The sequence below is a fragment of the Ambystoma mexicanum genome, chromosome 10 (assembly GCF_040938575.1).
Source record: "Ambystoma mexicanum isolate Mex_15411 chromosome 10, UKY_AmexF1_1, whole genome shotgun sequence".
NCBI classification, from domain to species: Eukaryota; Metazoa; Chordata; class Amphibia; order Caudata; family Ambystomatidae; genus Ambystoma; species Ambystoma mexicanum.
This window is the reverse complement of record NC_090932.1, coordinates 581,003,788-581,075,876: the sequence shown is the minus strand read 5'-3', so window position 1 is coordinate 581,075,876 and position 72,089 is coordinate 581,003,788.

Below are 72,089 nucleotides of genomic sequence, written 5' to 3'. Positions count from 1 at the left end.
TGAGACCCTCCCTATAACAAGAGATGTCATATCCAACTCCTTCCCATTCCAAACCTGAGACCCTTCCTTTAGCATGAGATGTGATATCCAAATCCTTCACATTCCAATCCAGAGACCAATCCTATAGCATGAGATGTGATATCTCAATGCTTCTAATACCAAACCTGAGACCCTTCCGATAGCATGAGATGTGATATCTCAATGCTTCAAAAACCAAACATGAGAACCATCCTATAACATGAGATGTGAAATCCAAATCCTTCCCTTCCCAAACCTGAGACTCTTCCTATAGCATGAGATGTGATATCTCAATGCTTCTACCAAACCTGAAACCCTTCCTATAGCATGAGATGTGATATCCAACTCCTTCCCATTCCAATCCTGAGACACTTCCTATAGCATGAGATGTGATATCACAATGCTTCTAATACCAAACCTGAAACCCATCCTATAACATGAGATGTGATATCCAAATCCTTCCCCTTCCAAACCTGAGACCCTTCCTTTAGCATGAGATGTGATATCCAGCTCCTCCCATTCCAATCCTGAGACCCTTCCGATAGCATGAGATGTGATATCTCAATGCTTCTAATATCAAAACTGAGACCCTCCCTATAGCATGAGATGTGATATCTAAGTCCTTCCCATTCCAATCCTGAGACCCTTCCGATAGCAGAGATGTGATATCTCAATGCTTATACCAAACCTGAGACCCTTCCTATGGCATGAGATGTGATATCCAACTCCTTGCCATTCAAATCCTGAGACCATCCCTATAACAAGAGATGTCATATCCAACTCCTTCCCATTCCAAACCTGAGACCCTTCCTTTAGCATGAGATGTGATATCCAAATCCTTCACATTCCAATCCGGAGACCAATCCTATAGCATGAGATGTGATATCTCAATGCTTCTAATACCAAACCTGAGACCCTTCCGATAGCATGAGATGTGATATCTCAATGCTTCAAAAACCAAACATGAGAACCATCCTATAACATGAGATGTGAAATCCAAATCCTTCCCTTCCCAAACCTGAGACTCTTCCTATAGCATGAGATGTGATATCTCAATGCTTCTAATATCAAACTTGAGACCCTCCCTATAGCATGAGATGTGATATCCAAGTCCTTCCCATTCCAATCCTGAGACACTTCCTATAGCATGAGATGTGATATCTCAATGCTTCTAATACCAAACCTGAGACTCTTCCTATAACATGAGATGGGATATCCAACTCCTTCCCATTCCAATCCTGAGACTCTTCTGATAGCAGAGATGTGATATCTCAATGCTTATACCAAACCTGAGACCCTTCCTACGGCATGAGATGTCATATACAACTCCTTCCCATTCCAATCCTGAGACCCTTCCTATAGCATGAGATGTGATATCTCAATGCTTATACCAAACCTGAGACCCTTCCTATAGCATGAGATGTGATATCCAACTCCTTCCCATTCCAATCCTGAGACCCTTCCTATAGCATGAGATTTGATGTCTCAATGCTTCTAATAGCAAACCTGAGATCCTTCCTATAACATGAGATGTGATATCCAACTCCTTCCATTCCAATCCTGAGACCCTTCCTATAGCATGAGATTTGATATCTCAATGCTTATACCAAACCTGAGACCCTTCCTATAGCATGAGATGTGATATCCAAGTCTTTCCCATTCCAATCCTTAGACCCTTCCTACAGCATGCAAAATGATATCTCAATGATTCTAATAACAATCCTGAGACCCGTCCTATAACATGAGATGGGATATCCAATTCCTTCCCATTCCAATCCTGAGACACTTCCGATAGCAGAGATGTGATATCTCAATGCTTATACCAAACCTGAGACCCTTCCTATAACATGAGATCGGATATCCAACTCCTTCCCGTTCCAAACCTGAGACCCTTCCTTTAGCATGAGATGTAATATCCAGCTCCTTCCCATTCCAATCCTGAGACACTTCCGATAGCATGAGATGTGATATCTCAATGCTTCTAATATCAAAACTGAAACCCTCCCTATAGCATGATATGTGATATCTAAGTCCTTCCCATTCCAAACCTGAGACCCTTCCTATAGCATGAGATGTGATATCTCAATGCTTCTACCAAACCTGAGACCCTTCCTTTAGCATGAGATGTGATATCCAACTCCTTCCCATTCCAACCTGAGACCCTTCCTATAGCATGAGAAGGGATATCCAACTCCTTCCCAATCCAATCCTGAGACCCTTCCGATAGCAGAGATGTGATATCTCCATGCTTATACCAAACCTGAGACCCTTCCTATGGCATGAGATGTGATATCCAACTCCTTGCCATTCAAATCCTGAGACCCTCCCTATAACAAGAGATGTCATATCCAACTCCTTCCCATTCCAAACCTGAGACCCTTCCTTTAGCATGAGATGTGATATCCAAATCCTTCACATTCCAATCTGGAGACCCTTCCTATAACATGAGATGTGATATCCAACTCCTTCCCAATCCAATCCTGAGACCCTTGCAGAGATGTGATATCTCAATGCTTATACCAAACCTGAGACCCTTCCTATGGCATGAGATGTGATATCCAACTCCTTGCCATTCAAATCCTGAGACCCTCCCTATAACAAGAGATGTCATATCCAACTCCTTCCCATTCCAAACCTGAGACCCTTCCTTTAGCATGAGATGTGATATCCAAATCCTTCACATTCCAATCCGGAGACCAATCCTATAGCATAAGATGTGATATCTCAATGCTTCTAATACCAAACCTGAGACCCTTCCGATAGCATGAGATGTGATATCTCAATGCTTCAAAAACCAAACATGAGAACCATCCTATAACATGAGATGTGAAATCCAAATCCTTCCCTTCCCAAACCTGAGACTCTTCCTATAGCATGAGATGTGATATCTCAATGCTTCTACCAAACCTGAAACCCTTCCTATAGCATGAGATGTGATATCCAACTCCTTCCCATTCCAATCCTGAGACACTTCCTATAGCATGAGATGTGATATCACAATGCTTCTAATACCAAACCTGAGACCCATCCTATAACATGAGATGTGATATCCAAATCCTTCCCCTTCCAAACCTGAGACCCTTCCTTTAGCATGAGATGTGATATCCAGCTCCTCCCATTCCAATCCTGAGACCCTTCCGATAGCATGAGATGTGATATCTCAATGCTTCTAATATCAAAACTGAGACCCTCCCTATAGCATGAGATGTGATATCTAAGTCCTTCCCATTCCAATCCTGAGACCCTTCCGATAGCAGAGATGTGATATCTCAATGCTTATACCAAACCTGAGACCCTTCCTATGGCATGAGATATGATATCCAACTCCTTGCCATTCAAATCCTGAGACCCTCCCTATAACAAGAGATGTCATATCCAACTCCTTCCCATTCCAAACCTGAGACCCTTCCTTTAGCTTGAGATGTGATATCCAAATCCTTCACATTCCAATCCGGAGACCAATCCTATAGCATGAGATGTGATATCTCAATGCTTCTAATACCAAACCTGAGACCCTTCCGATAGCATGAGATGTGATATCTCAATGCTTCAAAAACCAAACATGAGAACCATCCTATAACATGAGATGTGAAATCCAAATCCTTCCCTTCCCAAACCTGAGACTCTTCCTATAGCATGAGATGTGATATCTCAATGCTTCTAATATCAAACTTGAGACCCTCCCTATAGCATGAGATGTGATATCCAAGTCCTTCCCATTCCAATCCTGAGACACTTCCTATAGCATGAGATGTGATATCTCAATGCTTCTAATACCAAACCTGAGACTCTTCCTATAACATGAGATGGGATATCCAACTCCTTCCCATTCCAATCCTGAGACTCTTCTGATAGCAGAGATGTGATATCTCAATGCTTATACCAAACCTGAGACCCGTCCTACGGCATGAGATGTCATATACAACTCCTTCCCATTCCAATCCTGAGACCCTTCCTATAGCATGAGATGTGATATCTCAATGCTTATACCAAACCTGAGACCCTTCCTATAGCATGAGATGTGATATCCAACTCCTTCCCATTCCAATCCTGAGACCCTTCCTATAGCATGAGATGTGATGTCTCAATGCTTCTAATACCAAACCTGAGATCCTTCCTATAACATGAGATGTGATATCCAACTCCTTCCATTCCAATCCTGAGACCCTTCCTATAGCATGAGATTTGATATCTCAATGCTTATACCAAACCTGAGACCCTTCCTATAGCATGAGATGTGATATCCAAGTCTTTCCCATTCCAATCCTTAGACCCTTCATACAGCATGCAATATGATATCTCAATGATTCTAATAACAATCCTGAGACCCGTCCTATAACATGAGATGGGATATCCAATTCCTTCCCATTCCAATCCTGAGACACTTCCGATAGCAGAGATGTGATATCTCAATGCTTATACCAAACCTGAGACCCTTCCTATAACATGAGATCGGATATCCAACTCCTTCCCGTTCCAAACCTGAGACCCTTCCTTTAGCATGAGATGTAATATCCAGCTCCTTCCCATTCCAATCCTGAGACACTTCCGATAGCATGAGATGTTATATCTCAATGCTTCTACCAAACCTGAGACCCTTCCTTTAGCATGAGATGTGATATCCAACTCCTTCCCATTCCAACCTGAGACCCTTCCTATAGCATGAGAAGGGATATCCAACTCCTTCCCAATCCAATCCTGAGACCCTTCCGATAGCAGAGATGTGATATCCCAATGCTTCTACAAAACCTGAGACCCATACCATGGCATGATGTGATATCAAACTCCCGTCCTATACCATGAGACTTGATATCTCAATGCTTCTAATACCAAACCTGAGACCGGTCAAATAACATGAGATGTGATATCCAAATCCTTCCCCTTCCAAACCTGAGACCCTTCCTTTAGCATGAGATGTGATATCCAAATCCTTCCCATTCCAATCCTTAAACCCTTCCTATAGCATGAGATGTGATATCTCAATGTTTCTAATAAAAAACCTGAGACCCTTCCTATAGCAAGAGATGTGATATCCAAATCCTTCCCATTCCAACCTGAGACCCTTCCTATAGCATGAGAAGGGATATCCAAATCCTTCCCATTCCAATCCTTAAACCCTTCCTATAGCATGAGATGTGATATCTCAATGTTTCTAATAAAAAACCTGAGACCCTTCCTATAGCAAGAGATGTGATATCCAAATCCTTCCCATTCCAACCTGAGACCCTTCCTATAGCATGAGAAGGGATATTCAACTCCTTCCCATTCCAATCCTGAGATCCTTCCTATAACATGAGATGTGATATCCAATTCCTTCCCATTCCAAACCTGAGACCCTTCCTATTGGATGAGATGTGATATCCAACTCCTTCCCATTGCAAACCTGAGACCCTTCCTATACCATAAGATGTGATATCTCAATGCTTCTAATACCAAACCTGGGACCCGTCCTATAAGATGAGATATGATATCCAAATCCTTCCCATTCCAATCCTGAAACCCTTCCGATAGCATGAGATGTGATATCTCAATGTTTCTAATAAAAAACCTGAGACCCTTCATATAGCAAGAGATGTGATATCCAAATCCTTCCCATTTCAATCTTGAGACCCTTCCTATAACATGAGATATGATATCCAACTCCTTCCCATTCCAACATGAGACCCTTCCTATAGCATGAGAAGGGATGTCCAACTCCTTCCCAATCCAATCCTGAGACCCTTCCGATAGCAGAGATGTGATATCTCAATGCTTATACCAAAACTGAGACCCTTCCTTTAGCATGAGATTTGATATCCAAATCCTTCACATTCCAATCCTGAGACCCTTCCTATAGCATGAGATGTGATATCTCAATGCTTCTAATACCAAACCTGAGATGCTTCCTATAACATGAGATGTGATATCCAACTCCTTCCCATTCCAAACCTGAGACCCTTCCGATAGCATGAGATGTGATATCTCAATGCTTCTAAAACCAAACATGAGAACCATCCTATAACATGAGATGTGAAATCCCAATCCTTCCCTTCCCAAACCTGAGACCCTTCCTATAGCTTGAGATGTGATATCAAACTCCTTCCCATTCCAATCCTGAAATAGCTTGAGATATGATATCCAAATCCTTCCCATTCGAATCCTGAAACCCTTCCTTTAGCATGAGATGTGATATCTCAATGTTTCTAATAAAAAACCTGAGACCCTTCCTATAGCAAGAGATGTGATATCCAAATCCTTCCCATTCCAACCTGAGACCCTTCCTATAGCATGAGAAGGGATATCCAAATCCTTCCCATTCCAATCCTTAAACCCTTCCTATAGCATGAGATGTGATATCTCAATGTTTCTAATAAAAAACCTGAGACCCTTCCTATAGCAAGAGATGTGATATCCAAATCCTTCCCATTCCAACCTGAGACCCTTCCTATAGCATGAGAAGGGATATTCAACTCCTTCCCATTCCAATCCTGAGATCCTTCCTATAACATGAGATGTGATATCCAATTCCTTCCCATTCCAAACCTGAGACCCTTCCTATTGGATGAGATGTGATATCCAACTCCTTCCCATTGCAAACCTGAGACCCTTCCTATACCATAAGATGTGATATCTCAATGCTTCTAATACCAAACCTGGGACCCGTCCTATAAGATGAGATATGATATCCAAATCCTTCCCATTCCAATCCTGAAACCCTTCCGATAGCATGAGATGTGATATCTCAATGTTTCTAATAAAAAACCTGAGACCCTTCATATAGCAAGAGATGTGATATCCAAATCCTTCCCATTTCAATCTTGAGACCCTTCCTATAACATGAGATATGATATCCAACTCCTTCCCATTCCAACATGAGACCCTTCCTATAGCATGAGAAGGGATGTCCAACTCCTTCCCAATCCAATCCTGAGACCCTTCCGATAGCAGAGATGTGATATCTCAATGCTTATACCAAAACTGAGACCCTTCCTTTAGCATGAGATTTGATATCCAAATCCTTCACATTCCAATCCTGAGACCCTTCCTATAGCATGAGATGTGATATCTCAATGCTTCTAATACCAAACCTGAGATGCTTCCTATAACATGAGATGTGATATCCAACTCCTTCCCATTCCAAACCTGAGACCCTTCCGATAGCATGAGATGTGATATCTCAATGCTTCTAAAACCAAACATGAGAACCATCCTATAACATGAGATGTGAAATCCCAATCCTTCCCTTCCCAAACCTGAGACCCTTCCTATAGCTTGAGATGTGATATCAAACTCCTTCCCATTCCAATCCTGAAATAGCTTGAGATGTGATATCCAACTCCTTCCCATTCCAATCCTGAGACCCTTATTATACCATGAGATGTGATATCTCAAGGCTTCTAATACCAAACCTGAGACCCTTCCTATGGCATGAGATGTGATATCCAACTCCTTGCCATTCAAATCCTGAGACCCTCCCTATAACAAGAGATGTCATATCCAACTCCTTCCCATTCCAAACCTGAGAAGCTTCCTTTAGCATGAGATGTGATATCCAAATCCTTCACATTCCAATCCAGAGACCAATCCTATAGCATGAGATGTGATATCTCAATGCTTCTAATACCAAACCTGAGACCCTTCCGATAGCATGAGATGTGATATCTCAATGCTTCAAAAACCAAACATGAGAACCATCCTATAACATGAGATGTAAAATCCAAATCCTTCCCTTCCCAAACCTGAGACTCTTCCTATAGCATGAGATGTGATATCTCAATGCTTCTACCAAACCTGAAACCCTTCCTTTAGCATGAGATGTGATATCCAGCTCCTCCCATTCCAATCCTGAGACCCTTCCGATAGCATGAGATGTGATATCTCAATGCTTCTAATATCAAAACTGAGACCCTCCCTATAGCATGAGATGTGATATTTAAGTCCTTCCCATTCCAATCCTGAGACCCTTCCGATAGCAGAGATGTGATATCTCAATGCTTATACCAAACCTGAGACCCTTCCTATGGCATGAGATGTGATATCCAACTCCTTGCCATTCAAATCCTGAGACCCTCCCTATAACAAGAGATGTCATATCCAACTTCTTCCCATTCCAAACCTGAGACCATTCCTTTAGCATGAGATGTGATATCCAAATCCTTCACATTCCAATCCGGAGACCAATCCTATAGCATGAGATGTGATATCTCAATGCTTCTAATACCAAACCTGAGACCCTTCCGATAGCATGAGATGTAATATCTCAATGCTTCAAAAACCAAACATGAGAACCATCCTATAACATGAGATGTGAAATCCAAATCCTTCACTTCCCAAACCTGAGACTCTTCCTATAGCATGAGATGTGATATCTCAATGCTTCTAATATCAAACTTGAGACCCTCCCTATAGCATGAGATGTGATATCCAAGTCCTTCCCATTCCAATCCTGAGACACTTCCTATAGCATGAGATGTGATATCTCAATGCTTCTAATACCAAACCTGAGACTCTTCCTATAACATGAGATGGGATATCCAACTCCTTGCCATTCAAATCCTGAGACCCTCCCTATAACAAGAGATGTCATATCCAACTCCTTCCCATTCCAATCCTGAGACCCTTCCTATAGCATGAGATGTGATATCTCAATGCTTATCCCAAACCTGAGACCCTTCCTATAGCTTGAGATGTGATATCAAACTCCTTCCCATTCCAATCCTGAAATAGCTTGAGATGTGATATCCAACTCCTTCCCATTCCAATCCTGAGACCCTTATTATACCATGAGATGTGATATCTCAAGGCTTCTAATACCAAACCTGAGACCCTTCCTATGGCATGAGATGTGATATCCAACTCCTTGCCATTCAAATCCTGAGACCCTCCCTATAACAAGAGATGTCATATCCAACTCCTTCCCATTCCAAACCTGAGACCCTTCCTTTAGCATGAGATGTGATATCCAAATTTTTCACATTCCAATCCGGAGACCCTTCCTATAACATGAGATGTGATATCCAACTCCTTCCCAATCCAATCCTGAGACCCTTCCGATAGCAGAGATGTGATATCTCAATGCTTATACCAAACCTGAGACCCTTCCTATGGCATGAGATGTGATATCCAACTCCTTGCCATTCAAATCCTGAGACCCTCCCTATAACAAGAGATGTCATATCCAACTCCTTCCCATTCCAAACCTGAGACCCTTCCTTTAGCATGAGATGTGATATCCAAATCCTTCACATTCCAATCCAGAGACCAATCCTATAGCATGAGATGTGATATCTCAATGCTTCTAATACCAAACCTGAGACCCTTCCGATAGCATGAGATGTGATATCCAACTCCTTCCCATTCCAATCCTGAGACACTTCCTATAGCATGAGATGTGATATCACAATGCTTCTAATACCAAACCTGAAACCCATCCTATAACATGAGATGTGATATCCAAATCCTTCCCCTTCCAAACCTGAGACCCTTCCTTTAGCATGAGATGTGATATCCAGCTCCTCCCATTCCAATCCTGAGACCCTTCCGATAGCATGAGATGTGATATCTCAATTCTTCTAATATCAAAACTGAGACCCTCCCTATAGCATGAGATGTGATATCTAACTCCTTCCCATTCCAATCCTGAGACCCTTCCGATAGCAGAGATGTGATATCTCAATGCTTATACCAAACCTGAGACCCTTCCTATGGCATGAGATGTGATATCCAACTCCTTGCCATTCAAATCCTGAGACCCTCCCTATAACAAGAGATGTCATATCCAACTCCTTCCCATTCCAAACCTGAGACCCTTCCTTTAGCATGAGATGTGATATCCAAATCCTTCACATTCCAATCCGGAGACCAATCCTATAGCATGAGATGTGATATCTCAATGCTTCTAATACCAAACCTGAGACCCTTCCGATAGCATGAGATGTGATATCTCAATGCTTCAAAAACCAAACATGAGAACCATCCTATAACATGAGATGTGAAATCCAAATCCTTCCCTTCCCAAACCTGAGACTCTTCCTATAGCATGAGATGTGATATCTCAATGCTTCTAATATCAAACTTGAGACCCTCCCTATAGCATGAGATGTGATATCCAAGTCCTTCCCATTCCAATCCTGAGACACTTCCTATAGCATGAGATGTGATATCTCAATGCTTCTAATACCAAACCTGAGACTCTTCCTATAACATGAGATGGGATATCCAACTCCTTCCCATTCCAATCCTGAGACTCTTCTGATAGCAGAGATGTGATATCTCAATGCTTATACCAAACCTGAGACCCTTCCTACGGCATGAGATGTCATATACAACTCCTTCCCATTCCAATCCTGAGACCCTTCCTATAGCATGAGATGTGATATCTCAATGCTTATACCAAACCTGAGACCCTTCCTATAGCATGAGATGTGATATCCAACTCCTTCCCATTCCAATCCTGAGACCCTTCCTATAGCATGAGATTTGATGTCTCAATGCTTCTAATACCAAACCTGAGATCCTTCCTATAACATGAGATGTGATATCCAACTCCTTCCATTCCAATCCTGAGACCCTTCCTATAGCATGAGATTTGATATCTCAATGCTTATACCAAACCTGAGACCCTTCCTATAGCATGAGATGTGATATCCAAGTCTTTCCCATTCCAATCCTTAGACCCTTCCTACAGCATGCAATATGATATCTCAATGATTCTAATAACAATCCTGAGACCCGTCCTATAACATGAGATGGGATATCCAATTCCTTCCCATTCCAATCCTGAGACACTTCCGATAGCAGAGATGTGATATCTCAATGCTTATACCAAACCTGAGACCCTTCCTATAACATGAGATCGGATATCCAACTCCTTCCCGTTCCAAACCTGAGACCCTTCCTTTAGCATGAGATGTAATATCCAGCTCCTTCCCATTCCAATCCTGAGACACTTCCGATAGCATGAGATGTGATATCTCAATGCTTCTAATATCAAAACTGAAACCCTCCCTATAGCATGATATGTGATATCTAAGTCCTTCCCATTCCAATCCTGAGACCCTTCCTATAGCATGAGATGTGATATCTCAATGTTTCTACCAAACCTGAGACCCTTCCTTTAGCATGAGATGTGATATCCAACTCCTTCCCATTCCAACCTGAGACCCTTCCTATAGCATGAGAAGGGATATCCAACTCCTTCCCAATCCAATCCTGAGACCCTTCCGATAGCAGAGATGTGATATCTCAATGCTTATACCAAACCTGAGACCCCTCCTATGGCATGAGATGTGATATCCAACTCCTTGCCATTCAAATCCTGAGACCCTCCCTATAACAAGAGATGTCATATCCAACTCCTTCCCCTTCCAAACCTGAGACCCTTCCTTTAGCATGAGATGTGATATCCAAATCCTTCACATTCCAATCCGGAGACCCTTCCTATAACATGAGATGTGATATCCAACTCCTTCCCATTCCAAACCTGAGACCCTTCCTTTAGCATGAGATGTGATATCCAAATCCTTCACATTCCAATCCGGAGACCCTTCCTATAACATGAGATGTGATATCCAACTCCTTCCCAATCCAATCCTGAGACCCTTCCGATAGCAGAGATGTGATATCTCAATGCTTATACCAAACCTGAGACCCTTCCGATAGCAGAGATGTGATATCTCAATGCTTATACCAAACCTGAGACCCTTCCTATGGCATGAGATGTGATATCCAACACCTTGCCATTCAAATCCTGAGACCCTCCCTATAACAAGAGATGTCATATCCAACTCCTTCCCATTCCAAACCTGAGACCCTTCCTTTAGCATGAGATGTGATATCCAAATCCTTCACATTCCAATCCGGAGACCCTTCCTATAACATGAGATGTGATATCCAACTCCTTCCCAATCCAATCCTGAGACCCTTCCGATAGCAGAGATGTGATATCTCAAAGCTTATACCAAACCTGAGACCCTTCCTATAGCATGAGATGTGATATCCAACTCCTTTCGATTCCAATCCTGAGACCCTTCCTATAGCATGAGATGTGATATCGCAATGCTTCTACTAAAACTGAGACCCTTCCTTTAGCATGAGATGTGATATCCAAGTCCTTCCCATTCCAATCCTGAGACCCTTCCTATAGCATGAGATGTGATATCTCAATGCTTCTAATACCAAACCTGAGATCCTTCCGATAGCATGAGATGTGATATCTCAATGCTTCTAATACCAAACCTGAGATCCTTCCTATAACATGCGATGTGATATCCAAATCCTTCCCCATCCAAACCTGAGACCCTCCCTTTAGCATGAGATGTGATATCCAACTCCTTCCCATTCCAATCCTGATACCCTTCTGATAGCATGAGATGTGATATCTCAATGCCTCTAATACCAAACCTGAGATCCTAACTCTAACATGAAATGTGATATCCAACTCCTTCCCTTTCCAAACCTGAGAGCCTTCCTACAGCATGAGATGTGATATCCAAGTCCTTCCCATTCCAATCTTGAGACCCTTCCTATAACATGAGATGTGATATCCAACTCTTTCCCATTCCAACCTGAGACCTTTCCTATAGCATGAGATGGGATATCCAACAACTCCTTCCAAATCCAATCCTGATACCCTTCCGATAGCATGAGATGTGATATCCCAATGCTTCTACAAAACCTGAGACCCATACCATGGCATGATGTGACATCAAACTCCCGCCCTATACCATGAGACTTGATATCTCAATGCTTCTAATACCAAACCTGAGACCGGTCAAATAACATGAGATGTGATATCCAAATCCTTCCCCTTCCAAACCTGAGACCCTTCCTTTAGCATGAGATGTGATATCCAAATCCTTCCCATTCCAATCCTTAAACCCTTCCTATAGCATGAGATGTGATATCTCAATGTTTCTAATAAAAAACCTGAGACCCTTCCTATAGCAAGAGATGTGATATCCAAATCCTTCCCATTCCAACCTGAGACCCTTCCTATAGCATGAGAAGGGATATCCAACTCCTTCCCATTCCAATCCTTAAACCCTTCCTATAGCATGAGATGTGATATCTCAATGTTTCTAATAAAAAACCTGAGACCCTTCCTATAGCAAGAGATGTGATATCCAAATCCTTCCCATTCTAACCTGAGACCCTTCCTATAGCATGAGAAGGGATATCCAACTCCTTCCCATTCCAATCCTGAGATCCTTCCTATAACATGAGATGTGATATCCAATTCCTTCCCATTCCAAACCTGAGACCCTTCCTATTGGATGAGATGTGATATCCAACTCCTTCCCATTCCAAACCTGAGACCCTTCCTATACCATAAGATGTGATATCTCAATGCTTCTAATACCAAACCTGGGACCCGTCCTATAACATGAGATATGATATCCAAATCCTTCCCATTCCAATCCTGAAACCCTTCCGATAGCATGAGATGTGATATCTCAATGTTTCTAATAAAAAACCTGAGACCCTTCATATAGCAAGAGATGTGATATCCAAATCCTTCCCATTTCAATCTTGAGACCCTTCCTATAACATGAGATATGATATCCAACTCCTTCCCATTCCAACATGAGACCCTTCCTATAGCATGAAAAGGGATGTCCAACTCCTTCCCAATCCAATCCTGAGACCCTTCCGATAGCAGAGATGTGATATCTCAATGCTTATACCAAACCTGAGACCCTTCCTTTAGCATGAGATTTGATATCCAAATCCTTCACATTCCAATCCTGAGACCCTTCCTATAGCATGAGATGTGATATCTCAATGCTTCTAATACCAAACCTGAGATGCTTCCTATAACATGAGATGTGATATCCAACTCCTTCCCATTCCAAACCTGAGACCCTTCCGATAGCATGAGATGTGATATCTCAATGCTTCTAAAACCAAACATGAGAACCATACTATAACATGAGATGTGAAATCCCAATCCTTCCCTTCCCAAACCTGAGACCCTTCCTATAGCTTGAGATGTGATATCAAACTCCTTCCCATTCCAATCCTGAAATAGCTTGAGATGTGATATCCAACTCCTTCCCATTCCAATCCTGAGACCCTTATTATACCATGAGATGTGATATCTCAAGGCTTCTAATACCAAACCTGAGACCCTTCCTATGGCATGAGATGTGATATCCAACTCCTTGCCATTCAAATCCTGAGACCCTCCCTATAACAAGAGATGTCATATCCAACTCCTTCCCATTCCAAACCTGAGACGCTTCCTTTAGCATGAGATGTGATATCTCAATGCTTCTAATACCAAACATGAGAACCATCCTATAACATGAGATGTGAAATCCAAATCCTTCCCTTCCCAAACCTTAGACTCTTCCTATAGCATGAGATGTGATATCTCAATGCTTCTACCAAACCTGAAACCCTTCCTTTAGCATGAGATGTGATATCCAGCTCCTCCCATTCCAATCCTGAGACCCTTCCGATAGCATGAGATGTGATATCTCAATGCTTCTAATATCAAAACTGAGACCCTCCCTATAGCATGAGATGTGATATTTAAGTCCTTCCCATTCCAATCCTGAGACCCTTCCGATAGCAGAGATGTGATATCTCAATGCTTATACCAAACCTGAGACCCTTCCTATGGCATGAGATGTCATATACAACTCCTTCCCATTCCAATCCTGAGACCCTTCCTATAGCATGAGATGTGATATCTCAATGCTTATATCAAACCTGAGACCCTTCCTATAGCATGAGATGTGATATCCAACTCCTTCCCATTCCAATCCTGAGACCCTTCCTATAGCATGAGATGTGATGTCTCAATGCTTCTAATACCAAACCTGAGATCCTTCCTATAACATGAGATGTGATATCCAACTCCTTCCATTCCAATCCTGAGACCCTTCCTATAGCATGAGATTTGATATCTCAATGCTTATACCAAACCTGAGACCCTTCCTATAGCATGAGATGTGATATCCAAGTCTTTCCCATTCCAATCCTTAGACCCTTCATACAGCATGCAATATGATATCTCAATGATTCTAATAACAATCCTGAGACCCGTCCTATAACATGAGATGGGATATCCAATTCCTTCCCATTCCAATCCTGAGACACTTCCGATAGCAGAGATGTGATATCTCAATGCTTATACCAAACCTGAGACCCTTCCTATAACATGAGATCGGATATCCAACTCCTTCCCGTTCCAAACCTGAGACCCTTCCTTTAGCATGAGATGTAATATCCAGCTCCTTCCCATTCCAATCCTGAGACACTTCCGATAGCATGAGATGTGATATCTCAATGCTTCTACCAAACCTGAGACCCTTCCTTTAGCATGAGATGTGATATCCAACTCCTTCCCATTCCAACCTGAGACCCTTCCTATAGCATGAGAAGGGATATCCAACTCCTTCCCAATCCAATCCTGAGACCCTTCCGATAGCAGAGATGTGATATCTCAATGCTTATACCAAACCTGAGACCCTTCCTATGGCATGAGATGTGATATCCAACTCCTTGCCATTCAAATCCTGAGACCCTCCCTATAACAAGAGATGTCATATCCAACTCCTTCCCATTCCAAACCTGAGACCCTTCCTTTAGCATGAGATGTGATATCCAAATCCTTCACATTCCAATCCGGAGACCCTTCCTATAACATGAGATGTGATATCCAACTCCTTCCCAATCCAATCCTGAGACCCTTCCGATAGCAGAGATGTGATATCTCAATGCTTATACCAAACCTGAGACCCTTCCTATGGCATGAGATGTGATATCCAACTCCTTGCCATTCAAATCCTGAGACCCTCCCTATAACAAGAGATGTCATATCCAACTCCTTCCCATTCCAAACCTGAGACCCTTCCTTTAGCATGAGATGTGATATCCAAATCCTTCACATTCCAATCCAGAGACCAATCCTATAGCATGAGATGTGATATCTCAATGCTTCTAATACCAAACCTGAGACCCTTCCGATAGCATGAGATGTGATATCTCAATGCTTCAAAAACCAAACATGAGAACCGTCCTATAACATGAGATGTGAAATCCAAATCCTTCCCTTCCCAAACCTGAGACTCTTCCTATAGTATGAGATGTGATATCTCAATGCTTCTAATATCAAACTTGAGACCCTCCCTATAGCATGAGATGTGATATCCAAGTCCTTCCCATTCCAATCCTGAGACACTTCCTATAGCATGAGATGTGATATCTCAATGCTTCTAATACCAAACCTGAGACTCTTCCTATAACATGAGATGGGATATCCAACTCCTTCCCATTCCAATCCTGAGACTCTTCTGATAGCAGAGATGTGATATCTCAATGCTTATACCAAACCTGAGACCCTTCCTACGGCATGAGATGTCATATACAACTCCTTCCCATTCCAATCCTGAAACCCTTCCTATAGCATGAGATGTGATATCCAACTCCTTCCCATTCCAATCCTGAGACCCTTCCTATAGCATGAGATGTGATGTCTCAATGCTTCTAATACCAAACCTGAGATCCTTCCTATAACATGAGATGTGATATCCAACTCCTTCCATTCCAATCCTGAGACCCTTCCTATAGCATGAGATTTGATATCTCAATGCTTATACCAAACCTGAGACCCTTCCTATAGCATGAGATGTGATATCCAAGTCTTTCCCATTCTAATCCTTAGACCCTTCCTACAGCATGCAATATGATATCTCAATGATTCTAATAACAATCCTGAGACCCGTCCTATAACATGAGATGGGATATCCAACTCCTTCCCATTCCAATCCTGAGACACTTCCGATAGCAGAGATGTGATATCTCAATGCTTATACCAAACCTGAGATCCTTCCTATAACATGAGATCGGATATCCAACTCCTTCCCGTTCCAAACCTGAGACCCTTCCTTTAGCATGAGATGTAATATCCAGCTCCTTCCCATTCCAATCCTGAGACACTTCCAATTGCATGAGATGTGATATCTCAATGCTTCTAATATCAAAACTGAAACCCTCCCTATAGCATGAGATGTGATATCCAACTCCTTCCCTTTCCAACCTGAGACCCTTCCTATAGCATGAGAAGGGATATCTAACTCCTTCCCAATCCAATCCTGAGACCCTTCCGATAGCAGAGATGTGATATCTCAATGCTTATACCAAACCTGAGACCCTTCCTATGGCATGAGATGTGATATCCAACTCCTTGCCATTCAAATCCTGAGACCCTTCCTATAGCATGAGAAGGGATATCCAACTCCTTCCCAATCCAATCCTGAGACCCTTCCGATAGCAGAGATGTGATATCTCAATGCTTATACCAATCCTGAGACCCTTCCTATAGCATGAGATGTGATGTCTCAATGCTTCTAATACCAAACCTGAGATCCTTCCTATAACATGAGATGTGATATCCAACTCCTTCCATTCCAATCCTGAGACCCTTCCTATAGCATGAGATTTGATATCTCAATGCTTATACCAAACCTGAGACCCTTCCTATAGCATGAGATGTGATATCCAAGTCTTTCCCATTCCAATCTTTAGACCCTTCATACAGCATGCAATATGATATCTCAATGATTCTAATAACAATCCTGAGACCCGTCCTATAACATGAGATGGGATATCCAATTCCTTCCCATTCCAATCCTGAGACACTTCCTATAGCAGAGATGTGATATCTCAATGCTTATACCAAACCTGAGACCCTTCCTATAACATGAGATCGGATATCCAACTCCTTCCCGTTCCAAACCTGAGACCCTTCCTTTAGCATGAGATGTAATATCCAGCTCCTTCCCATTCCAATCCTGAGACACTTCCGATAGCATGAGATGTGATATCTCAATGCTTCTACCAAACCTGAGACCCTTCCTTTAGCATGAGATGTGATATCCAACTCCTTGCCATTCAAATCCTGAGACCCTCCCTATAACAAGAGATGTCATATCCAACTCCTTCACATTCCAATCCGGAGACCCTTCCTATAACATGAGATGTGATATCCAACTCCTTCCCAATCCAATCCTGAGACACTTCCGATAGCAGAGATGTGATATCTCAATGCTTATACAAACCTGAGACCCTTCCTATGGCATGAGATGTGATATCCAACTCCTTGCCATTCAAATCCTGAGACCCTCCCTATAACAAGAGATGTCATATCCAACTCCTTCCCATTCCAAACCTGAGACCCTTCCTTTAGCATGAGATGTGATATCCAAATCCTTCACATTCCAATCCAGAGACCAATCTATAGCATGAGATGTGATATCTCAATGCTTCTAATACCAAACCTGAGACCCTTCCGATAGCATGAGATGTGATATCTCAATGCTTCAAAAACCAAACATGAGAACCGTCCTATAACATGAGATGTGAAATCCAAATCCTTCCCTTCCCAAACCTGAGACTCTTCCTATAGCATGAGATGTGATATCTCAATGCTTCTAATATCAAACTTGAGACCCTCCCTATAGCATGAGATGTGATATCCAAGTCCTTCCCATTCCAATCCTGAGACACTTCCTATAGCATGAGATGTGATATCTCAATGCTTCTAATACCAAACCTGAGACTCTTCCTATAACATGAGATGGGATATCCAACTCCTTCCCATTCCAATCCTGAGACTCTTCTGATAGCAGAGATGTGATATCTCAATGCTTATACCAAACCTGAGACCCTTCCTACGGCATGAGATGTCATATACAACTCCTTCCCATTCCAATCCTGAGACCCTTCCTATAGCATGAGATGTGATATCTCAATGCTTATACCAAACCTGAGACCCTTCCTATAGCATGAGATGTGATATCCAACTCCTTCCCATTCCAATCCTGAGACCCTTCCTATAGCATGAGATGTGATGTCTCAATGCTTCTAATACCAAACCTGAGATCCTTCCTATAACATGAGATGTGATATCCAACTCCTTCCATTCCAATCCTGAGACCCTTCCTATAGCATGAGATTTGATATCTCAATGCTTATACCAAACCTGAGACCCTTCCTATAGCATGAGATGTGATATCCAAGTCTTTCCCATTCCAATCCTTAGACCCTTCCTACAGCATGCAATATGATATCTCAATGATTCTAATAACAATCCTGAGACCCGTCCTATAACATGAGATGGGATATCCAACTCCTTCCCATTCCAATCCTGAGACACTTCCGATAGCAGAGATGTGATATCTCAATGCTTATACCAAACCTGAGACCCTTCCTATAACATGAGATCGGATATCCAACTCCTTCCAGTTCCAAACCTGAGACCCTTCCTTTAGCATGAGATGTAATATCCAGCTCCTTCCCATTCCAATCCTGAGACACTTCCGATAGCATGAGATGTGATATCTCAATGCTTCTAATATCAAAACTGAAACCCTCCCTATAGCATGAGATGTGATATCCAACTCCTTCCCATTCCAACCTGAGACCCTTCCTATAGCATGAGAAGGGATATCCAACTCCTTCCCAATCCAATCCTGAGACCCTTCCGATAGCAGAGATGTGATATCTAATGCTTATACCAAATCTGAGACCCTTCCTATGGCATGAGATGTCATATCCAACTCCTTCCCATTCCAAACCTGAGACCCTTCCTTTAGCATGAGATGTGATATCCAAATCCTTCACATTCCAATCCGGAGACCCTTCCTATAACATGAGATGTGATATCCAACTCCTTCCCAATCCAATCCTGAGACCCTTCCGATAGCAGAGATGTGATATCTCAATGCTTATACCAAACCTGAGACCCTTCCTATAGCATGAGATGTGATATCCAACTCCTTCCGATTCCAATCCTGAGACCCTTCCTATAGCATGAGATGTGATATCGCAATGCTTCTACCAAAACTGAGACCCTTCCTTTAGCATGAGATGTGATATCCAAGTCCTTCCCATTCCAATCCTGAGACCCTTCCTATAGCATGAGATGTGATATCTCAATGCTTCTAATACCAAACCTGAGATCCTTCCGATAGCATGAGATGTGATATCTCAATGCTTCTAATACCAAACCTGAGATCCTTCCTATAACATGAGATGTGATATCCAAATCCTTCCCCATCCAAACCTGAGACCCTCCCTTTAGCATGAGATGTGATATCCAACTCCTTCCCATTCCAATCCTGATACCCTTCTGATAGCATGAGATGTGATATCTCAATGCCTCTAATACCAAACCTGAGATCCTACCTCTAACATGAAATGTGATATCCAACTCCTTCCCTTTCCAAACCTGAGAGCCTTCCTACAGCATGAGATGTGATATCCAAGTCCTTCCCATTCCAATCTTGAGACCCTTCCTATAACATGAGATGTGATATCCAACTCTTTCCCATTCCAACCTGAGACCTTTCCTATAGCATGAGATGGGATATCCAACAACTCCTTCCAAATCCAATCCTGATACCCTTCCGATAGCATGAGATGTGATATCCCAATGCTTCTACAAAACCTGAGACCCATACCATGGCATGATGTGATATCAAACTCCCGTCCTATACCATGAGACTTGATATCTCAATGCTTCTAATACCAAACCTGAGACGGGTCAAATAACATGAGATGTGATATCCAAATCCTTCCCCTTCCAAACCTGAGACCCTTCCTTTAGCATGAGATGTGATATCCAAATCCTTCCCATTCCAATCCTTAAACCCTTCCTATAGCATGAGATGTGATATCTCAATGTTTCTAATAAAAAACCTGAGACCCTTCCTATAGCAAGAGATGTGATATCCAAATCCTTCCCATTCCAACCTGAGACCCTTCCTATAGCATGAGAAGGGATATCCAACTCCTTCCCATTCCAATCCTTAAACCCTTCCTATAGCATGAGATGTGATATCTCAATGTTTCTAATAAAAAACCTGAGACCCTTCCTATAGCAAGAGATGTGATATCCAAATCCTTCCCATTCCAAACCTGAGACCCTTCCTATTGGATGAGATGTGATATCCAACTACTTCCCATTCCAAACCTGAGACCCTTCCTATACCATAAGATGTGATATCTCAATGCTTCTAATACCAAACCTGGGACCCGTCCTATAACATGAGATATGATATCCAAATCCTTCCCATTCCAATCCTGAAACCCTTCTGATAGCATGAGATGTGATATCTCAATGTTTCTAATAAAAAACCTGAGACCCTTCATATAGCAAGAGATGTGATATCCAAATACTTCCCATTTCAATCTTGAGACCCTTCCTATAACATGAGATATGATATCCAACTCCTTCCCATTCCAACATGAGACCCTTCCTATAGCCTGAGAAGGGATGTCCAACTCCTTCCCAATCCAATCCTGAGACCCTTCCGATAGCAGAGATGTGATATCTCAATGCTTATACCAAACCTGAGACCCTTCCTTTAGCATGAGATTTGATATCCAAATCCTTCACATTCCAATCCTGAGACCCTTCCTATAGCATGAGATGTGATATCTCAATGCTTCTAATACCAAACCTGAGATGCTTCCTATAACATGAGATGTGATATCCAACTCCTTCCCATTCCAAACCTGAGACCCTTCCGATAGCATGAGATGTGATATCTCAATGCTTCTAAAACCAAACATCAGAACCATCCTATAACATGAGATGTGAAATCCCAATCCTTCCCTTCCCAAACCTGAGACACTTCCTATAGCTTGAGATGTGATATCAAACTCTTTCCCATTCCAATCCTGAAATAGCTTGAGATGTGATATCCAACTCAATCCCATTCCAATCCTGAGACCCTTATTATACCATGAGATGTGATATCTCAAGGCTTCTAATACCAAACCTGAGACCCTTCCTATGGCATGAGATGTGATATCCAACTCCTTGCCATTCAAATCCTGAGACCCTCCCTATAACAAGAGATGTCATATCCAACTCCTTCCCATTCCAAACCTGAGACCCTTCCTTTAGCATGAGATGTGATATCCAAATCCTTCACATTCCAATCCTGAGACCCTTCCTATAGCATGAGATGTGATATCTCAATGCTTCTAATACCAAACCTGAGATGCTTCCTATAACATGAGATGTGATATCCAACTCCTTCCCATTCCAAACCTGAGACCCTTCCGATAGCATGAGATGTTATATCTCAATGCTTCTAAAACCAAACATGAGAACCATCCTATAACATGAGATGTGAAATCCCAATCCTTCCCTTCCCAAACCTGAGACACTTCCTATAGCTTGAGATGTGATATCAAACTCCTTCCCATTCCAATCCTGAAATAGCTTGAGATGTGATATCCAACTCAATCCCATTCCAATCCTGAGACCCTTATTATACCATGAGATGTGATATCTCAAGGCTTCTAATACCAAACCTGAGACCCTTCCTATGGCATGAGATGTGATATCCAACTCCTTGCCATTCAAATCCTGAGACCCTCCCTATAACAAGAGATGTCATATCCAACTCCTTCCCATTCCAAACCTGAGACCCTTCCTTTAGCATGAGATGTGATATCCAAATCCTTCACATTCCAATCCAGAGACCAATCCTATAGCATGAGATGTGATATCTCAATGCTTCTAATACCAAACCTGAGACCCTTCCGATAGCATGAGATGTGATATCTCAATTCTTCAAAAACCAAACATGAGAACCATCCTATAACATGAGATGTGAAATCCAAATCCTTCCCTTCCCAAACCTGAGACTCTTCCTATAGCATGAGATGTGATATCTCAATGCTTCTACCAAACCTGAAACCCTTCCTATAGCATAAGATGTGATATACAACTCCTTCCCATTCCAATCCTGAGACACTTCCTATAGCATGAGATGTGATATCACAATGCTTCTAATACCAAACCTGAGACCCATTCTATAACATGAGATGTGATATCCAAATCCTTCCCCTTCCAAACCTGAGACCCTTCCTTTAGCATGAGATGTGATATCCAGCTCCTCCCATTCCAATCCTGAGACCCTTCCGATAGCATGAGATGTGATATCTCAATGCTTCTAATATCAAAACTGAGACCCTCCCTATAGCATGAGATGTGATATCTAAGTCCTTCCCATTCCAATCCTGAGACCCTTCCGATAGCAGAGATGTGATATCTCAATGCTTATACCAAACCTGAGACCCTTCCTATGGCATGAGATGTGATATCCAACTCCTTGCCATTCAAATCCTGAGACCCTCCCTATAACAAGAGATGTCATATCCAACTCCTTCCCATTCCAAACCTGAGACCCTTCCTTTAGCATGAGATGTGATATCCAAATCCTTCACATTCCAACCCCTAGACCAATCCTATAGCATGAGATGTGATATCTCAATGCTTCTAATACCAAACCTGAGACCCTTCCGATAGCATGAGATGTAATATCTCAATGCTTCAAAAACCAAACATGAGAACCATCCTATAACATGAGATGTGAAATCCAAATCCTTCCCTTCCCAAACCTGAGACTCTTCCTATAGCATGAGATGTGATATCTCAATGCTTCTAATATCAAACTTGAGACCCTCCCCATAGCATGAGATGTGATATCCAAGTCCTTCCCATTCCAATCCTGAGACACTTCCTATAGCATGAGATGTGATATCTCAATGCTTCTAATACCAAACCTGAGACCCTTCCTATAGCATGAGAAGGGATATCCAACTCCTTCCCAATCCAATCCTGAGACCCTTCCGATAGCAGAGATGTGATATCTCAATGCTTATACCAAACCTGAGACCCTTCCTATGGCATGAGATGTGATATCCAACTCCTTGCCATTCAAATCCTGAGACCCTCCCTATAACAAGAGATGTCATATCCAACTCCTTCCCATTCCAAACCTGAGACCCTTCCTTTAGCATGAGATGTGATATCCAAATCCTTCACATTCCAATCCAGAGACCAATCCTATAGCATGAGATGTGATATCTCAATGCTTCTAATACCAAACCTGAGACCCTTCCGATAGCATGAGATGTGATATCTCAATGCTTCAAAAACCAAACATGAGAACCGTCCTATAACATGAGATGTGAAATCCAAATCCTTCCCTTCCCAAACCTGAGACTCTTCCTATAGCATGAGATGTGATATCTCAATGCTTCTAATATCAAACTTGAGACCCTCCCTATAGCATGAGATGTGATATCCAAGTCCTTCCCATTCCAATCCTGAGACACTTCCTATAGCATGAGATGTGATATCTCAATGCTTCTAATACCAAACCTGAGACTCTTCCTATAACATGAGATGGGATATCCAAATCCTTCCCATTCCAATCCTGAGACTCTTCTGATAGTAGAGATGTGATATCTCAATGTTTATACCAAACCTGAGACCCTTCCTACGGCATGAGATGTCATATACAACTCCTTCCCATTCCAATCCGAGACCCTTCCTATAGCATGAGATGTGATATCTCAATGCTTATACCAAACCTGAGACCCTTCCTATAGCATGAGATGTGATATCCAACTCCTTCCCATTCCAATCCTGAGACCCTTCCTATAGCATGAGATGTGATGTCTCAATGCTTCTAATACCAAACCTGAGATCCTTCCTATAACATGAGATGTGATATCCAACTCCTTCCATTCCAATCCTGAGACCCTTCCTATAGCATGAGATTTGATATCTCAATGCTTATACCAAACCTCAGACCCTTCCTATAGCATGAGATGTGATATCCAAGTCTTTCCCATTCCAATCCTTGGACCCTTCCTACAGCATGCAATATGATATCTCAATGATTCTAATAACAATCCTGAGACCCGTCCTATAACATGAGATGGGATATCCAACTCCTTCCCATTCCAATCCTGAGACACTTCCGATAGCAGAGATGTGATATCTCAATGCTTATACCAAACCTGAGACCCTTCCTATAACATGAGATCGGATATCCAACTCCTTCCCGTTCCAAACCTGAGACCCTTCCTTTAGCATGAGATGTAATATCCAGCTCCTTCCCATTCCAATCCTGAGACACTTCCGATAGCATGAGATGTGATATCTCAATGCTTCTAATATCAAAACTGAAACCCTTCCTATAGCATGAGATGTGATATCCAACTCCTTCCCATTCCAACCTGAGACCCTTCCTATAGCATGAGAAGGGATATCCAACTCCTTCCCAATCCAATCCTGAGACCCTTCCGATAGCAGAGATGTGATATCTCAATGCTTATACCAAACCTGAGACCCTTCCTATGGCATGAGATGTGATATCCAACACCTTGCCATTCAAATCCTGAGACCCTCCCTATAACAAGAGATGTCATATCCAACTCCTTCCCATTCCAAACCTGAGACCCTTCCTTTAGCATGAGATGTGATATCCAAATCCTTCACATTCCAATCCGGAGACCCTTCCTATAACATGAAATGTGATATCCAACTCCTTCCCAATCCAATCCTGAGACCCTTCCGATAGCAGAGATGTGATATCTCAATGCTTATACCAAACCTGAGACCCTTCCGATAGCAGAGATGTGATATCTCAATGCTTATACCAAACCTGAGACCCTTCCTATGGCATGAGATGTGATATCCAACACCTTGCCATTCAAATCCTGAGACCCTCCCTATAACAAGAGATGTCATATCCAACTCCTTCCCATTCCAAACCTGAGACCCTTCCTTTAGCATGAGATGTGATATCCAAATCCTTCACATTCCAATCCGGAGACCCTTCCTATAAAATGAGATGTGATATCCAACTCCTTCCCAATCCAATCCTGAGACCCTTCCGATAGCAGAGATGTGATATCTCAATGCTTATACCAAACCTGAGACCCTTCCTATAGCATGAGATGTGATATCCAACTCCTTCCGATTCCAATCCTGAGACCCTTCCTATAGCATGAGATGTGATATCGCAATGCTTCTACCAAAACTGAGACCCTTCCTTTAGCATGAGATGTGATATCCAAGTCCTTCCCATTCCAATCCTGAGAGCCTTCCTATAGCATGAGATGTGATATCTCAATGCTTCTAATACCAAACCTGAGATCCTTCCGATAGCATGAGATGTGATATCTCAATGCTTCTAATACCAAACCTGAGATCCTTCCTATAACATGAGATGTGATATCCAAATCCTTCCCCATCCAAACCTGAGACCCTCCCTTTAGCATGAGATGTGATATCCAACTCCTTCCCATTCCAATCCTGATACCCTTCTGATAGCATGAGATGTGATATCTAAATGCCTCTAATACCAAACCTGAGATCCTACCTCTAACATGAAATGTGATATCCAACTCCTTCCCTTTCCAAACCTGAGAGCCTTCCTACAGCATGAGATGTGATATCCAAGTCCTTCCCATTCCAATCTTGAGACCCTTCCTATAACATGAGATGTGATATCCAACTCTTTCCCATTCCAACCTGAGACCTTTCCTATAGCATGAGATGGGATATCCAACAACTCCTTCCAAATCCAATCCTGATACCCTTCCGATAGCATGAGATGTGATATCCCAATGCTTCTACAAAACCTGAGACCCATACCATGGCATGATGTGATATCAAACTCCCGTCCTATACCATGAGACTTGATATCTCAATGCTTCTAATACCAAACCTGAGACCGGTCAAATAACATGAGATGTGATATCCAAATCCTTCCCCTTCCAAACCTGAGACCCTTCCTTTAGCATGAGATGTGATATCCAAATCCTTCCCATTCCAATCCTTAAACCCTTCCTATAGCATGAGATGTGATATCTCAATGTTTCTAATAAAAAACCTGAGACCCTTCCTATAGCAAGAGATGTGATAGCCAAATCCTTCCCATTCCAACCTGAGACCCTTCCTATAGCATGAGAAGGGATATCCAACTCCTTCCCATTCCAATCCTTAAACCCTTCCTATAGCATGAGATGTGATATCTCAATGTTTCTAATAAAAAACCTGAGACCCTTCCTATAGCAAGAGATGTGATATCCAAATCCTTCCCATTCCAACCTGAGACCCTTCCTATAGCATGAGAAGGGATATCCAACTCCTTCCCATTCCAATCCTGAGATCCTTCCTATAACATGAGATGTGATATCCAATTCCTTCCCATTCCAAACCTGAGACCCTTCCTATTGGATGAGATGTGATATCCAACTCCTTCCCATTCCAAACCTGAGACCCTTCCTATACCATAAGATGTGATATCTCAATGCTTCTAATACCAAACCTGGGACCCGTCCTATAACATGAGATATGATATCCAAATCCTTCCCATTCCAATCCTGAAACCCTTCCGATAGCATGAGATGTGATATCTCAATGTTTTTAATAAAAAACCTGAGACCCTTCATATAGCAAGAGATGTGATATCCAAATACTTCCCATTTCAATCTTGAGACCCTTCCTATAACATGAGATATGATATCCAACTCCTTCCCATTCCAACATGAGACCCTTCCTATAGCATGAGAAGGGATGTCCAACTCCTTCCCAATCCAATCCTGAGACCCTTCCGATAGCAGAGATGTGATATCTCAATGCTTATACCAAACCTGAGACCCTTCCTTTAGCATGAGATTTGATATCCAAATCCTTCACATTCCAATCCTGAGACCCTTCCTATAGCATGAGATGTGATATCTCAATGCTTCTAATACCAAACCTGAGATGCTTCCTATAACATGAGATGTGATATCCAACTCCTTCCCATTCCAAACCTGAGACCCTTCCGATAGCATGAGATGTGATATCTCAATGCTTCTAAAACCAAACATGAGAACCATCCTATAACATGAGATGTGAAATCCCAATCCTTCCCTTCCCAAACCTGAGACCCTTCCTATAGCTTGAGATGTGATATCAAACTCCTTCCCATTCCAATCCTGAAATAGCTTGAGATGTGATATCCAACTCCTTCCCATTCCAATCCTGAGACCCTTATTATACCATGAGATGTGATATCTCAAGGCTTCTAATACCAAACCTGAGACCCGTCCTAAAACATGAGATGTGAGATCCAAATCCTTCCCCTTCCAAACCTGAGACCTTTCCTTTAGCATATGTGATATCCAACTACTTCCCATTCCAATCCTGAGACACTTCCGATAGCATGAGATGTGATATCTCAATGCTTCTAATATCAAAACTGAAACCCTCCCTATAGCATGAGATGTGATATCCAACTCCTTCCCATTCCAACCTGAGACCCTTCCTATAGCATGAGAAGGGATATCCAACTCCTTCCCAATCCAATCCTGAGACCCTTCCGATAGCAGAGATGTGATATCTCAATGCTTATACCAAACCTGAGACCCTTCCTATGGCATGAGATGTGATATCCAACACCTTGCCATTCAAATCCTGAGACCCTCCCTATAACAAGAGATGTCATATCCAACTCCTTCCCATTCCAAACCTGAGACCCTTCCTTTAGCATGAGATGTGATATCCAAATCCTTCACATTCCAATCCGGAGACCCTTCCTATAACATGAGATGTGATATCCAACTCCTTCCCAATCCAATCCTGAGACCCTTCCGATAGCAGAGATGTGATATCTCAATGCTTATACCAAACCTGAGACCCTTCCTATAGCATGAGATGTGATATCCAACTCCTTCCGATTCCAATCCTGAGACCCTTCCTATAGCATGAGATGTGATATCGCAATGCTTCTACCAAAACTGAGACCCTTCCTTTAGCATGAGATGTGATATCCAAGTCCTTCCCATTCCAATCCTGAAACCCTTCCGATAGCATGAGATGTGATATCTCAATGTTTCTAATAAAAAACCTGAGACCCTTCATATAGCAAGAGATGTGATATCCAAATCCTTCCCATTTCAATCTTGAGACCCTTCCTATAACATGAGATATGATATCCAACTCCTTCCCATTCCAACATGAGACCCTTCCTAAAGCATGAGAAGGGATGTCCAACTCCTTCCCAATCCAATCCTGAGACCCTTCCGATAGCAGAGATGTGATATCTCAATGCTTATACCAAACCTGAGACCCTTCCTTTAGCATGAGATTTGATATCCAAATCCTTCACATTCCAATCCTGAGACCCTTCCTATAGCATGAGATGTGATATCTCAATGCTTCTAATACCAAACCTGAGATGCTTCCTATAACATGAGATGTGATATCCAACTCCTTCCCATTCCAAACCTGAGACCCTTCCGATAGCATGAGATGTGATATCTCAATGCTTCTAAAACCAAACATGAGAACCACCCTATAACATGAGATGTGAAATCCCAATCCTTCCCTTCCCAAACCTGAGACCCTTCCTATAGCTTGAGATGTGATATCAAACTCCTTACCATTCCAATCCTGAAATAGCTTGAGATGTGATATCCAACTCCTTCCCATTCCAATCCTGAGACCCTTATTATACCATGAGATGTGATATCTCAAGGCTTCTAATACCAAACCTGAGACCCTTCCTATGGCATGAGATGTGATATCCAACTCCTTGCCATTCAAATCCTGAGACCCTCCCTATAACAAGAGATGTCATATCCAACTCCTTCCCATTCCAAACCTGAGACGCTTCCTTTAGCATGAGATGTGATATCCAAATCCTTCACATTCCAATCCAGAGACCAATCCTATAGCATGAGATGTGATATCTCAATGCTTCTAATACCAAACCTGAGACCCTTCCGATAGCATGAGATGTGATATCTCAATGCTTCAAAAACCAAACATGAGAACCATCCTATAACATGAGATGTGAAATCCAAATCCTTCCCTTCCCAAACCTGAGACTCTTCCTATAGCATGAGATGTGATATCTCAATGCTTCTACCAAACCTGAAACCCTTCCTATAGCATGAGATGTGATATCACAATGCTTCTAATACCAAACCTGAGACCCATTCTATAACATGAGATGTGAAATCCAAATCCTTCCCTTCCCAAACCTGAGACTCTTCCTATAGCATGAGATGTGATATCTCAATGCTTCTAATATCAAACTTGAGACCCTCCCTATAGCATGAGATGTGATATCCAAGTCCTTCCCATTCCAATCCTGAGACACTTCCTATAGCATGAGATGTGATATCTCAATGCTTCTAATACCAAACCTGAGACTCTTCCTATAACATGAGATGGGATATCCAACTCCTTCCCATTCCAATCCTGAGACTCTTCTGATAGCAGAGATGTGATATCTCAATGCTTATACCAAACCTGAGATCCTTCCTATAACATGAGATGTGATATCCAACTCCTTCACATTCCAATCCAGAGACCAATCCTATAGCATGAGATGTGATATCTCAATGCTTCTAATACCAAACCTGAGACCCTTCCGATAGCATGAGATGTGATATCTCAATGCTTCAAAAACCAAACATGAGAACCATCCTATAACATGAGATGTGAAATCCAAATCCTTCCCTTCCCAAACCTGAGACTCTTCCTATAGCATGAGATGTGATATCTCAATGCTTCTACCAAACCTGAAACCCTTCCTATAGCATGAGATGTGATATCACAATGCTTCTAATACCAAACCTGAGACCCATTCTATAACATGAGATGTGATATCCAAATCCTTCCCCTTCCAAACCTGAGACCCTTCCTTTAGCATGAGATGTGATATCCAGCTCCTCCCATTCCAATCCTGAGACCCTTCCGATAGCATGAGATGTGATATCTCAATGCTTCTAATATCAAAACTGAGACCCTCCCTATAGCATGAGATGTGATATTTAAGTCCTTCCCATTCCAATCCTGAGACCCTTCCGATAGCAGAGATGTGATATCTCAATGCTTATACCAAACCTGAGACCCTTCCTATGGCATGAGATGTGATATCCAACTCCTTGCCATTCAAATCCTGAGACCCTCCCTATAACAAGAGATGTCATATCCAACTCCTTCCCATTCCAAACCTGAGACCCTTCCTTTAGCATGAGATGTGATATCCAAATCCTTCACATTCCAATCCGGAGACCAATCCTATAGCATGAGATGTGATATCTCAATGCTTCTAATACCAAACCTGAGACCCTTCCGATAGCATGAGATGTAATATCTCAATGCTTCAAAAACCAAACATGAGAACCATCCTATAACATGAGATGTGAAATCCAAATCCTTCCCTTCCCAAACCTGAGACTCTTCCTATAGCATGAGATGTGATATCTCAATGCTTCTAATATCAAACTTGAGACCCTCCCTATAGCATGAGATGTGATATCCAAGTCCTTCCCATTCCAATCCTGAGACACTTCCTATAGCATGAGATGTGATATCTCAATGCTTCTAATACCAAACCTGAGACTCTTCCTATAACATGAGATGGGATATCCAACTCCTTCCCATTCCAATCCTGAGACTCTTCTGATAGCAGAGATGTGATATCTCAATGCTTATACCAAACCTGAGACCCTTCCTACGGCATGAGATGTCATATACAACTCCTTCCCATTCCAATCCTGAGACCCTTCCTATAGCATGAGATGTGATATCTCAATGCTTATCCCAAACCTGAGACCCTTCCTATAGCTTGAGATGTGATATCAAACTCCTTCCCATTCCAATCCTGAAATAGCTTGAGATGTGATATCCAACTCCTTCCCATTCCAATCCTGAGACCCTTATTATACCATGAGATGTGATATCTCAAGGCTTCTAATACCAAACCTGAGACCCTTCCTATGGCATGAGATGTGATATCCAACTCCTTGCCATTCAAATCCTGAGACCCTCCCTATAACAAGAGATGTCATATCCAACTCCTTCCCATTCCAAACCTGAGACCCTTCCTTTAGCATGAGATGTGATATCCAAATCCTTCACATTCCAATCCGGAGACCCTTCCTATAACATGAGATGTGATATCCAACTCCTTCCCAATCCAATCCTGAGACCCTTCTGATAGCAGAGATGTGATATCTCAATGCTTATACCAAACCTGAGACCCTTCCTATGGCATGAGATGTGATATCCAACTCCTTGCCATTCAAATCCTGAGACCCTCCCTATAGCATGAGATGTGATATCACAATGCTTCTAATACCAAACCTGAAACCCATCCTATAACATGAGATGTGATATCCAAATCCTTCCCCTTCCAAACCTGAGACCCTTCCTTTAGCATGAGATGTGATATCCAGCTCCTCCCATTCCAATCCTGAGACCCTTCCGATAGCATGAGATGTGATATCTCAATGCTTCTAATATCAAAACTGAGACCCTCCCTATAGCATGAGATGTGATATCTAAGTCCTTCCCATTCCAATCCTGAGACCCTTCCGATAGCAGAGATGTGATATCTCAATGCTTATACCAAACCTGAGACCCTTCCTATGGCATGAGATGTGATATCCAACTCCTTGCCATTCAAATCCTGAGACCCTCCCTTTAACAAGAGATGTCATATCCAACTCCTTCCCATTCCAAACCTGAGACCCTTCCTTTAGCATGAGATGTGATATCCAAATCCTTCACATTCCAATCCGGAGACCAATCCTATAGCATGAGATGTGATATCTCAATGCTTCTAATACCAAACCTGAGACCCTTCCGATAGCATGAGATGTGATATCTCAATGCTTCAAAAACCAAACATGAGAACCATCCTATAACATGAGATGTGAAATCCAAATCCTTCCCTTCCCAAACCTGAGACTCTTCCTATAGCATGAGATGTGATATCTCAATGCTTCTAATATCAAACTTGAGACCCTCCCTATAGCATGAGATGTGATATCCAAGTCCTTCCCATTCCAATCCTGAGACACTTCCTATAGCATGAGATGTGATATCTCAATGCTTCTAATACCAAACCTGAGACTCTTCCTATAACATGAGATGGGATATCCAACTCCTTCCCATTCCAATCCTGAGACTCTTCTGATAGCAGAGATGTGATATCTCAATGCTTATACCAAACCTGAGACCCTTCCTATAGCATGAGATGTGATATCCAACTCCTTCCCATTCCAATCCTGAGACCCTTCCTATAGCATGAGATTTGATGTATCAATGCTTCCAATACCAAACCTGAGATCCTTCCTATAACATGAGATGTGATATCCAACTCCTTCCATTCCAATCCTGAGACCCTTCCTATAGCATGAGATTTGATATCTCAATGCTTATACCAAACCTGAGACCCTTCCTATAGCATGAGATGTGATATCCAAGTCTTTCCCATTCCAATCCTTAGACCCTTCCTACAGCATGCAATATGATATCTCAATGATTCTAATAACAATCCTGAGACCCGTCCTATAACATGAGATGGGATATCCAATTCCTTCCCATTCCAATCCTGAGACACTTCCGATAGCAGAGATGTGATATCTCAATGCTTATACCAAACCTGAGACCCTTCCTATAACATGAGATCGGATATCCAACTCCTTCCCGTTCCAAACCTGAGACCCTTCCTTTAGCATGAGATGTAATATCCAGCTCCTTCCCATTCCAATCCTGAGACACTTCCGATAGCATGAGATGTGATATCTCAATGCTTCTAATATCAAAACTGAAACCCTCCCTATAGCATGATATGTGATATCTAAGTCCTTCCCATTCCAATCCTGAGACCCTTCCTATAGCATGAGATGTGATATCTCAATGCTTCTACCAAACCTGAGACCCTTCCTTTAGCATGAGATGTGATATCCAACTCCTTCCCATTCCAACCTGAGACCCTTCCTATAGCATGAGAAGGGATATCCAACTCCTTCCCAATCCAATCCTGAGACCCTTCCGATAGCAGAGATGTGATATCTCAATGCTTATACCAAACCTGAGACCCTTCCTATGGCATGAGATGTGATATCCAACTCCTTGCCATTCAAATCCTGAGACCCTCCCTATAACAAGAGATGTCATATCCAACTCGTTCCCATTCCAAACCTGAGACCCTTCCTTTAGCATGAGATGTGATATCTCAATGTTTCTAATACCAAACCTGAGATCCTTCCTATAACATGAGATGTGATATCCAACTCCTTCCCAATCCAATCCTGAGACCCTTCCGATAGCAAAGATGTGATATCTCAATGCTTATACCAAACCTGAGACCCTTCCTATGGCATGAGATGTCATATCCAACTCCTTCCCATTCCAAACCTGAGACCCTTCCTTTAGCATGAGATGTGATATCCAAATCCTTCACATTCCAATCCAGAGACCAATCCTATAGCATGAGATGTGATATCTCAATGCTTCTAATACCAAACCTGAGACCCTTCCGATAGCATGAGATGTGATATCTCAATGCTTCAAAAACCAAACATGAGAACCATCCTATAACATGAGATGTGAAATCCAAATCCTTCCCTTCCCAAACCTGAGACTCTTCCTATAGCATGAGATGTGATATCTCAATGCTTCTACCAAACCTGAAACCCTTCCTATAGCATGAGATGTGATATCCAACTCCTTCCCATTCCAATCCTGAGACACTTCCTATAGCATGAGATGTGATATCACAATACTTCTAATACCAAACCTGAAACCCATCCTATAACATGAGATGTGATATCCAAATCCTTCCCCTTCCAAACCTGAGACCCTTCCTTTAGCATGAGATGTGCTATCCAGCTCCTCCCATTCCAATCCTGAGACCCTTCCGATAGCATGAGATGTGATATCTCAATGCTTCTAATATCAAAACTGAGACCCTCCCTATAGCATGAGATGTGATATCTAAGTCCTTCCCATTCCAATCCTGAGACCCTTCCGATAGCAGAGATGTGGTATCTCAATGCTTATACCAAACCTGAGACCCTTCCTATGGCATGAGATGTGATATCCAACTCCTTGCCATTCAAATCCTGAGACCCTCCCTATAACAAGAGATGTCATATCCAACTCCTTCCCATTCCAAACCTGAGACCCTTCCTTTAGCATGAGATGTGATATCCAAATCCTTCACATTCCAATCCGGAGACCAATCCTATAGCATGAGATGTGATATCTCAATGCTTCTAATACCAAACATGAGAACCATCCTATAACATGAGATGTGAAATCCAAATCCTTCCCTTCCCAAACCTGAGACTCTTCCTATAGCATGAGATGTGATATCTCAATGCTTCTAATATCAAACTTGAGACCCTCCCTATAGCATGAGATGTGATATCCAAGTCCTTCCCATTCCAATCCTGAGACACTTCCTATAGCATGAGATGTGATATCTCAATGCTTCTAATACCAAACCTGAGACTCTTCCTATAACATGAGATGGGATATCCAACTCCTTCCCATTCCAATCCTGAGACTCTTCTGATAGCAGAGATGTGATATCTCAATGCTTATACCAAACCTGAGACCCTTCCTACGGCATGAGATGTCATATACAACTCCTTCCCATTCCAATCCTGAGACCCTTCCTATAGCATGAGATGTGATATCTCAATGCTTATACCAAACCTGAGACCCTTCCTATAGCATGAGATGTGATATCCAACTCCTTCCCATTCCAATCCTGAGACCCTTCCTATAGCATGAGATTTGATGTCTCAATGCTTCTAATACCAAACCTGAGATCCTTCCTATAACATGAGATGTGATATCCAACTCCTTCCATTCCAATCCTGAGACCCTTCCTATAGCATGAGATTTGATATCTCAATGCTTATACCAAACCTGAGACCCTTCCTATAGCATGAGATGTGATATCCAAGTCTTTCCCATTCCAATCCTTAGACCCTTCCTACAGCATGCAATATGATATCTCAATGATTCTAATAACAATCCTGAGACCCGTCCTATAACATGAGATGGGATATCCAATTCCTTCCCATTCCAATCCTGAGACACTTCCGATAGCATGAGATGTGATATCTCAATGCTTCTAATATCAAAACTGAAACCCTCCCTATAGCATGATATGTGATATCTAAGTCCTTCCCATTCCAATCCTGAGACCCTTCCTATAGCATGAGATGTGATATCTCAATGTTTCTACCAAACCTGAGACCCTTCCTTTAGCATGAGATGTGATATCCAACTCCTTCCCATTCCAACCTGAGACCCTTCCTATAGCATGAGAAGGGATATCCAACTCCTTCCCAATCCAATCCTGAGACCCTTCCGATAGCAGAGATGTGATATCTCAATGCTTATACCAAACCTGAGACCCTTCCTATGGCATGAGATGTGATATCCAACTCCTTGCCATTCAAATCCTGAGACCCTCCCTATAACAAGAGATGTCATATCCAACTCCTTCCCATTCCAAACCTGAGACCCTTCCTTTAGCATGAGATGTGATATCCAAATCCTTCACATTCCAATCCGGAGACCCTTCCTATAACATGAGATGTGATATCCAACTCCTTCCCAATCCAATCCTGAGACCCTTCCGATAGCAGAGATGTGATATCTCAATGCTTATACCAAACCTGAGACCCTTCCTATGGCATGAGATGTGATATCCAACTCCTTGCCATTCAAATCCTGAGACCCTCCCTATAACAAGAGATGTCATATCCAACTCCTTCCCATTCCAAACCTGAGACCCTTCCTTTAGCATGAGATGTGATATCCAAATCCTTCACATTCCAATCCTGAGACCAATCCTATAGCATGAGATGTGATATCTCAATGCTTCTAATACCAAACCTGAGACACTTCCGATACCATGAGATGTGATATCTCAATGCTTCAAAAACCAAACATGAGAACCATCCTATAACATGAGATGTGAAATCCAAATCCTTCCCTTCCCAAACCTGAGACTCTTCCTATAGCATGAGATGTGATATCTCAATGCTTCTACCAAACCTGAAACCCTTCCTATAGCATGAGATGTGATATCCAACTCCTTCCCATTCCAATCCTGAGACACTTCCTATAGCATGAGATGTGATATCACAATGCTTCTAATACCAAACCTGAGACCCATCCTATAACATGAGATGTGATATCCAAATCCTTCCCCTTCCAAACCTGAGACCCTTCCTTTAGCATGAGATGTGATATCCAGCTCCTCCCATTCCAATCCTGAGACCCTTCCGATAGCATGAGATGTGATATCTCAATGCTTCTAATATCAAAACTGAGACCCTCCCTATATCATGAGATGTGATATCTAAGTCCTTCCCATTCCAATCCTGAGACCCGATATCTCAATGCTTATACCAAACCTGAGACCCTTCCTATGGCATGAGATGTGATATCCAACTCCTTGCCATTCAAATCCTGAGACCCTCCCTATAACAAGAGATGTCATATCCAACTCCTTCCCATTCCAAACCTGAGACCCTTCCTTTAGCATGAGATGTGATATCCAAATCCTTCACATTCCAATCCGGAGACCAATCCTATAGCATGAGATGTGATATCTCAATGCTTCTAATACCAAACCTGAGACCCTTCCGATAGCATGAGATGTGATATCTCAATGCTTCAAAAACCAAACATGAGAACCATCCTATAACATGAGATGTGAAATCCAAATCCTTCCCTTCCCAAACCTGAGACTCTTCCTATAGCATGAGATGTGATATCTCAATGCTTCTAATATCAAACTTGAGACCCTCCCTATAGCATGAGATGTGATATCCAAGTCCTTCCCATTCCAATCCTGAGACACTTCCTATAGCATGAGATGTGATATCTCAATGCTTCTAATACCAAACCTGAGACTCTTCCTATAACATGAGATGGGATATCCAACTCCTTCCCATTCCAAACCTGAGACTCTTCTGATAGCAGAGATGTGATATCTCAATGCTTATACCAAACCTGAGACCCTTCCTACGGCATGAGATGTCATATACAATTCCTTCCCATTCCAATCCTGAGACCCTTCCTATAGCATGAGATGTGATATCTCAATGCTTATACCAAACCTGAGACCCTTCCTATAGCATGAGATGTGATATCCAACTCCTTCCCATTCCAATCCTGAGACCCTTCCTATAGCATGAGATGTGATGTCTCAATGCTTCTAATACCAAACCTGAGATCCTTCCTATAACATGAGATGTGATATCCAACTCCTTCCATTCCAATCCTGAGACCCTTCCTATAGCATGAGATTTGATATCTCAATGCTTATACCAAACCTGAGACCCTTCCTATAGCATGAGATGTGATATCCAAGTCTTTCCCATTCCAATCCTTAGACCCTTCATACAGCATGCAATATGATATCTCAATGATTCTAATAACAATCCTGAGACCCGTCCTATAACATGAGATGGGATATCCAATTCCTTCCCATTCCAATCCTGAGACACTTCCGATAGCAGAGATGTGATATCTCAATGCTTATACCAAACCTGAGACCCTTCCTATAACATGAGATCGGATATCCAACTCCTTCCCGTTCCAAACCTGAGACCCTTCCTTTAGCATGAGATGTAATATCCAGCTCCTTCCCATTCCAATCCTGAGACACTTCCGATAGCATGAGATGTGATATCTCAATGCTTCTACCAAACCTGAGACCCTTCCTTTAGCATGAGATGTGATATCCAACTCCTTCCCATTCCAACCTGAGACCCTTCCTATAGCATGAGAAGGGATATCCAACTCCTTCCCAATCCAATCCTGAGACCCTTCCGATAGCAGAGATGTGATATCTCAATGCTTATACCAAACCTGAGACCCTTCCTATGGCATGAGATGTGATATCCAACTCCTTGCCATTCAAATCCTGAGACCCTCCCTATAACAAGAGATGTCATATCCAACTCCTTCCCATTCCAAACCTGAGACCCTTCCTTTAGCATGAGATGTGATATCCAAATCCTTCACATTCCAATCCGGAGACCCTTCCTATAACATGAGATGTGATATCCAACTCCTTCCCAATCCAATCCTGAGACCCTTCCGATAGCAGAGATGTGATATCTCAATGCTTATACCAAACCTGAGACCCTTCCTATGGCATGAGATGTGATATCCAACTCCTTGCCATTCAAATCCTGAGACCCTCCCTATAACAAGAGATGTCATATCCAACTCCTTCCCATTCCAAACCTGAGACCCTTCCTTTAGCATGAGATGTGATATCCAAATCCTTCACATTCCAATCCTGAGACCAATCCTATAGCATGAGATGTGATATCTCAATGCTTCTAATACCAAACCTGAGACACTTCCGATACCATGAGATGTGATATCTCAATGCTTCAAAAACCAAACATGAGAACCATCCTATAACATGAGATGTGAAATCCAAATCCTTCCCTTCCCAAACCTGAGACTCTTCCTATAGCATGAGATGTGATATCTCAATGCTTCTACCAAACCTGAAACCCTTCCTATAGCATGAGATGTGATATCCAACTCCTTCCCATTCCAATCCTGAGACACTTCCTATAGCATGAGATGTGATATCACAATGCTTCTAATACCAAACCTGAGACCCATCCTATAACATGAGATGTGATATCCAAATCCTTCCCCTTCCAAACCTGAGACCCTTCCTTTAGCATGAGATGTGATATCCAGCTCCTCCCATTCCAATCCTGAGACCCTTCCGATAGCATGAGATGTGATATCTCAATGCTTCTAATATCAAAACTGAGACCCTCCCTATATCATGAGATGTGATATCTAAGTCCTTCCCATTCCAATCCTGAGACCCGATATCTCAATGCTTATACCAAACCTGAGACCCTTCCTATGGCATGAGATGTGATATCCAACTCCTTGCCATTCAAATCCTGAGACCCTCCCTATAACAAGAGATGTCATATCCAACTCCTTCCCATTCCAAACCTGAGACCCTTCCTTTAGCATGAGATGTGATATCCAAATCCTTCACATTCCAATCCGGAGACCAATCCTATAGCATGAGATGTGATATCTCAATGCTTCTAATACCAAACCTGAGACCCTTCCGATAGCATGAGATGTGATATCTCAATGCTTCAAAAACCAAACATGAGAACCATCCTATAACATGAGATGTGAAATCCAAATCCTTCCCTTCCCAAACCTGAGACTCTTCCTATAGCATGAGATGTGATATCTCAATGCTTCTACCAAACCTGAAACCCTTCCTATAGCATGAGATGTGATATCCAACTCCTTCCCATTCCAATCCTGAGACACTTCCTATAGCATGAGATGTGATATCTCAATGCTTCTAATACCAAACCTGAGACTCTTCCTATAACATGAGATGGGATATCCAACTCCTTCCCATTCCAAACCTGAGACTCTTCTGATAGCAGAGATGTGATATCTCAATGCTTATACCAAACCTGAGACCCTTCCTACGGCATGAGATGTCATATACAATTCCTTCCCATTCCAATCCTGAGACCCTTCCTATAGCATGAGATGTGATATCTCAATGCTTATACCAAACCTGAGACCCTTCCTATAGCATGAGATGTGATATCCAACTCCTTCCCATTCCAATCCTGAGACCCTTCCTATAGCATGAGATGTGATGTCTCAATGCTTCTAATACCAAACCTGAGATCCTTCCTATAACATGAGATGTGATATCCAACTCCTTCCATTCCAATCCTGAGACCCTTCCTATAGCATGAGATTTGATATCTCAATGCTTATACCAAACCTGAGACCCTTCCTATAGCATGAGATGTGATATCCAAGTCTTTCCCATTCCAATCCTTAGACCCTTCATACAGCATGCAATATGATATCTCAATGATTCTAATAACAATCCTGAGACCCGTCCTATAACATGAGATGGGATATCCAATTCCTTCCCATTCCAATCCTGAGACACTTCCGATAGCAGAGATGTGATATCTCAATGCTTATACCAAACCTGAGACCCTTCCTATAACATGAGATCGGATATCCAACTCCTTCCCGTTCCAAACCTGAGACCCTTCCTTTAGCATGAGATGTAATATCCAGCTCCTTCCCATTCCAATCCTGAGACACTTCCGATAGCATGAGATGTGATATCTCAATGCTTCTACCAAACCTGAGACCCTTCCTTTAGCATGAGATGTGATATCCAACTCCTTCCCATTCCAACCTGAGACCCTTCCTATAGCATGAGAAGGGATATCCAACTCCTTCCCAATCCAATCCTGAGACCCTTCCGATAGCAGAGATGTGATATCTCAATGCTTATACCAAACCTGAGACCCTTCCTATGGCATGAGATGTGATATCCAACTCCTTGCCATTCAAATCCTGAGACCCTCCCTATAACAAGAGATGTCATATCCAACTCCTTCCCATTCCAAACCTGAGACCCTTCCTTTAGCATGAGATGTGATATCCAAATCCTTCACATTCCAATCCGGAGACCCTTCCTATAACATGAGATGTGATATCCAACTCCTTCCCAATCCAATCCTGAGACCCTTCCGATAGCAGAGATGTGATATCTCAATGCTTATACCAAACCTGAGACCCTTCCTATGGCATGAGATGTGATATCCAACTCCTTGCCATTCAAATCCTGAGACCCTCCCTATAACAAGAGATGTCATATCCAACTCCTTCCCATTCCAAACCTGAGACCCTTCCTTTAGCATGAGATGTGATATCCAAATCCTTCACATTCCAATCCTGAGACCAATCCTATAGCATGAGATGTGATATCTCAATGCTTCTAATACCAAACCTGAGACACTTCCGATACCATGAGATGTGATATCTCAATGCTTCAAAAACCAAACATGAGAACCATCCTATAACATGAGATGTGAAATCCAAATCCTTCCCTTCCCAAACCTGAGACTCTTCCTATAGCATGAGATGTGATATCTCAATGCTTCTACCAAACCTGAAACCCTTCCTATAGCATGAGATGTGATATCCAACTCCTTCCCATTCCAATCCTGAGACACTTCCTATAGCATGAGATGTGATATCACAATGCTTCTAATACCAAACCTGAGACCCATCCTATAACATGAGATGTGATATCCAAATCCTTCCCCTTCCAAACCTGAGACCCTTCCTTTAGCATGAGATGTGATATCCAGCTCCTCCCATTCCAATCCTGAGACCCTTCCGATAGCATGAGATGTGATATCTCAATGCTTCTAATATCAAAACTGAGACCCTCCCTATATCATGAGATGTGATATCTAAGTCCTTCCCATTCCAATCCTGAGACCCGATATCTCAATGCTTATACCAAACCTGAGACCCTTCCTATGGCATGAGATGTGATATCCAACTCCTTGCCATTCAAATCCTGAGACCCTCCCTATAACAAGAGATGTCATATCCAACTCCTTCCCATTCCAAACCTGAGACCCTTCCTTTAGCATGAGATGTGATATCCAAATCCTTCACATTCCAATCCGGAGACCAATCCTATAGCATGAGATGTGATATCTCAATGCTTCTAATACCAAACCTGAGACCCTTCCGATAGCATGAGATGTGATATCTCAATGCTTCAAAAACCAAACATGAGAACCATCCTATAACATGAGATGTGAAATCCAAATCCTTCCCTTCCCAAACCTGAGACTCTTCCTATAGCATGAGATGTGATATCTCAATGCTTCTAATATCAAACTTGAGACCCTCCCTATAGCATGAGATGTGATATCCAAGTCCTTCCCATTCCAATCCTGAGACACTTCCTATAGCATGAGATGTGATATCTCAATGCTTCTAATACCAAACCTGAGACTCTTCCTATAACATGAGATGGGATATCCAACTCCTTCCCATTCCAAACCTGAGACTCTTCTGATAGCAGAGATGTGATATCTCAATGCTTATACCAAACCTGAGACCCTTCCTACGGCATGAGATGTCATATACAATTCCTTCCCATTCCAATCCTGAGACCCTTCCTATAGCATGAGATGTGATATCTCAATGCTTATACCAAACCTGAGACCCTTCCTATAGCATGAGATGTGATATCCAACTCCTTCCCATTCCAATCCTGAGACCCTTCCTATAGCATGAGATGTGATGTCTCAATGCTTCTAATACCAAACCTGAGATCCTTCCTATAACATGAGATGTGATATCCAACTCCTTCCATTCCAATCCTGAGACCCTTCCTATAGCATGAGATTTGATATCTCAATGCTTATACCAAACCTGAGACCCTTCCTATAGCATGAGATGTGATATCCAAGTCTTTCCCATTCCAATCCTTAGACCCTTCATACAGCATGCAATATGATATCTCAATGATTCTAATAACAATCCTGAGACCCGTCCTATAACATGAGATGGGATATCCAATTCCTTCCCATTCCAATCCTGAGACACTTCCGATAGCAGAGATGTGATATCTCAATGCTTATACCAAACCTGAGACCCTTCCTATAACATGAGATCGGATATCCAACTCCTTCCCGTTCCAAACCTGAGACCCTTCCTTTAGCATGAGATGTAATATCCAGCTCCTTCCCATTCCAATCCTGAGACACTTCCGATAGCATGAGATGTGATATCTCAATGCTTCTACCAAACCTGAGACCCTTCCTTTAGCATGAGATGTGATATCCAACTCCTTCCCATTCCAACCTGAGACCCTTCCTATAGCATGAGAAGGGATATCCAACTCCTTCCCAATCCAATCCTGAGACCCTTCCGATAGCAGAGATGTGATATCTCAATGCTTATACCAAACCTGAGACCCTTCCTATGGCATGAGATGTGATATCCAACTCCTTGCCATTCAAATCCTGAGACCCTCCCTATAACAAGAGATGCCATATCCAACTCCTTCCCATTCCAAACCTGAGACCCTTCCTTTAGCATGAGATGTGATATCCAAATCCTTCACATTCCAATCCGGAGACCCTTCCTATAACATGAGATGTGATATCCAACTCCTTCCCAATCCAATCCTGAGACCCTTCCGATAGCAGAGATGTGATATCTCAATGCTTATACCAAACCTGAGACCCTTCCTATGGCATGAGATGTGATATCCAACTCCTTCCCATTCCAAACCTGAGACCCTTCCTTTAGCATGAGATGTGATATCCAAATCCTTCACATTCCAATCCAGAGACCAATCCTATAGCATGAGATGTGATATCTCAATGCTTCTAATACCAAACCTGAGACCCTTCCGATAGCATGAGATGTGATATCTCAATGCTTCAAAAACCAAACATGAGAACCGTCCTATAACATGAGATGTGAAATCCAAATCCTTCCCTTCCCAAACCTGAGACTCTTCCTATAGCATGAGATGTGATATCTCAATGCTTCTAATATCAAACTTGAGACCCTCCCTATAGCATGAGATGTGATATCCAAGTCCTTCCCATCCAATCTTGAGACACTTCCTATAGCATGAGATGTGATATCTCAATGCTTCTAATACCAAACCTGAGATTCTTCCTATAACATGAGATGGGACTCTAACATGAAATGTGATATCCAACTCTTTCCCCTTCCAAACCTGAGAGCCTTCCTATAGCATGAGATGTGATATCCGACTCCTTCCCGTTCCAATCCTGAGACCCTTCCGATAGCATGAGATGTGATATCTCAATGCTTCTAATACCAAACCTGAGATCCTTCTTATAACATGTGATGTGATATCCAAATCCTTCCCCTTCCAAACCTGAGACCCTCCCTTTAGCATGAGATGTGATATCCAACTCCTTCCCATTCCAATCCTGAGACCCTTATGATAGATAGCATGAGATGTGATATCTCAATGCCTCTAATACCAAACCTGAGATCCTTCCTATAACATGAGATGTGATATCCAAATCCTTCCCCTTCCAAACCTGAGACCCTCCCTTTAGCATGAGATGTGATATCCAACTCCTTCCCATTCCAATCCTGAGACCCTTCCGATAGCATGAGATGTGATATCTCAATGCTTCTAATACCAAACCTGTGATCCTTCCTATAACAAGAGATGTGATATCCAAATCCTTCCCCTTCCAAACCTGAGACCCTCCCTTTAGCATGAGATGTGATATCTCAATGCCTCTAATACCAAACCTGAGATCCTTCCGATAGCATGAGATGTGATATCTCAATGCTTCTAATACCAAACCTGAGATCCTTCCTATAACATGAGACGTGATATCCAAATCCTTCCCCTTCCAAACCTGAGACCCTCCCTTTAGCATGAGATGTGATATCCAACTCCTTCCCATTCCAATCCTGAGACCCTTCTGATAGCATGATATGTGATATCTCAATGCCTCTAATACCAAACCTGAGATCCTACCTCTAACATGAAATGTGATATCCAACTCCTTCCCCTTCCAAACCTGAGAGCCTTCCTATAGCATGAGATGTGATATCCAAGTCCTTCCCATTCCAATCCTGAGACCCTTCCTATAACATGAGATGTGATATCCAACTCCTTCCAAATCCAATCCTGATACCCTTCCGATAGCATGAGATGTGATATCCCAATGCTTCTACAAAACCTGAGACCCATACATGGCATGAGATGTGATATCAAACTCCTTCCCATTCCAATCCTGAGACACTTCCTATAGCATCAGATGTGATATCTCAATGCTTCTAATACCAAACCTGAGACTCTTCCTATAACATGAGATGGGATATCCAACTCCTTCCCATTCCAATCCTGAGACCCTTCCGATAGCAGAGATGTGATATCTCAATGCTTATACCAAACCTGAGACCCTTCCTATGGCATGAGATGTCATATACAACTCCTTCCCATTCCAATCCTGAGACCCTTCCTATAGCATGAGATGTGATATCTCAATGCTTCTAATACCAAACCTGAGATCCTTCCTATGACATGAGATATGATATCCAATTCCTTCCCATTCCAAACCTGAGACCCTTCTTACAGCATGCGATGTGATATCTCAATGCTTCTAATACCAAACCTGAGACCCGTCCTATAACATGAGATGGGATATCCAACTTCTTCCCATTCCAAATCTGAGACCATTCGTATAGCATGAGATGTGATATCCAACTCCTTCCCATCCCAATCATGAGACACATCCGATAGCAGAGATGTGATATCTCAATGCTTATACCAAACCTGAGATCCTTCCGATAGCATGAGATGTGATATCTCAATGCTTCTAATACCAAACCTGAGATCCTTCCTATAGCATGAGATGTGATATCTAAGTCCTTCCCATTCCAATCCTGAGACCCGATATCTCAATGCTTATACCAAACCTGAGACCCTTCCTATGGCATGAGATGTGATATCCAACTCCTTGCCATTCAAATCCTGAGACCCTCCCTATAACAAGAGATGTCATATCCAACTCCTTCCCATTCCAAACCTGAGACCCTTCCTTTAGCATGAGATGTGATATCCAAATCCTTCACATTCCAATCCGGAGACCAATCCTATAGCATGAGATGTGATATCTCAATGCTTCTAATACCAAACCTGAGACCCTTCCGATAGCATGAGATGTGATATCTCAATGCTTCAAAAACCAAACATGAGAACCATCCTATAACATGAGATGTGAAATCCAAATCCTTCCCTTCCCAAACCTGAGACTCTTCCTATAGCATGAGATGTGATATCTCAATGCTTCTAATATCAAACTTGAGACCCTCCCTATAGCATGAGATGTGATATCCAAGTCCTTCCCATTCCAATCCTGAGACACTTCCTATAGCATGAGATGTGATATCTCAATGCTTCTAATACCAAACCTGAGACTCTTCCTATAACATGAGATGGGATATCCAACTCCTTCCCATTCCAAACCTGAGACTCTTCTGATAGCAGAGATGTGATATCTCAATGCTTATACCAAACCTGAGACCCTTCCTACGGCATGAGATGTCATATACAATTCCTTCCCATTCCAATCCTGAGACCCTTCCTATAGCATGAGATGTGATATCTCAATGCTTATACCAAACCTGAGACCCTTCCTATAGCATGAGATGTGATATCCAACTCCTTCCCATTCCAATCCTGAGACCCTTCCTATAGCATGAGATGTGATGTCTCAATGCTTCTAATACCAAACCTGAGATCCTTCCTATAACATGAGATGTGATATCCAACTCCTTCCATTCCAATCCTGAGACCCTTCCTATAGCATGAGATTTGATATCTCAATGCTTATACCAAACCTGAGACCCTTCCTATAGCATGAGATGTGATATCCAAGTCTTTCCCATTCCAATCCTTAGACCCTTCATACAGCATGCAATATGATATCTCAATGATTCTAATAACAATCCTGAGACCCGTCCTATAACATGAGATGGGATATCCAATTCCTTCCCATTCCAATCCTGAGACACTTCCGATAGCAGAGATGTGATATCTCAATGCTTATACCAAACCTGAGACCCTTCCTATAACATGAGATCGGATATCCAACTCCTTCCCGTTCCAAACCTGAGACCCTTCCTTTAGCATGAGATGTAATATCCAGCTCCTTCCCATTCCAATCCTGAGACACTTCCGATAGCATGAGATGTGATATCTCAATGCTTCTACCAAACCTGAGACCCTTCCTTTAGCATGAGATGTGATATCCAACTCCTTCCCATTCCAACCTGAGACCCTTCCTATAGCATGAGAAGGGATATCCAACTCCTTCCCAATCCAATCCTGAGACCCTTCCGATAGCAGAGATGTGATATCTCAATGCTTATACCAAACCTGAGACCCTTCCTATGGCATGAGATGTGATATCCAACTCCTTGCCATTCAAATCCTGAGACCCTCCCTATAACAAGAGATGCCATATCCAACTCCTTCCCATTCCAAACCTGAGACCCTTCCTTTAGCATGAGATGTGATATCCAAATCCTTCACATTCCAATCCGGAGACCCTTCCTATAACATGAGATGTGATATCCAACTCCTTCCCAATCCAATCCTGAGACCCTTCCGATAGCAGAGATGTGATATCTCAATGCTTATACCAAACCTGAGACCCTTCCTATGGCATGAGATGTGATATCCAACTCCTTCCCATTCCAAACCTGAGACCCTTCCTTTAGCATGAGATGTGATATCCAAATCCTTCACATTCCAATCCAGAGACCAATCCTATAGCATGAGATGTGATATCTCAATGCTTCTAATACCAAACCTGAGACCCTTCCGATAGCATGAGATGTGATATCTCAATGCTTCAAAAACCAAACATGAGAACCGTCCTATAACATGAGATGTGAAATCCAAATCCTTCCCTTCCCAAACCTGAGACTCTTCCTATAGCATGAGATGTGATATCTCAATGCTTCTAATATCAAACTTGAGACCCTCCCTATAGCATGAGATGTGATATCCAAGTCCTTCCCATCCAATCTTGAGACACTTCCTATAGCATGAGATGTGATATCTCAATGCTTCTAATACCAAACCTGAGATTCTTCCTATAACATGAGATGGGACTCTAACATGAAATGTGATATCCAACTCTTTCCCCTTCCAAACCTGAGAGCCTTCCTATAGCATGAGATGTGATATCCGACTCCTTCCCGTTCCAATCCTGAGACCCTTCCGATAGCATGAGATGTGATATCTCAATGCTTCTAATACCAAACCTGAGATCCTTCTTATAACATGTGATGTGATATCCAAATCCTTCCCCTTCCAAACCTGAGACCCTCCCTTTAGCATGAGATGTGATATCCAACTCCTTCCCATTCCAATCCTGAGACCCTTATGATAGATAGCATGAGATGTGATATCTCAATGCCTCTAATACCAAACCTGAGATCCTTCCTATAACATGAGATGTGATATCCAAATCCTTCCCCTTCCAAACCTGAGACCCTCCCTTTAGCATGAGATGTGATATCCAACTCCTTCCCATTCCAATCCTGAGACCCTTCCGATAGCATGAGATGTGATATCTCAATGCTTCTAATACCAAACCTGTGATCCTTCCTATAACAAGAGATGTGATATCCAAATCCTTCCCCTTCCAAACCTGAGACCCTCCCTTTAGCATGAGATGTGATATCTCAATGCCTCTAATACCAAACCTGAGATCCTTCCGATAGCATGAGATGTGATATCTCAATGCTTCTAATACCAAACCTGAGATCCTTCCTATAACATGAGACGTGATATCCAAATCCTTCCCCTTCCAAACCTGAGACCCTCCCTTTAGCATGAGATGTGATATCCAACTCCTTCCCATTCCAATCCTGAGACCCTTCTGATAGCATGATATGTGATATCTCAATGCCTCTAATACCAAACCTGAGATCCTACCTCTAACATGAAATGTGATATCCAACTCCTTCCCCTTCCAAACCTGAGAGCCTTCCTATAGCATGAGATGTGATATCCAAGTCCTTCCCATTCCAATCCTGAGACCCTTCCTATAACATGAGATGTGATATCCAACTCCTTCCAAATCCAATCCTGATACCCTTCCGATAGCATGAGATGTGATATCCCAATGCTTCTACAAAACCTGAGACCCATACATGGCATGAGATGTGATATCAAACTCCTTCCCATTCCAATCCTGAGACACTTCCTATAGCATCAGATGTGATATCTCAATGCTTCTAATACCAAACCTGAGACTCTTCCTATAACATGAGATGGGATATCCAACTCCTTCCCATTCCAATCCTGAGACCCTTCCGATAGCAGAGATGTGATATCTCAATGCTTATACCAAACCTGAGACCCTTCCTATGGCATGAGATGTCATATACAACTCCTTCCCATTCCAATCCTGAGACCCTTCCTATAGCATGAGATGTGATATCTCAATGCTTCTAATACCAAACCTGAGATCCTTCCTATGACATGAGATATGATATCCAATTCCTTCCCATTCCAAACCTGAGACCCTTCTTACAGCATGCGATGTGATATCTCAATGCTTCTAATACCAAACCTGAGACCCGTCCTATAACATGAGATGGGATATCCAACTTCTTCCCATTCCAAATCTGAGACCATTCGTATAGCATGAGATGTGATATCCAACTCCTTCCCATCCCAATCATGAGACACATCCGATAGCAGAGATGTGATATCTCAATGCTTATACCAAACCTGAGATCCTTCCGATAGCATGAGATGTGATATCTCAATGCTTCTAATACCAAACCTGAGATCCTTCCTATAGCATGAGATGTGATATCCAACTCCTTCCCATTCCAATCCTGAGACCCTTCCTATAGCATGAGATGTGATATCTCAATGCTTCTAAAACCAAACATGAGAACCATCCTATAACATGAGATGTGAAATCCAAATCCTTCCCTTTCCAAACCTGAGACCCTTCCTATAGCTTGAGATGTGATATCTCAATGCTTCTAAAACCAAACATGAGAACCATCCTATAACATGAGATGTGAAATCCAAATTCTTCCCTTTCCAAACCTGAGACCCTTCCTATAGCTTGAGATGTGATATCCAACTCCTTCCCATTCCAATCCTGAGACCCTTCCGATAGCATGAGATGTGATATCTCAATGCTTCTATCAAACCTGAGACCCTTCCTTTAGCATGAGATGTGATATCCAACTCCTTCCCATTCCAATCCTGAGACCCTTCCTATAGCATGAGATGTGATATCTCAATGCTTCTAATACCAAACCTGGGACCCGTCCTATAACATGAGATATGATATCAAAATCCTTCCCCTTCCAAACCTGAGACCCTTCCTTTAGCATGAGATGTGATATCCAAATCCTTCCCATTCCAATCCTGAAACCCTTCCTATAACATGAGATGTGATATCCAACTCCTTCCCATTCCAACCTGAGACCCTTCCTATAGCATGAGAAGGGATATCCAACTCCTTCCCATTCCAATTCTGAAACCCTTCCTATAGCATGAGATGTGATATCTCAATGTTTCTAATAAAAAACCTGCAACCCTTCCTATAGCAAGAGATGTGATATCCAAATCCTTCCCATTCCAATCCTGAGATCCTTCCTATAACATGAGATGTGATATCCAATTCCTTCCCATTCCAAACCTGAGATCCTTCCTATTGGATGAGATGTGATATCCAATTCCTTCCCATTCCAATCCTGAGACCCTTCCTATACCATGAGATGTGATATCTCAATGCTTCTAAGACCAAACCTTGGACCCGTCCTATAACATGAGATATGATGTCCAAATCCTTCCCCTTCCAAACCTGAGACCCTTCCTTTAGCATGAGATGTGATATCCAAATCCTTCCCATTCCAATCCTGAAACCCTTCCTATAGCATGAGATGTGATATCTCAATGTTTCTAATAAAAAACCTGAGACCCATCCTATAGCAAGAGATGTGATATCCAAATCCTTCCCATTCCAATCCTGAGACCTTTTCTATAACATGAGATGTGATATCCAACTCCTTCCCATTCCAATCCTGAAACCCTTCCTATAGCATGAGATGTGATATCTCAATGTTTCTAATAAAAAACCTGAGACCCTTCCTATAGCAAGAGATGGGATATCCAAATCCTTCCCATTCCAATCCTGAGATCCTTCCTATAACATGAGATGTGATATCCATTTCCTTCCCATTCCAAACCTGAGACCCTTCCTATTGGATGAGATGTGATAACCAACTCCTTCCCATTCCAATCCTGAGGCCCTTCCTATACCATGAGATGTGATATCTCAATGCTTCTAATACCAAACCTGGGACCCGTCCTATAGCATGAGATATGATATCCAAATCCTTCCCCTTCCAAACCTGAGACCCTTCCTTTAGCATGAGATGTGATATCCAAATCCTTCCCATTCCAATCCTGAAACCCTTCCTATAGCATGAGATGTGATATCTCAATGTTTCTAATAAAAAACCTGAGACCCTTCCTATAGCAAGAGATATGATATCCAAATCCTTCCCATTTGAATCCTGAGACCCTTCCTATAACATGAGATGTGATATCCAACTCCTTCCCATTCCAACCTGAGACCCTTCCTATAGCATGAGAAGGGATATCCAACTCCTTCCCATTCCAATCCTGAGACCCTTCCTATACCATGAGATGTGATATCTCAATGCTTCTAATACCAAACCTGGGACCCGTCTTATAACATGAGATATGATATCCAAATCCTTCCCCTTCCAAACCTGAGACCCTTCCTTTAGCATGAGATGTGATATCCAAATCCTTCCCATACCAATCCTGAAACCCTTCCTATAGCATGAGATGTGATATCTCAATGTTTCTAATAAAAAAACCTGAAACCCTTCCTATAGCAAGATATGTGATATCCAAATCCTTCCCATTCCAATCCTGAGACCCTTTCTATAACATGAGATGTGATATCCAACTCCTTCCCATTCCAATTCTGAAACCCTTCCTATAGCATGAGATGTGATATCTCAATGTTTCTAATAAAACCCTGAGACCCTTCCTATAGCAAGAGATGTGATGTCCCAATCCTTCCCATTCCAATCCTGAGATCCTTCCTATAACATGAGATGTGATATCCAATTCCTTCCCATTCCAAACCTGAGACCCTTCCTATTGGATGAGATGTGATATCCAACTCCTTCCCATTCCAATCCTGAGACCCTTCCTATAGCATGAGATGTGATATATCAATGTTTCTAATAAAAAACCTGAGACCCTTCCTATAGCAAGAGATGTGATATCCAAATCCTTCACATTCCAATACTGAGACCCTTTCTATAAAATGAGACGTGATATCCAACTCCTTCCCATTCCAATTCTGAAACCCTTCCTATAGCATGAGATGTGATATCTCAATCTTTCTGATAAAAAACCTGAGACCCTTCCTATAGTAAGAGATGTGATATCCAATACCTTCCCATTCCAATCGTGAGATCCTTCCTATAACATGAGATGTGATATCCAATTCCTTCCCATTCCAAACCTGAGACCCTTCCTTTAGCATGAGATGTGATATCCAAATCCTTCCCATTCCAATCCTGAAACCCTTCCTATAGCATGAGATGTGATATCTCAATGTTTCTAATAAAAAACCTGAGACCCATCCTATAGAAAGAGATGTGATATCCAAATCCTTCCCATTCCAATCCTGAGACCTTTTCTATAACATGAGATGTGATATCCAACTCCTTCCCATTCCAATCCTGAAACCCTTCCTATAGCATGAGATGTGATATCTCAATGTTTCTAATAAAAAACCTGAGACCCTTCCTATAGCAAGAGATGTGATATCCAAATCCTTCCCATTCCAATCCTGAGATCCTTCCTATAACATGAGATGTGATATCCATTTCCTTCCCATTCCAAACCTGAGACCCTTCCTATTGGATGAGATGTGATAACCAACTCCTTCCCATTCCAATCCTGAGACCCTTCCTATACCATGAGATGTGATATCTCAATGCTTCTAATACCAAACCTGGGACCCGTCCTATAACATGAGATATGATATCCAAATCCTTCCCCTTCCAAACCTGAGACCCTTCCTTTAGCATGAGATGTGATATCCAACTCCTTCCCATTCCAATCCTGAGACTCTTCCTATAACATGAGATGTGGTATCTCAATGCTTCTAATACCAAACCTGAGACACTTCCTATAACATGAGATGGGATATCCAACTCCTTCCCATTCCAATCCCGAGACCCTTACGATAGCAGAGATGTGATATATCAATGCTTATACCAAACCTGAGACCCTTCCTATGACATGAGATTTCATATACTACTCCTTCCCATTCCAATCCTGAGACCCTGCCTATAGCATGAGATGTGATATCTCAATGCTTCTACCAAATCTGAGACCCTTCCTATAGCATGAGATGTGATATCCAACTCCTTCCCATTCCAATCCTGAGACCCTTCCTATAGCATGAGATGTGATATCTCAATGCTTCTAATACCAAACCTGATATCCTTCCTATAACATGAGATGGGATATCCAACTCCTTCCCATTCCAATCCTGAGATCCTTCCTATACCATGAGATGTGATATCTCAATGTTTCTCATACCAAACCCGAGGCCCTTCCTATAGCAAGATGTGATATACAAATCCTTCCCATTCCAAACCTGAGACCCTTCATATAGCATGAGATGTGATATCCGACTCCTTCCCAATCCAATCCTGAGACCCTTCCTATAGCATGAGATGTAATATCACAATGCTTGTAATACCAAACCTGAGTCCCTTCATATAGCATGAGATGTGATATCCAACTCCTTCCTATTCCAATCCTGAGACCCTTCCTATATCATGAGACGTGACATCTCAATGCTTCTAATACCAAACCTGAGACCCTTCCTATAGCATGAGATGGGATATCCAACTCCTTCCCATTCCAATCCTGAGACACTTCCGATAGCAGAGATGTGATATCTCAATGCTTATAACAAACCTGAGACCCTTCCTATAACATGAGATGTGATACCCAACTCCTTCCCGTTCCAAACCTGAGACCCTTCCTATAGCATATGTGATATCCAACTCCTTCCCATTCCAAACATGAGACCCTTCCTATAGCAAGAATGTAATGTCCAACTCCTTCCCATTCCAATCCTGAGACCATTCCTATAGCATGAGATGTGATATCTCAATGCTTCTAATACCAAACCTGATGTCCTTCCTATAACATGAGATGGGATATCCACTCCTTCCCATTCCAATCCTGAGACCAATCCTATAGCATGAGATGTGATATCTCAATGCTTCTAATACCAAACCTGAGATCCTTCCTGTGACATGAGATGTGATATCCAATTCCTTTCCATTCCAAACCTGAGACCCTTCTTACAGCATGCGATGTGATATCTCAATGCTTCTAATACCAAACCTGAGACCCGTCCTATAACATGAGATGGGATATCCAACTCCTTCCCATTCCAAATCTGATACCCTTCGTATAGCATGAGATGTGATATCCAACTCCTTCCCATCCCAATCATGAGACACTTCCGATAGCAGAGATGTGATATCTCATTGCTTATACCAAACCTGAGACCCTTCCTATGGCATGAGATGTGATATCCAACTCCTTCCCATTCCAATCCTGAGACTCTTCCTATAGCATGAGATGTGATATCTCAATGCTTCTAATACCAAACCTGGATCCTTCCTATAGCATGAGATGTGATATAAAACTCTGTCCCATTCCAATCCTGAGACCCTTCTGATAGCATGAGATGTGATATCTCAATGCTTCTAATACCAAACCTGAGATCCTTCCTTTAGAATTAGATGTGATATCTCAATGCTTCTAATACCAAACCTGAGATCGTTCCTAAAACATGAGATGTGATATACAAATCCGTCCACTTCCAAACCTGAGACCCTCCCTTTAGCATGAGATGTGATATTTGACTCCTTCCCATTCCAATCCTGAGACCCTTCTGATAGCATGAGATGTGATATCCCAATGCTTCTAATACCAAACCTGAGATCCTTCCGATAGCATGAGATGTGATATCTCAATGCTTCTAATACCAAACCTGAGATCCTTCCTATAGCATGAGATGTGATATCCAACTCCTTCCCATTCCAATCCTGAGACCCATCCTATAGCATGAGATGTGATATCTCAATGCTTCCAATACCAAACCTGAGTTCCTTCCTATAACATGCGATGTGATATCCAACTCCTTCCCATTCCAAACCTGAGACTCTTCCTATAGCTTGAGATGGGATATCTAACTCCTTCCCATTCCAATCCTGAGATAGCTTGAGATGTGCTATCCAACTCCTTCCCATTCCAATCCTGAGAACCTTCCTATACCATGAGATGTGATATCTCAATGCTTCTAATACCAAACCTGAGACCCGTCCTAAAACATATGTGAGATCCAAATCCTTCCCCTTCCAAACCTGAGACCTTTCCTTTAGCATGAGATGTGATATCCAACTTCTTCACATTCCAATCCTGAGACCCTTCCTATAGCATGATATGTGATATCTCAATGCTTCTAATACCAAACCTGAGATCCTTCCTATAACATGAGATGTGTATCCAACTCCTTCCCATTCCAAACATGAGACCCTTCCTATAGCATGAGATGTGATATCTTAATGCTTCTAAAACCAAACCTGAGAACCATCCTATAACATATATGTGTTAAGACGGATTTCTGAACTCTGTCCTGGTGGCGCAGAAGTTCAGAAGGCCAACCTAATTACTTGGAACAGGGTAACCTCTGGACGAGCCAGACCAATCAAGGTAGCGATCGCGGCGGTCAAGACTAGGTCTCAAGAGGGGTGAGGGTGACTGAAAGCCCGCAATTAGCACACAAAGCAAGATCACTTACAAACTACTCCAAACAGGTGTTATATCAAAAATATATACACATTTATTTTAAGGCCTTTAAAACAACGACCGTAGCGAGAAAATCACACTATAACAATATTAAACCAACACATACCAGATCAACACAATATATATACAAATACGACAGTCGCAAGCGTTATATGCACGAAATGTGTAGTCCACCTGAAAGGGAAGGAAAACAGGCAGTGCGATAATGCTTTAGACTCAGTTCGCCTTCAGAGGCACCTAACTAGATGGAAGTCCGAGCCCTGCGAAGAGTGGAGCCTTGTGCTCAAAGTACCTGCACGTGCTGGTGCCAACGGGCAAAAGGAGAAGCTCTTCGGAGGAAGTCAGGCAGTTCGGTTTAGTGCACAATAGAAGAAGAACAGGTTCCGCGACTCAAGCGCAGCCTCCACAGCGAGCAGAAGCAGAGCGCGAGTACGGACAAAAAGGGTGCTGTTTTACACAGCGGGGAAAAGCAACGGGCTACTGCAGGAGGGCGACCAGATCCTAGCTATGCTACTCACCGGTCCCCGATGCAAGCAGACCCAGGCTTCTCCACGTCAGTTTCAGCAGCTGGCAGGTTCAGAAGAGCCGGGAATGCCTCGTCGTCGTGTAGAGCAAAAAGACGTCCCAATCGAAGAAACCTGCACAGTTTGTTGCCGCAGCAGGACAACGGAGCGGCCGTGTGTATCTGAGCCAAATGTACACTCCTCCCTTCAGACCTGGGAACGTCAAGTGTACGAAGCGTGGGAGGGTGACAAGGACTTGAGATACTACACAACCTGGCGGCGGTTACAGAGCAGGGCTCCCGTGTAAGCTGGTCAGTCAACTGGATGGCCCAGAGACGCTTCCGAAGGCTTACTGGCAGGAGATGATGAAGTTGCCGAGAATAGCTGTTCCTGCTATTCCAAAGGTCGAAGCACCAGTACAGGCCTTCTGGTTCGATCAAAGGAGGAAAGGGTTTCACAGGACGACAGCAGTGCAAAGGAGGAGTCCTTCAGCGGGTCACCAGCGATTCCTCGGTCCAGCCTCTTGGTTGCAGGATACTTGGCTCCTGTATTCCTTTGTTCGTGAGAACTCAGGAGATCGACCTGGTAGTGGTGTTTCCAGCCCCCTCTTATCCACGGTTCCCTTCGCGCCAAAACGGAGGGGAGCCAATGGGAGATCCGCTCATCAACACACACACCATTCGTGGACCAATCCCGGACCACGGTGGTCCCAGGCATTCACACCACCCTAGACTCTCTGGCACCCAGGATGTGTATTGGGACCAGACATCCCAGCCCACACCCTGGAGGCACACACACGGCATGTAGAAGCCCGCGAAAGCATCTGTGTTTCGCGGGAAAGTACATGCCCAAATAAGGAAGGCCCCGGGTCGGCTCGACCTGGGGAAGGTGAAGGTAGCAAGACGGTCAGCGGACAGGACAAAGGAGCCTCGTGGTCTGGCCATTTTGGGAGCCAGGCCACCATTTTGGGTTAAGCAAAGAAAACGTGCTTAGAACGCCAAAAGGAGCTCAAAATACAAAGAAACGATCGCTGCCACCAGTCCCGTCCCTGAATTACTTGCACCGATCAAATACAATCCTAAACTAGTATCTAGGGCCTGTAGAAGGCTAGAGACCCAAGAGAGCTGTAACTTAGCTTACAGTGCCCTCTTGTGTCATGTTGCACTAAAGCTGCAACATGATAAAAGAAACTATGGGAAACAGCGTTCCCCGGTACTGACTGTCTTAAGGGCATGTCAGTTTCCCCGTAAGAAAGGAGCGAAAGCCCAGAGGAGTGCGGCAGAAGGCTGCACTTCTCTGGCAAAGTCACGAACAAGGTGAAAAACAACAGCAAAAAGTTTAGGGGTTGCCACATGGAAGGAAAATTACCTACAATTACGAAATCTTTCCTCACACTCGCCCCTCCCAGACTATGGACAGGGGGAACTAACCCACCCCTGGATGAGTCTCTTGTTCAGGTCGGTTAAACATTCTGGACAACCCATCAGCATTGCTATGTTGGACACCTGGCCTATGCTCAATAGTGAAGTCGAAGCCTTGTAGACTTATGGACCACCTAAGCAACTTTGGATTCTCCCCCTTCATGTTCATTAGCCACTTTAACGGCTTATGGTCAGTTTGCACAGTGAAGTGGGTCCCATAGAGGTAGGGCCTCAGCTTCCTTAGGGCCCACACAACAGAGAAACATTCTTTCTCTACCGTGGACCATCTGAGCTCTCTGTCCTTAAGCTGGCGACTAATAAAACCGATAGGGTGTTCCTTACCCTTCTCATCTACTTGTGATAGTACAGCTCCTATCCCAGTGTCAGAGGCGTCCGTCTGCACGATAAAAGGTCTTTGATAATCAGGGGCCCTGAGGACAGGGGCCTGGCACAAGGAGTCTTTCAAGCCATTGAAGGCCTTCTCACACTCGTCGGTCCAAGTTACCTTCTTGGGTTTCTTCGGAGTTGTGAGGGCAGTCAGAGGAGCAGCTATGGTGCCATAGTCTGCCACAAAATTGCGGTAATACCCCGTGAGTCCTAAGAAGGCTCTCACTTGGGTTTGCCTAGTGGGGGTAGGCCAGTCTTGTACCGCTGGTACTTTACTGGGTAGAGGCTGTCTCCTCCCTCCATCTACTTCATGTTCAAGGTAAACCACTGAGCCTTGTCCATTTTGGTGAGGGGCCACTCGGACACCCTCAAAAGAGCTATCTGAAGGACTGCCTTGGAACAGGGCGGGGAGAGGTTCAGACTCCTCTTCCTCAAGGTCTGAAGCCAGTAGCAGTGCTGCGATTTCAACGCTTGGGATGAAAGCCTTCAGCCTATTCACGTGAAACACTTTTGGAGCCTGTCCAGGCCTTCCAAGGTCCACTGAATAGTTAACCTTACCCAGGGGCTCCACCACTGGGTAAGGGCCTGACCATTTGTCCTGTAAAGCTCGAGGCCTTATGGGATTCATGATCAGGGCTTGCTGACCAGGTGTAAAGTTGAGGAGGGAAGCTTTCTGGTCGTACCAATGTTTCACCAGCGCTTGCCCTGCCTTCAATTTATCACTAGCCAAGCCCATCAGAAATACCATCCGTTTTCTGAGCCCTAGCACATAATCAACTACGTTGGTAGTAACAGGGGGAGTGGGCATCGCCCATCCCTCCTTGACGATGGCTAAGGGTCCCCGTACGGGATGACCGAACAGAAGTTCGAAGGGGCTGAAGCCAACACCCTCCTGTGGTACCTCTCGGTAGGCAAACAGTAAGCATGAAACAAGAAGATCCCATTTTCTTCTCTGAGGCTCCTCCAGAGCCCCAATCACGCTCTTTAACGTCCTGTTGAAACGCCCCCCCAGATCATTGGTCTGGGGGTGGTATGCAGAAGAGAACCTGTAGGTGACCCCACATTCTTTCCACATAGCCTGCCTATACTTCGACATAAAGTTGCTGCCATGATCCGACACAACTTCTTTAGGGAAGCCAACCCTAGTAAATATGCCGAGTAAAGCTTCTGCAACTGACTTGGCAGTTACAGTTGTCAATGGGATGGCCTCAGGATACCTGGTTGCATGGTCGACCAGCACCAGGATAAACCTATTGCCCGAGGATGTTTGCGGGTCAAGGGGACCAACGATGTCGATCCCTACCCTTTCAAATGGTACCCCCACAACTGGGAGCGGTACCAACGGAGCTTGGATTGTCACGCCAACCTTACCAGACAACTGGCAGGAGGCACAACTCCTGCAGTGACTTTCTACTTGCACCCCCATCTTGGGCCAGTAGAAGTGCATGGATAACCTTTGCTTGGTCCTCTTCATACCAAGGTGACCAGCAAGGGGAACTTCATGCGCCAACTGCAGGAGGAAGGGCCTAACAGCAAGGGGAACCACCAACCTCCTATGGTCTCCTTCTGTAGACTCTGTGGGCTCACTATACAGGAGTCCACCTTCCCAATAAATCCTATGCTTCCCAGGAGGTTCACCCTCAAGCTGGGAGCAGGCCTGTCTCCTTAGGCCTTCCAGAGATGGGCACTCACGTTGGCCTTTACTGAATTCGTCCCTATCAGGACCTCCTTCAACTAACAAGTCTTTTAGTTCAGGATGATCGTTGGGGTCGAATGCTTCAGGCATCGCCACTTCCTCGTCAGGCCCGGGCGATTGACCAACTTCCTCCACCGCAGTGGTATGCGAGCTCGGGGGAATATTCTCTTTCCCTCGTCGTGACTTGTTGACTCCTTTCGCCTTGGGTTTCCCCTTCGGCTGGGGCGGCGTATTGGACTTGGCCAATGCTGCCCGTGCTTGAGACCGTGTGTAGGGTCTTTCGGCAGTGTCTCCTACGAGCCCTAAAGCTCTGAGATCATTACCTAACAAGACCTTTCCCGGGACGTTTCTCTGAATGCTCTCTGTAATCCTGACTGCTGTACCATTTAAAGTAAGATTTACAGGGATCACGGGAAACATACGGAGGGGGCCGTCAGCCAACTTAGTGGGCATCAGAGTAGCTCTGGCAACTTCCTCTGAGTCTACCAAGGTAGAATCCACTACAGTGCGACTGCACCCACTATCCCTAAGAGCTGGAGTATCTACTCCATTGATCAGTACACTGTCTTTAAAGTAGTGCTTGGTATTATCCGGAATCCTAGCATACGCCTCTGCGACTTTAGGCTCCCAGGAACCCAGGGACACTAAAACTACCTCAGCCTCCATTCCGCTGGGAAATGAGTCTGAGGAGAAGGATGCTCCTGTAATCTCTTCTTCCTCGTAGGAGGAGAAGGCCAGATTAGCGGAGTGGACCCCCAAAGGTCTAACCTTACAACGGGGATCCCCCTTCACATGGTCAGTTGCTCCACAAGCAAAACAAGATCCAATGGGTCTGTTTACGTAGGGAGGCTTATTGTAACCAGAGTTCTGTTTCGGAGGCGGACCTCCACTACCCTGTGAGTTCTCTTGTGTCTTACCCTTGTTTTTCTTTTTGTGGCCCTTATGGGAAGAAGATTTAGCAGATTCTCCACCCTCCATATCATTGGAATTTTTCCCTTCCTCCTGCTTACCAGGATGAGTTTTGTCCTTATGGGACACTCGATGTGACACCCATAAGTCTGCTGCCATGGCCAGCTTCTTAGGATCTATCTCCTTCGAATCGGCCAAATGCTGCTTAAGCTCCGGGGAAGAAGAAGCAAAAATGTGTTCCAGCATGACAAGATTTATCATGCCGGCGAAGGTAGAAACCTTATAACCTTCGACCCAGCCAGTTAAGTTTTTCAAGGATTCAGCGACATAAGATACCCAAGTACCACCTTCCTTTTTCTTATACTCTCTAAAACGTTTTAAATATTGGGCCGGAGTCTTCCCAAACTTTAAAATGAGAGTTTGCTTCAACATTGCGAAATCAGCTCGCTCAGCCTTCGACATCTCCATAATGGCACTACAGCCAGAATGGGGCAGTCTGCTGAGTAACCACGCAATCTTATCAGCATTGTCAACTTTCTGGACTTCGCATGCATACTCAAACGCATTCAGCCAGTCCATAATGTCATTCCGTTCTTCATACACACTGAGCAGATCTTTTGGAAACCGTGGATGAGAGGAGGCCCCAGACCCATGTCCAGGACCCGTGGACCCATTTGCAACCTGAAGCTTGGCCAGTTCCAACTGGTGATCCCTATCTTTTTGTTTTTCTGCCTGTTCGATTTTTAGTTTTGCTATGCTGAATTCAAGCTCCTGCTGCCTAAACCGCAGCTCTTGCTTCTTGAATTCAAGCATAGCATCCCCATCAACACTGGCAGAGGAAACATTAGACATCTCGTCCTCCCTGTCCTCGTGGTCGCGATGGATCAGTGCGGCGGCAGAACCGTCGGTTCTACCAGTGAGAGCAGCCCCACCACCTTCCGCACTGTCCTCAGAAGTTATAGCATCAAGCTGTGCTTCTTGCCACGCCACGATTCTCTGGATCATTTCCAATTTTGTGCCTTGAGAGGAAACACCTCTCTCCGCACACATCTTTTTCAGCGTTTCTGATTTGGAAGCATTTAAAGTTAACAACGTATTTGTTTCCATACTGTGTGATAGGACTATGGCCTTTTTAAAGTTATATTACAACAATTCACTACGTGTACTGTTTGGAATAACCTGAATTGCCTTAGTTCGTGCGCAACACTGGATACCTTCAGTCGTATCCCACCGCTGTACACCAATTTGTTAAGACGGATTTCCGAACTCTGTCCTGGCGGAGCAGAAGTTCAGAAGGCCAACCTAATTACTTGGAACAGGGTAACCTCTGGACAAGCCAGACCAATCAAGGTAGCGATCGCGGCGGTCAAGACTAGGTCTCAAGAGGGGTGAGGGTGACTGAAAGCCCGCAGTGAGCACACAAAGCAAGAGCGCTTACAAACTACTCCAAACAGGTGTTATATCAAAAATATAAACACATTTATTTTAAGGCCTTTAAAACAACGACCGTAGCGAGAAAATCACAATAACACAGTATTAAGCCAACACATACCAAATCAACACAATATATATACAAATACACAGTCGCAAGCGTTTAAAGCACGAAATATGTAGTCCACCTGCAAGGGAAGGAAAACAGGCAGTGCGATAATGCTTTAGACTTAGTTCGCCTTCATAGGCACCTAACTAGATGGAAGTCCAAGCCCTGCGAAGAGTGGAGCCTTGTGCTCAATGTACCTGCACGCGCTGGTGCCAACGGGCAAAAGGAGAAGCTCTTCGGAGGAAGTCAGGCAGTTCGTGTTAGTGCACAGCAGAAGAAGAACAGGTTCCGCAACTCAAGCGCAGCCTCTATAGCTAGCAGAAGCAAAGCGCGAGTACGGACGAAAAGGGTGCTGTTTTTACACAGCGGGGAAAAGCAATGGGCTACTGCAGGAGGGCGACCAGATCCTAGATATACTACTCACCGGTCCCCGAAGCAAGCAGTCCCAGGCTCCTCCACGTTAGTTTCAGCAGCTGGCAGGTTCAGAAGAGCAGGGAATGCTTTGTAGTCGTGTAGATCAAAAAGACGTCCCAATCGACGAAACCGGCACAGTTTGTTGCCGCAGCAGGACAACGGAGCGGCCGTGCGTATCTGAGTCAGAAGTACACTCCTCCCTTCAGACCGAGGAACGCCAAGGGCACGAAGTGGGGGAGAGTGACAAGGACTCGAGATACGGCACAACCTGGCGGCGGTTACAGAGCAAGACTCCCTTGTAAGCTGGTCAGTCAACTGGATGGCTCAGAGACGCTTCCGAAGGCTTACTTGGCAGGAGATGATGTAGATGCCGGGAATAGCTGTTCCTGCTATTCCAAAGGTCGAAGCACCAGTACAGGCCTTCTGGTTCGATCAAAGGAGGACAGTGGCTCTCAGGACGACAGCAGTGCAAAGGAGGATTCCTTCAGCGGGTCACCAGCGATTCCTCGGTCCAGCCTCTTGGTTGCAGGATACTTGGCTCCTGTATTCCTTCGTTCGTGAGAACTCAGGAGATCGACATGGTAGTGGTGTTTCCAGCCCCCTCTTATCCACGGTTCCCTTCGCGCCAAAACGGAGGGGAACCAATGGGAGATCCGCTCATCAAAACACATACCATACGTGGACCAATCACGGACCACGGTGGTCCCAGGCATTCACACCACCCTAGACTCTCTGGCACCCAGGATGTGTATTGGGACCAGACATCGCAGCCCACACCCTGGAGGCACACAAACGACATGTAGAAGCCCGCGAAAGCAACCACGTTTCGCGGGAAAGTACATGCCCAAATAAGGAAGGCCCCGGGTCGCTTCGACCTGGGGAAGGTGAAGGGAGCAAGACGGTCAGTGGACAAGACAAAGGAGCCTCGTGGTCTGGCCATTTTGGGAGCCAGGCCACCATTTTGGGTTCAGTGCAAAAACGTGCTCAGAACGGCAAAAGGAGCTCAAAATATTCAATACGATCGCTGCCACCATTCCAGTCCCTGAATGACTTGCACCGATCAAATACCCTCCTAAAAGAGTATCTAGGGCCTGTAGAAGGCTAGAGACCCAAGAGAGCAGTAACTTAGCTTACTGTGCCCTCTTGTGTCGTGTTGCACTAAAGCTGCGACACGATAGAAGAAACTACGGGAAACAACGTTCCCCGGTACTGACTGTCTTAAGGGCATGTCAGTTTCCCCGTAAGAAAGGAGCGAAAGCCCAGGGAAGTGCGGCAGAAGGCTGTACTTCCCTGGCAAAGTCAAGAACAAGGTTAAAAACAATAGCAAAAAGTTTAGGGGTTGCCACATGGAAGGAAATTTCCCTACAATAACGAAATCTTTCCTAACATATACCAACCCTGAGACCCTTCCTATAACATGAGATGTGATACCCAACTCCTTCCCGTTCCAAACCTGAGACCCTTCCTATAGCATATGTGATATCCAACTCCTTCCAATTCCAAACATGAGACCCTTCCTATAGCAAGAATGTAATGTCCAACTCCTTCCCATTCCAATCCTGATACCATTCCTATAGCATGAGATGTGATATCTCAATGCTTCTAATACCAAACCTGAGATCCTTCCTATGACATGAGATGTGATATCCAATTCCTTCCCATTCCAAACCTGAGACCCTTCTTACAGCATGCGATGTGATATCTCAATGCTTCTAATACCAAACCTGAGACCCGTCGTATAACATGAGATGGGATATCCAACTCCTTCCCATTCCAAATCTGAGACCCTTCGTATAGCATGAGATGTGCTATCCAACTCCTTCCCATCCCAATCATGAGACACTTCCGATAGCAGAGATGTGATATCTCAATGCTTATACCAAACCTGAGATCCTTCCGATAGCATGAGATGTGATATCTCAATGCTTCTAATACCAAACCTGAGATCCTTCCTATAGCATGAGATGTGATATCCAACTCCTTCCCATTCCAATCCTGAGACCCTTCCTATAGCATGAGATGTGATATCTCAATGCTTCTAAAACCAAACATGAGAACCATCCTATAACATGAGATGTGAAATCCAAATCCTTCCCTTTCCAAACCTGAGACCCTTCCTATAGCTTGAGATGTGATATCTCAATGCTTCTAAAACCAAACATGAGAACCATCCTATAACATGAGATGTGAAATCCAAATCCTTCCCTTTCCAATCCTGAGACCCTTCCTATAGCATGAGATGTGATATCTCAATGCTTCTAATACCAAACCTGGGACCCGTCCTATAACATGAGATATGATATCAAAATCCTTTCCCTTCCAAACCTGAGACCCTTCCTTTAGCATGAGATGTGATATCCAAATCCTTCCCATTCCAATCCTGAGATCCTCCATATAACATGAGAAGGGATATCCAACTCCTTCCCATTCCAATTCTGAAACCCTTCCTATAGCATGAGATGTGATATCTCAATGTTTCTAATAAAAAACCTGCAACCCTTCCTATAGCAAGAGATGTGATATCCAAATCCTTCCCATTCCAATCCTGAGATCCTCCATATAACATGAGATGTGATATCCAATTCCTTCTCATTCCAAACCTGAGATCCTTCCTATTGGATGAGATGTGATATCCAATTCCTTCCCATTCCAATCCTGAGACCCTTCCTATACCATGAGATGTGATATCTCAATGCTTCTAAAACCAAACCTGGGACCCGTCCTATAACATGAGATATGATGTCCAAATCCTTCCCTTCCAAACCTGAGACCCTTCCTTTAGCATGAAATGTGATATCCAAATCCTTCCCATTCCAATCCTGAAACCCTTCCTATAGCATGAGATGTGATATCTAAATGTTTCTAATAAAAACCCTGAGACCCATCCTATAGCAAGAGATGTGATATCCAAATCCTTCCCATTCCAATCCTGAGACCCTTTCTATAACATGAGATGTGATATCCAACTCCTTCCCATTCCAATCCTGAGACCCTTCCTATAGCAAGAGATGTGATATCCAAATATTTCCCATTCCAATCCTGAGATCCTTCCTATAACATGAGATGTGATATCCAATTCCTTCCCATTCCAAACCTGAGACCCTTCCTATTGGATGAGATGTGATATCCAACTCCTTCCCATTCCAATCCTGAGACCCTTCCTATACCATGAGATGTGATATCTCAATGCTTCTAATACCAAACCTGGGACCCGTCCTATAACATGAGATATGATATCCAAATCCTTCCCCTTCCAAACCTGAGACCCTTCCTTTAGCATGAGATGTGATATCCAAATCCTTCCCATTCCAATCCTGAAACCCTTCCTATAGCATGAGATGTGATATCTCAATGTTTCTAATAAAAAACCTGAGACCCTTCCTATAGCAAGAGATGTGATATCCAAATCCTTCCCATTTGAATCCTGAGACCCTTCCTATAACATTAGATGTGATATCCAACTCCTTCCCATTCCAACCTGAGACCCTTCCTATAGCATGAGAAGGGATATCCAACTCCTTCCCATTCCAATCCTGAGACCCTTCCTTTAGCATGATATGTGATATCTCAATGTTTCTAATACAAAACCTGAGACCCTTCCTATAGCAAGAGATGTGATATCCAAATCCTTCACATTCCAATCCTGAGACCCTTTCTATAACATGATATGTGATATCCAACTCCTTCCCATTCCAATTCTGAAACCCTTCCTATAGCATGAGATGTGATATCTCAATGTTTCTGATAAAAAACCTGAGACCCTTCCTATAGCAAGAGATGTGATATCCAAATCCTTCCCATTCCAATCCTGAGATCCTTCCTATAACATGAGATGTGATATCCAATTCCTTGCCATTCCAAACCTGAGACCCTTCCTTTAGCATGAGATGTGATATCCAAATCCTTCCCATTCCAATCCTGAAACCCGTCCTATAGCATGAGATGTGATATCTCAATGTTTCTAATAAAAAACCTGAGACCCATCCTATAGCAAGAGATGTGATATCCAAATCCTTCCCATTCCAATCCTGAGACCCTTTCTATAACATGAGATGTGATATCCAACTCCTTCCTATTCCAATCCTGAAACCCTTCCTATAGCATGAGATTTGATATCTCAATGTTTCTAATAAAAAACCTGAGACCCTTCCTATAGCAAGAGATGTGATATCCAAATCCTTCCCATTCCAATCCTGAGATCCTTCCTATAACATGAGATGTGATATCCAATTCCTTCCCATTCCAAACCTGAGACCCTTCCTATTGGATGAGATGTGATAACCAACTCCTTCCCCTTCCAATCCTGAGACCCTTCCTATACCATGAGATGTGATATCTCAATGCTTCTAATACCAAACCTGGGACCCGTCCTATAACATGAGATATGATATCCAAATCCTTCCCCTTCCAAACCTGAGACCCTTCCTTTAGTATGAGATGTGATATCCAAATCCTTCCCATTCCAATCCTGAAACCCTTCCTATAGCATGAGATGTGATATCTCAATGTTTCTAATAAAAAACCTGAGACCCTTCCTATAGCAAGAGATGTGATATCCAAATCCTTCCCATTTGAATCCTGAGACCCTTCCTATAACATGAGATCTGATATCCAACTCCTTCCCATTCCAACCTGAGACCCTTCCTATAGCATGAGAAGGGATATCCAACTCCTTCCCATTCCAATCCTGAGACCCTTCCTATACCATGAGATGTGATATCTCAATGCTTCTAATATCAAACCTGAGACCCTCCCTATAGCAGGAGATGTGATATCCAAGTCCTTCCCATTCCAATCCTGAGACTCTTCCTATAACATGAGATGTGGTATCTCAATGCTTCTAATACCAAACCTGAGACCCTCCCTATAGCATGAGATGTGATATCCAAGTCCTTCCCATTCCAATCCTGAGACACTTCCTATAGCATGAGATGTGATATCTCAATGCTTCTAATACCAAACCTGAGACTCTTCCTATAACATGAGATGGGATATCCAAATCCTTCCCATTCCAATCCTGAGACTCTTCTGATAGTAGAGATGTGATATCTCAATGCTTATACCAAACCTGAGACCCTTCCTACGGCATGAGATGTCATATACAACTCCTTCCCATTCCAATCCTGAGACCCTTCCCATAGCATGAGATGTGATATCTCAATGCTTATACCAAACCTGAGACCCTTCCTATAGCATGAGATGTGATATCCAACTCCTTCCCATTCCAATCCTGAGACCCTTCCTATAGCATGAGATGTGATGTCTCAATGCTTCTAATACCAAACCTGAGATCCTTCCTATAACATGAGATGTGATATCCAACTCCTTCCATTCCAATCCTGAGACCCTTCCTATAGCATGAGATTTGATATCTCAATGCTTATACCAAACCTCAGACCCTTCCTATAGCATGAGATGTGATATCCAAGTCTTTCCCATTCCAATCCTTGGACCCTTCCTACAGCATGCAATATGATATATCAATGATTCTAATAACAATCCTGAGACCCGTCCTATAACATGAGATGGGATATCCAACTCCTTCCCATTCCAATCCTGAGACACTTCCGATAGCAGAGATGTGATATCTCAATGCTTATACCAAACCTGAGACCCTTCCTATAACATGAGATCGGATATCCAACTCCTTCCCGTTCCAAACCTGAGACCCTTCCTTTAGCATGAGATGTAATATCCAGCTCCTTCCCATTCCAATCCTGAGACACTTCCGATAGCATGAGATGTGATATCTCAATGCTTCTAATATCAAAACTGAAACCCTTCCTATAGCATGAGATGTGATATCCAACTCCTTCCCATTCCAACCTGAGACCCTTCCTATAGCATGAGAAGGGATATCCAACTCCTTCCCAATCCAATCCTGAGACCCTTCCGATAGCAGAGATGTGATATCTCAATGCTTATACCAAACCTGAGACCCTTCCTATGGCATGAGATGTGATATCCAACACCTTGCCATTCAAATCCTGAGACCCTCCCTATAACAAGAGATGTCATATCCAACTCCTTCCCATTCCAAACCTGAGACCCTTCCTTTAGCATGAGATGTGATATCCAAATCCTTCACATTCCAATCCGGAGACCCTTCCTATAACATGAAATGTGATATCCAACTCCTTCCCAATCCAATCCTGAGACCCTTCCGATAGCAGAGATGTGATATCTCAATGCTTATACCAAACCTGAGACCCTTCCGATAGCAGAGATGTGATATCTCAATGCTTATACCAAACCTGAGACCCTTCCTATGGCATGAGATGTGATATCCAACACCTTGCCATTCAAATCCTGAGACCCTCCCTATAACAAGAGATGTCATATCCAACTCCTTCCCATTCCAAACCTGAGACCCTTCCTTTAGCATGAGATGTGATATCCAAATCCTTCACATTCCAATCCGGAGACCCTTCCTATAAAATGAGATGTGATATCCAACTCCTTCCCAATCCAATCCTGAGACCCTTCCGATAGCAGAGATGTGATATCTCAATGCTTATACCAAAACTGAGACCCTTCCTTTAGCATGAGATGTAATATCCAAGTCCTTCCCATTCCAATCCTGAGAGCCTTCCTATAGCATGAGATGTGATATCGCAATGCTTCTACCAAAACTGAGACCCTTCCTTTAGCATGAGATGTAATATCCAAGTCCTTCCCATTCCAATCCTGAGAGCCTTCCTATAGCATGAGATGTGATATCTCAATGCTTCTAATACCAAACCTGAGATCCTTCCTATAACATGAGATGTGATATCCAAATCCTTCCCCATCCAAACCTGAGACCCTCCCTTTAGCATGAGATGTGATATCCAACTCCTTCCCATTCCAATCCTGATACCCTTCTGATAGCATGAGATGTGATATCTAAATGCCTCTAATACCAAACCTGAGATCCTACCTCTAACATGAAATGTGATATCCAACTCCTTCCCTTTCCAAACCTGAGAGCCTTCCTACAGCATGAGATGTGATATCCAAGTCCTTCCCATTCCAATCTTGAGACCCTTCCTATAACATGAGATGTGATATCCAACTCTTTCCCATTCCAACCTGAGACCTTTCCTATAGCATGAGATGGGATATCCAACAACTCCTTCCAAATCCAATCCTGATACCCTTCCGATAGCATGAGATGTGATATCCCAATGCTTCTACAAAACCTGAGACCCATACCATGGCATGATGTGATATCAAACTCCCGTCCTATACCATGAGACTTGATATCTCAATGCTTCTAATACCAAACCTGAGACCGGTCAAATAACATGAGATGTGATATCCAAATCCTTCCCCTTCCAAACCTGAGACCCTTCCTTTAGCATGAGATGTGATATCCAAATCCTTCCCATTCCAATCCTTAAACCCTTCCTATAGCATGAGATGTGATATCTCAATGTTTCTAATAAAAAACCTGAGACCCTTCCTATAGCAAGAGATGTGATAGCCAAATCCTTCCCATTCCAACCTGAGACCCTTCCTATAGCATGAGAAGGGATATCCAACTCCTTCCCATTCCAATCCTTAAACCCTTCCTATAGCATGAGATGTGATATCTCAATGTTTCTAATAAAAAACCTGAGACCCTTCCTATAGCAAGAGATGTGATATCCAAATCCTTCCCATTCCAACCTGAGACCCTTCCTATAGCATGAGAAGGGATATCCAACTCCTTCCCATTCCAATCCTGAGATCCTTCCTATAACATGAGATGTGATATCCAATTCCTTCCCATTCCAAACCTGAGACCCTTCCTATTGGATGAGATGTGATATCCAACTCCTTCCCATTCCAAACCTGAGACCCTTCCTATACCATAAGATGTGATATCTCAATGCTTCTAATACCAAACCTGGGACCCGTCCTATAACATGAGATATGATATCCAAATCCTTCCCATTCCAATCCTGAAACCCTTCCGATAGCATGAGATGTGATATCTCAATGTTTTTAATAAAAAACCTGAGACCCTTCATATAGCAAGAGATGTGATATCCAAATACTTCCCATTTCAATCTTGAGACCCTTCCTATAACATGAGATATGATATCCAACTCCTTCCCATTCCAACATGAGACCCTTCCTATAGCATGAGAAGGGATGTCCAACTCCTTCCCAATCCAATCCTGAGACCCTTCCGATAGCAGAGATGTGATATCTCAATGCTTATACCAAACCTGAGACCCTTCCTTTAGCATGAGATTTGATATCCAAATCCTTCACATTCCAATCCTGAGACCCTTCCTATAGCATGAGATGTGATATCTCAATGCTTCTAATACCAAACCTGAGATGCTTCCTATAACATGAGATGTGATATCCAACTCCTTCCCATTCCAAACCTGAGACCCTTCCGATAGCATGAGATGTGATATCTCAATGCTTCTAAAACCAAACATGAGAACCATCCTATAACTTGAGATGTGAAATCCCAATCCTTCCCTTCCCAAACCTGAGACCCTTCCTATAGCTTGAGATGTGATATCAAACTCCTTCCCATTCCAATCCTGAAATAGCTTGAGATGTGATATCCAACTCCTTCCCATTCCAATCCTGAGACCCTTATTATACCATGAGATGTGATATCTCAAGGCTTCTAATACCAAACCTGAGACCCGTCCTAAAACATGAGATGTGAGATCCAAATCCTTCCCCTTCCAAACCTGAGACCTTTCCTTTAGCATATGTGATATCCAACTACTTCCCATTCCAATCCTGAGACACTTCCGATAGCATGAGATGTGATATCTCAATGCTTCTAATATCAAAACTGAAACCCTCCCTATAGCATGAGATGTGATATCCAACTCCTTCCCATTCCAACCTGAGACCCTTCCTATAGCATGAGAAGGGATATCCAACTCCTTCCCAATCCAATCCTGAGACCCTTCCGATAGCAGAGATGTGATATCTCAATGCTTATACCAAACCTGAGACCCTTCCTATGGCATGAGATGTGATATCCAACACCTTGCCATTCAAATCCTGAGACCCTCCCTATAACAAGAGATGTCATATCCAACTCCTTCCCATTCCAAACCTGAGACCCTTCCTTTAGCATGAGATGTGATATCCAAATCCTTCACATTCCAATCCGGAGACCCTTCCTATAACATGAGATGTGATATCCAACTCCTTCCCAATCCAATCCTGAGACCCTTCCGATAGCAGAGATGTGATATCTCAATGCTTATACCAAACCTGAGACCC